The sequence below is a fragment of the Pinus tabuliformis genome, chromosome 2_2, assembly GCF_031772625.1.
Source record: "Pinus tabuliformis cultivar Carrire ecotype Pingquan chromosome 2_2, CPIR1, whole genome shotgun sequence".
NCBI classification, from domain to species: Eukaryota; Viridiplantae; Streptophyta; class Pinopsida; order Pinales; family Pinaceae; genus Pinus; species Pinus tabuliformis.
In genome coordinates, this window is record NC_142300.1 from 1,036,906,029 (window position 1) to 1,036,978,117 (window position 72,089).

A 72,089-nucleotide genomic window follows, 5' to 3' on the forward strand; every position below is an offset into this window, starting at 1 on the left:
GAACCTGATTTCTGTGTCCAAGATTACAGATCAGGACCTCAAGGTAGAATTTTTTAAATCTTATTGCATTATTAAAGATTTGTTGGATCAGATGAAGCCCATTGCTACAGGTATCCGCATAGGAGGACTCTACAAGTTGGATGTGAAAAGTACGCCTCAGCAAGCCTTGATGACGTCAAATAAGTCTGCAAATGAAGACGGACTCTACAAGTTGGCTCAAGAAATAAATACCTCAAAAGTTTCTTCTATATGTGAAGACGGAAATGAGTCTGCCTTTGTGGACATTAAGCCGGTCGATGATGTTGTTAAGGCCAAACCTGTGGACACCCCTATTGAGGTCGATGGTGGGACAGACGATTGTTACAAAACAGAGGATGGCGCCAGATAGTTTGACAAATAGTTGTCTGCTCTGGAATCATATCTTGGGTTGTCTGAGTATTCTATTGCTAAAGCAAATCTGTGTATAGAAGATGCAGGTCGCTCTGCGGGCTCTTTTCGAGATGAGCAGTGTTTCTTGGAACAATGGATCTTGGGAGATCTGCCAAATTCAGGCAAGAATGCCCCGGCAGGAGGGCTCCAATACAATGAAAATCTGTGGCATCGTGGTCCTGGGAGAACTCCGCTTGACTGGACAACTAGAATGAAAATAGCGTTGGGTGCAGTCCGTGGTTTGACCTTCATTCACCACTCGTGTAAATCTCCCAAGCTGGCCCATGGGAATATCAAGTCTTCCAATGTTTTGTTAGATAAGAGTGGAAATGCTTGTATCTCAGACTTTGGTCCTGCTGCATCAAGAGCTGCGGGATACAGGGCTCCAGAACAGGCCGAGACAAGAAAGATATCTCAGAAAGCAGCCGGGTTTCTGGATGGTTGTGAGGAGCACATAATGATCAGTGGTTATCCAGACACTGATGATGCAGCACCTTATGAAATTCCTGATGAAGAAGCAGTAGCAATGATTGAAGAATCCCCTACAAATGTAGCAATGCTCTCAAGTCCTGGTGCTGATGACTGTGGTCATGGTGCTTCTTCTTGGAGCATGGATTGCTCTACTATAGTGAAAGTCAGAACAATACATATAAGCTCTGCTATTTTGGCGGCAAAAAGTCCTTTCTTTTACAAACTTTTTTCAAATGGCATGCGGGAGTCCGAACAACGAGATGTCACTCTACGTATAAGTGCCTTAGAAGAAGCGGCTCTAATGGAGCTACTGAACTTCATGTACAGTGGAACAGTAACAACAAATACTGCTTCTGCATTGCTCGATGTATTAATGGCTGCAGATAAATTTGAGGTGGCTTCTTGTATGCGTCATTGCAGCAGGTTGTTAAGGAATTTGTCTATGACACCAGAATCTGCATTACTGTATCTGGAACTTCCATCTAGTGTTCTCATGGCAGATGCAGTTCAACCGCTAACTGATGCAGCTAGAAGTGCGTCTGATATTGTGCTTACTGAGCCAGGGCTGAGTGTTATTATTAGTGCTGTTTTAACAAGTCGGGCAATCTTTTAGAGAATGAAGAATTACACGATATATGCTGTGTCAATCACTATTCGTATGGTGTTGGGTTTCCTCCTTATTGCCTTGATATGGCAATTCGACTTTTCTCCATTCATGGACACAGGAACTACAATTCACTAAGCCACTAGGAAGACTGAAGTTTGATTTGTTTAGGGACACTTTAGGTGTGTTTAAAAATCCCTTTCTCCATTAAGGGGGGATGTTAGAAATTAATGGAGAATGGGTTACTTAGTTATGATTTGCTCTTTATTTGACATTCAGTTCCTATTAATTAGGAATCTGTTTTTGCCTATGTATCTATTTAATTCCTGATGATTAATGAATAAGTGAAGCGAATGCATTTGCTGGTGGGAGCTCCTGGTGATCTGCACCTGTGAGCTCCCGTGTGTTTGTCCAAACTTCTGTCTTCTGCATTTCTTATCTGCACTCGCGTAGAGCATCCCACCAAATTGTAGAGGAAACAAAAGAAAGATTGAATAAATGAATGGATGGGAAAATAATTTCAACGAGAGGTCGTGAATAAATTATATCTCTCTTGTCCATAAGCATATTTTCAAATACCAAAAACCTCAAGGGTCGTCAAAGACCCTGCTAGTCGCCCATGTGTTTCATTGGAAAACCACTCTAAAAGACGAGTGTAATTGTGTAACACATTTCAACTATGGAGAGATGTTATGTATTTAGATGAGGACATATGTCATTCTCAGACCAATGAGAGAGATGTCAACCTAGAGACGAAAGGATAGACAATGCTTAGCATGACCATTTTCAAAAAGAGATGCCTATTAACCTAAATATATTAGGAAATGTGGTTAATAAATGTAGTTAATATATTTTAATTGATATTATTTTTTATATAAAGTAATTTATTATTTTATATGATGTAATTTTTTATTTGATAATTTATTTTTTATATGATGTAATATGTCATTGGATAGTTTATATGATAATTTTATAATTGTATTACTTTAAAAATTGAAATTGAATATAAATTTTAAAGTGCAAAAATAATTATTAAGAAGATGGTTTTTAGCATTAATTTATGCTATGCAAAATATAAGTGAGCTTGTGGTACTTCTGCAAATAGTGCCAAAGTCAACTAGAAGCCTCTTTCGACCACTGTATAGTCATGCTGCTATATAAATTCTAATAAATATTCATATCGTCTTGCAATTATTAAGCCGCAAGTAAGCAATTTGAGGGATGCAAAAGTCTGGATTTGTTGGGATTATTATATCATTACATTAGCAGGGATTATTATATCATTACATTAGCAGTGATTTATAGTAACCATATTTTACTATCAATATGATCCGTAACAAAAAATTAAAAATTAAAAAACATTTTTTTACATGCTTTAACTTTGGGTTTTGGAGTTCCCTGGAGGTGGCATCAGCGTGCCGACACCACCAGGGCTCCAAAGCCTGATGTATCGTGTCAGTGTTGTCGCTGAATTAATGCTAAACCAATTTCCCCTTTTGTGTTGCCGTAATACTCACCAAACCCGCCATTTTCCCTGGTATCGATGTATCATCTACATTCTTCATGCACAACTTCGCTCTGGAGCTGAACCTAAAACTACGTTTGTGCTATATTTCGAGTGTGTAATCTTCTAGTGTTACACTTCTATTTTCTTCTGAACATGCTTAAAAAATGCAAGGAGCTACATACGTTCGTGCTATATTTCAGATTCGCAATCTTCCGGTGTTCATGATCCAGAGGATTTGAATCCAACACTTGCAAACTTACTCGAAGGCCTTCTTTGCAAGGATCCAAAGAAAAGGATGATCTTAGAGGTTGTTGCAAGACATCCATGAGTTATGAAGGATTTCACGTCAACTGTGCAAGTTTTGGGGAAATGTAAACAAGGTAGCTTCAGATATCATTCTGGTCATCATGAGAAAATTGTAGCAGCCTCTGAAGTATTTTCAAAATAAATTTAACATGGATGGTTATGTTTTTTACTTTTACATATTTCATGGTTGTTCGTTCATGGAAGAGACATTGTGGTTCTTCAAAAGAGGGGTTCCTTGTTCATTGTATTTATATTGAGTTGTTCTATGATGTCCGTACATTGTATCTTCATATATGCCTGAGATATTCAAGGACATGCTTTAATTAGACTTCCTTCAAATACATTTGGGACCGTAAAGGAATATTATTTAACAGTTATAACCATGCAAATGATAATCAAGAATCACATGACATGGCGGCTAATGTTCAAGCACTTCACTGGCTCTAGGGGAATTATTCAAGATCTTTGTGTATAAGTTGTAGATTATGTGTGGGTGAGGTTGTAGCAAGCAAGTTTAGTGTCTCTATTGTAGAATATGTGCCGGTAAAATGTAGTAATCAAGTTCATCTTACAAGGAATTTGCTGGTGTAATTGATGTTGTTCAATTCATAATAAAAAAAAGGTTCGCTATGAAGATGGGTTTAAAGGAGAAACAATAAACTGCCAAAAATTATCCCAAAAAATCATAAAATTTACATATATACGTGGTCAATCTTGTGTTGAATGTAGCAGATAAGAATTGGACCAAATTTAGAAACACTTGAGTAGAGTTTTGATAGGTGGTCGAAATAAAAAGCCAAATATGAAAATATTTCAAAAATAAAAACAAATATGAAAATATTTCAAAAATAAAAACAAAAGCTCGTTTGAGGAGTGTTGCAGTCCAAATCTCTGTAATCGGACCTAAACAAATTTGACGTCAAAGTTAAGTGTCGTCGTCAATTACAGCTATTAGACTTCTATTGCTCAAGCTGCCAATTCCAGAGGAGCTCCCACAAATGGAATGGTGTTTTGGCGGAACGCAGAGCGATTGACAGAAAACAGGTGCTCCAATAAGTGACATTTTTGTCGGTTGGCGGAAAGTCTCCTATTCACGTCCATGCATTAACAACTGAGTTTAAAGTAACCAGAAGTGCACCAGACAAGTAAGTCAACTCACCCCATTCCCATTTTTTAATATTTTATCATCAACCAATCTATAAAATATTTTGAGTGGGAGTAGGAGTTTGATTCAGGTGTTGAGCTCTATGTGATGGTTGTGTTACTGGTCTCAATATGACGATTGGAACGTACTTTAATGGATGAATAAAAAGCTTCCATTGTGAGTCGCACATTTTTCTTTGTGGAATATAATCATTAGTTTCGGTGTGTTAAAATAAATGTGTTAACTTTTGTAGAGGTCTGCGCATTGAGTGAGGCTAATGGCAACCGCTTATGCTTGTTTAATGGTTAAACCTTTCCGGTGCTTGTTACTAATTTTAAATATATGATATTGTCACCGCTGGGTTCTTATTTTCTATATATATTCAACCCAAAAATCACTAAATAAAATAATTAATACACTTTCATTAATCTAATAATACAAAAGCTTTAACCTTATGAGGACTGCAATTAAATTTCACTTCGCCGTTCAATAAAAAGTCTATTAGATTAACATGGTATTAAATCGTAATAGAATATATGTCAGAGAACTTACAGCTTACAGTGCGCCGAAGCTGCTTAATTACAGTACATTTATTAGCGTGTCGCATCACATGGCAGGGAACAATTAAATTACAGTACATTAAATAACCTAGGTAATTAACTTGCCGCATCACATAGCAGGAAAGAGTAAATACATCATGCCCAGCAACAGTAGGATTAATGTGGTTCCATGGTGTAAATAAAATATCAAAAAAATAGCACCATCGTTCATGAATGCTCGAGTCAGCCGTACGAGCTGGCAGGCTGAGTACAAGCTTACAATCATGGCTGAATACGACGAGTGCGGAGACCACCAATCACAGTTTTAAAAAAATAAATTTAAAATAGATTATTGTTTAGTTATAAGGTTAAGATTGAATTATGTTTTAGTTACAAGGTTAACCTTAAAATTAAACTTCAATTAAACGTCTTAGCCTATCCGCCCCTGTTATTTACGCGTCTTTACCGCTCTCCAGCATCGCTATTCCAATGGCAGAGGCTGGATGAGAGATTCCTTAACATAATCAATGGTTTCTTGGATATTGGGAGAGGAGAATGTATCTCCATATTTGTACATGCCCAGCATGCCTTTGACCACCTCGAAAATCATCTTCTTGCAGGTGAAAAGGACGCGGTTACTGCTGCTGTCAGGCTTCAGAAACTCCCTCGTCAGCTCCTTCAATGCGGCATCCATTACACATTCAATGTGATTCAGGGCTTCTTCCTCTGTCCATTCAGGAAGATGCTCTCTCATATAGCATTCGATACTGGATGCCAATTCTCCACGACCCTTCTCACTCTGTGCATCCATCGAAAATTAATTGATCGGTTCTCCAAAATGACTGGTAGTACCAGTAACCGAAGTTAGAGAAAAGAAATAAGCAAAGAAACATAATTATAATACCCAAGTCAAACTACTTTATATGTCATCATGTCGTCGATTAGCCGGGTGAAGTAGCCAGTCTGCTCTATGAACGCATTTTTTGATCCAGGATTGTCGAGCTGTTCTAAAACCTCTCGCGGAAGGCGTTGGCCCATCAACAACACTGCACTCAGCAGCACTGGACGCGTGGCGCTGGAAATAATCCCGTTTTTTATGTACTCATCGAAGCTGGGCACGTGCTTAGCCGCTTGCCATTCCGATTCTCGCAAATAACTCAGTAGATACTGCTCTTGCTGTTCAATTTGAATAAATTTACGATTAGATATTAAATGATCATGCACCCGTAGGAAAGGCCTAATCGGAACTACTAACTCCAAGAATTTGGTTGCATACTCTTAAATTAAATTTAAAACCTTACAAGTACAAATTTCTTTGGAGGGTAGATTTGACAAAAAAGAAAAAAAAAATGTTAGATATGAAATTATTTTGGAGTTTTAGGAATTTAACTTTTATCTATCAAATTCTGAAATAAATTTGGAATCCTCTTGCTGGTTATCTTTGTTTGTCCAAAACCTATGGGTATGCGTGTGGGTGTTGTTGTTGCCTTGTTTAAAGAAGATTACTCACTAGATTCCGAAAATAGGTAAGCCATTCGCCCCCTTGTTCCTTCTCCAACTCCCAGGCCACTTCATGAATCATGTTGTAATAGATTTTGTAACACGCATTCATATAATCTGGAAGATTTTCTGCGAATGCGAGGTCCCATCTGAAACCAAAAAAAATGTTTATAATAACATTTACAATATCAACATCTTAATACTCCAAAGAACTCTTGTATAACCTATTTCATCTGTTATATAATAAATGTTACATTATCAACATGCTGACAGCTTTTGTTTCGCTGCAATCATATGTACCTTCGGACAGCTTCTGTGAACAGCCTCAAATCTTCAAGGGTTCCGTAAGCATCATACATGTCGTCCAGAACAGTTTCCAAGCACGTGAGCTTGGTAAAGGTGGCTCTGCATTTGGCATATTGGGGTTCATACGTCCCCGCGGCTATTATCAAATAATATTCCATGGGCCTCTCCCCGTCAAATGTGAACTGGCTTAACCCTGAAACTCTAAACCAACTGTGCAGGAATATAACGTTATTGTCCGAACAACTCATGGTTACCATTTATATGAATTCATTTCAGAATTTAAATCACGTAGTTTTGAACAGTTAGACCCGATTCATTACTGATGAGCCCCAAAAATGGACAATTATTTTGGCTCATTCAACCTCCTAAGTTGACTTAATCCACCATTCTCATTGGTTTATTGCATGTTTTTGATTATTTTTATGTTAATAGAGTGAATTTGGTTAGTCATTATGCCAACAAGTCTAATAGGTGCTTTGTGTAGCCTTTTTGGTCAACTTGGAGACAAAATTGAAGGTCTTAATGAGCACTTGGCAGCCAAATTCGTGGGAAGACAAGCTAGAGGATTTGTAGGAAGGTGTCCCCCTCATTTATGGGCCCTTACCTTGAATTCTCCACCATCAGCTCGGAGTTCAAAGGCCACCAAATCAATGAGCACAAGGGCAGCCAAGCAAGTCAAGTAGGACTGTTGTTAACTGCAAGTCTTGGGCAGCCAAGTCCCTAAATTTTAGGAGGACTGTTGGGTCCTCAAATTGTATAAATAAGAGGGCTTAAGACCTCATTTCAGTTAGTCATTTTGGGGAGCTAGTGGTTAGTAATTTTTGTAGCCAATAGTTAGTCATTTCATAGTCTTGTTGTAGTCATTTTGCAGTTCGATTTTTAGGCCATAGATTAGTTTTGCTGTCAGCTCATTTTCAAGTTCTCCTTGTGGACAGTTTTGATGTAACTCTTCATTCTTGATTAATAAAGATGAATCCAGCTTTGCACCAGCTCTAAATCTCTCTTGGGAGGCTGTAGCTCTTGGGGTTGGGCCCATCTCAAGCGCTCAGTACCTCCCTTGTTTATCTTTATGTGTTTGCTGCGTTCTTAAAATGAAATCTGCTCTTAGATCTTGCTTTGTTATTTTGGTTGTTTGTGATGGTTAAAGTAGCTTTTTATGGTTAGAATCGATTGGTAGGAGTTTGTCATGCATTTAGATCTTTTTGAATGTTCTTACTCACGTGATGTACATGGTTCTCTTTCCAAACAAAGCTACTGTTTATTCATTTCATTGACAGTTGGATTAAGTTAGCTAGGACTTGGTTTGTTTGCAAGGATTCATTGATTCGTTTGAATGAGCATTGTGCAGGGCATCTCTATCACCTTCATCACCTCCTCGTTCATCTGAGCCTCGTCCAGATCAGCTCCTCCATCACCAAGTCTGTTTCCTCATCTCCCATCTTCTCTTTTGCCACGAAACCCTACCTTCTTGCTTTTCCATTGCCTACACCTTCGTTGATGCAAGTCAGCCTTCCACGTCATCTCACCACTCCATCCATCAGTTCCTGGGTCACTTCGGACCCCCATCCTACCTCCATAACCATCCATGCATCCTCCATCAACCATCCATCCTCAAACATCCCATTTTGAAACATCCTGTAGAAGAATTGCAAAACATCCTGTAGAAACCCCTGCAGACTTCCTGTAGAAGTTCATAAACACGGTTGCATGTCATCCAGACTTTGTGAAACTCTCAGAAAGAATGTTAGGGATCCCTTAGACCCTCTCTGTACCATCCCAACCTTTCCCAAAGCATTTCATCCCTTGATCCATCCCTGCACAGTGGAGAACTAGTTAGAAGCACATGCATGATAATTTCAACAACTTAAGCAAAAATACAAAAATATGTTTTCTTCAGATAGTAGTAACTTAGACACATGCATTTTACCTTCCTAGAAGTAAGGCATCTCTTCTCGTAGTTTGCATTCTCCTTTTTGCATCAGTAGGACTAGTTAGTAGAATTAGGGTTTGCTAGGGTTTGCTAGGGTTTGTATTTCTTTTTGGCTTTCAGTTTCTTTCCGCAAGTAGATTGGCTTCCTTTGAGTTAGCTTTCGTCCATCAGTTAAAAAGCTTCTTCTAAGAGCTCATAAAAGTTGGCTTGAGCCCCTAGCGGACTTGTGCCAGCTGACCAAGTGACAGCTGCGGCAAGAGCTAGTACTTGTGCATACAGCACCGTCGCTTCCAAGTTTGTTACGAACTACCGGGTTGATAAAATTAAAGAAGGGAGTTCCAGGAGTTGTAGCATTATTGCTACAATACTGGAGCCCACCATCTTTTTGGCGTCGTTGTCGGGGAAGCGTCAAAGTATTGGTGATTGTCGCTTTTCTTCTATTTTCCACTACAAACTTCTTCTAAGTAGTTTATTTCATTTCCATTATGCAATTTCGTTTATGAAAAAGTAGATTAGCATTTCCCGCTTTTATAGATTAGCATTTCCTGCTTTCATAGATTAACATTTCTCGCTTTCATAGATTAGCATTTCAATTCCGCAATTTCATTTCTGCAAGCGTAGATTAGCATTTCAATTCTGCAAGCGTAGATTAGCATTTCATTCCTGCAATTTCATTTGAGCAAAATAGATTAGTCATTTCCTGCTTTCATTTCAATTCCGCATTTTCATTTTAGCAAGATAGTTAGTTGCAGTTCGACCTATTTCAGTTCTGCAAGTAGAAGTAGAAAAAGCAAAAATCAACCAAAAGGATTTCATTTCATGCCTTGTAGGAGTAGAGATAAGTTAGAAAAATGATTGCACAACACCCCCACTGCTTCACACAGCCAAGATTCTCTCTTCTTCGATGGTTGTGATTGAAGAACCCCTGGGTGGACATCAAGGCATATTTAAAGAACCTCTAGGGGAGAAGAAGAAGAAAACATTCCTCTGGAGCAAATGGCTACAAGCAGAAATGTTGGGAGCAACATCTTGTCCAAAGATGAATTTGAAAATCAGATCAAAGATTTCAAGAGTGATATGAGGCAGTTTCTTGCCATGCAACTGGATACATTGCAGATCCAACAGAAGCAAGAAGAAGCCAAGAGGGCTTTGGCCATTTTTTGTCCTTGGTGCACTAGAAAGCATCCTAGGAACGAATGTCCAATGCACTCCCTAGAAGTGTGTTTCATCTGTGAAGAATACCATCCTACAGATCAGTGCCCTTCCTTACCCAGATTCAAAGCTGCATATCAGAGAGCCAAAGGAGGCACCACTCCATTATATGAACCAAAGTTGGCCGCATGGACCTAGATCTTACCAGCAGGAACTGCAAGGGACACCCGAGACCTATTATGACCCCTATCAAGCCACTTTCATGCCTTCTTGGGGCCCCCCTGCTCATCCTTCCTGGTCTACACCTCCTCCTTGGTCATATTCTCCTTGTTCCTTCACAGATCCATATTATGCCCAACCAGTTGCTCATTCATTTCACTCTTATGCTCAGCCATAGCCTCAGTGGAATGCACCTTATCAGAAGTGGAGACCCCAGTACAACTCTCATCCCGCTCATTTTCCTCCACCACCTGCTCATCCACAACCATCGCCTCCTCCTCCACCAAGGCAACCCCAAATGCCTACCCAACCACAATGCCATCCATCTCCATCTCAATTTCACACCTCCACTCAGCTACCCATACCACCATCTCCAAATCTATACATTGGAGTAGCTCAACCCCATTGCAAATCTGAGGCACAGCATATGCAAACAACTCCTCTTGAGCTCAATGATCTTCACCATAGATCAGGAAGCGTGTTGCAACAAAGAGACTCTATTGACAACATTGAAGGACCAAAGGAAAAAGAAGACTCCAAAGAGGAGATCAAAGAACCATGGGCTTTACTTGATGAAGAGAAGACATCAGAATCAGAGATAAAGAAAGATCCCTCATGGTTACCATCAAATCTTCCATGTATTCGAGAAAAAGATTAGCAAAAAGAGGAAGATGAGAAAGTCATGTTAGAAGGTGACATGAAGCATGATCCAGATCAGCAAAAGAACCAAGGATATCAAAGCTATATTGAGATATGGTTTTAGAAGGCCACTAAGTTGCAGCGGTACTTTCTTCCTCAGTTTTGTTTGATCCCTTCAAGGTCAGATCATTTGGTCTCTGAGATCTGGACACCTATCCAAGCATGCATTTCGAGCCTCCACATCATTTTTTCTCTAATCTCGATGTGCACATGGCTCCATTGGAAGTATTCTTATACTTGAAAATGATTTTGTTTTTCAAGTAGGGTAGGGTAGAAAAAAAAAAAATAAGAGAGAAAAAAATGAAAATAAGAGAAAAATAAAAATCTAAGGTGAAAACCTCTTTGGAGGTGCCTTAGATTGGCTCATTGATTGAAAACCTCCATGAGGCGGTCAATGGGTTGGAAAAAAGAGAAAATAAAAATGGAATAAGATCCCTGAGTGAAAACCTTCCTTGGAGGCGCCCAGGGCAGGCAATTAGGGTGAAAACCTCCATGAGGCGCCCTAGTTGCTTTTCAAAAAAAAAGAGAAAAAAAAAAGAAAAATAAAACTAATTCCATTGGCTAATTGCAGGTTGCAAGAAGGACGTTTCATGATAGGAGGAGCACTCAAATCAAGGCTAAAGGAATTTTTCTTGTGCCTTCTACAGGAAGCTCTGTATTTCTACAGGAAACATCCTGTAGAACCTTTGGACGAGCCAAATCCAATTTCAAAAGTGAATCTGATGGTGGGAATCTGTTGATTAGGCCTAAAAGCACTTGTGTGTCCATCCCTTGCCTTCCTCCATCATTTTTTCCACCTCCTTGTGCTTCTCATTGTGCTTCTACAAGAACTTCCTGTAGAAATTGTGGGAAACTAGGCATGCATTTCAAAAAGTGGTTTGGCGAACATGGTAGCTTCCTCAAGGGTTCAGAAGTCCTCATGTAATCTTCCAACTCCTCCTCCATCATCTCCATACCTGCATCACAGCGCAAGCTCAGTTTTCCCTTCCATGCAAGCACATGCAAAAAGCCTTGAGGCAAAAATCCATAGAACAAAATTTGTTTTTGCCATAACTTGAAAACCATGCATCCATTTGACAAACCATATTATGGGGAATTGTACAATGTTGATGACAACATGCCTAAGCAGTTTCATGCAATTCCGGTGCACGGTTTCCAAGAAATCAGCCTCCATCACCATCAGCCATTTTTGCATTTTCTCCATATCCGTGCATCCGTTTCAAAACCTGTTTCATGGGGATATGAATGTGAGTGATGGTAACCTACCCAAGCAGTTTCAGCCGATTCCGATGCACGGTTTCCGAGAAATCGAGCTCTGAAATCTTCAACCATTTTCCATTTTTCTCGAAATCCGTGCATCCATTGATCACGATTTTGCTATGGGAGATGCATAATGATGATAGGAACATGCTCACCAAGTTTCAGATCAATCCGCTTCACCGTTTGGGAGAAATGGCGAAAACAAGTTCTGGTCCTCTGAAAATTCAATGGCAGCAGTTTGAGGGTGCAGATCTGAACGTGGAAATGAACTCTTGTTGCATGCATCTGGCCAGAGGACACCTGCACAAGGAAACCAGCCATGAATCAGCAACCAAGCCATCATGCAACCATAAAATCAAATGCATGCAGCAATGACAGCCCACAACAGCTCACGGCAGCCATTCAACTTCGAGGTATGTGACTGATCTCATTCTTCTATTGCATAGATTTAATTTGAAAACTGCATGAATTGATGGGATGGTGGAATTAAGCCACGAATAGAATAAGTTTAACCCGACATCCAGTCCTCTAGCACTCATGAAAAATCACGTAGCATGCGTGGATAGCCATTCACGTGGAAGTTGAGAAACACAAGCAATGGTAGATGTGTTGAACTCCAGTGAACAGGGCATCAGTTGATTAACAAATAGAAGACATGCAGTTCATAACATCACTTCAGTTCGAAAAAAGCCAGCGCGCATGTTTTTTTTGCCACCTCACCACAAATCACGCAGTAATTCAAGGGACGCTCGGCTGAAACTCTCACCACTCTTTGTTCAACTGCGGTCAACTGAAGCGCATGTCCACCATTTCCAGATCAGTTAAACAATGGTGCTCTACCGATTTCTGCCTTTTATTCTCGAGATCTCTTCAGTTCCTTAAAAAATTCCCGCCTGTCGCACTCTACAGGCGTTTCTACAGGAAGTCGTCTACAGGAAAGGCAGAGAACAGCTCTGCAGAAGGAAAACCCAGAATTTTCGTTGAATTTGGAGCTCCAGACGAGATACTGTGATTGTCTGCATGAAAGCTTGGGTTGCAGAACCTTGATATCAATTGGAGGATGACCTTGAGAAAGGGGTCTATCACCATATTGTTGGCTTGTTTTAGATGTTGTGACTAATTTCAGCAGGACCAACAAATACAAATGGCCTATTAACATTTTGGGAACTTTATCACTTCCTTTTCAAGAAAAATATCACAAGTTCAATTCCTTTACTTCCTATTTCATAAGAAGGCATTCTTGCACCTTTGATGCTGAAAATTCAAGGATGTCCAGTGTTTGGTCTTCTTTAAGTTCTTCGATGTTTCAAGTTTGAAGTGAAAAACTGGTTATCAAGCATCCAAAGTATCAGAAAGATGACGGTTGATGATGAAAATTCAGTATATGTTGGTGGCCTTCCATATGATTCTACTGAAGATTCCATTCAAAGGGCCTTTGAGATTTATGGCACTATTATTGCAGTAAAGGCTCTATCCAGATATTCATATTCCAGATTTGCCTCATCATGCATCCTTATCCGAGATAGTTGGGCTTCTACACATGTGAATTTGACATCAATACACATCTCTTCTCAAAACGATTATTGCTTATCAACGGGAGTTTTTTTTGCTCTAATATCGCTTTTAGTCCGGCAACATATGGCTTATCTTTATTTGAAACGTGGTACTTCTGGGCTTTCATCGATATATGTATACTTCATTACTGTTGTAATTGTGCATTATTGGGACTCTATTCTCGGCTTGAAGAGTGCAGCGGTGTTATTGTTGGACCTAATCAGATATTGGTCAGGTCCACTGGTGGTCCCTGGTGCCAGACCTAATATCAGAGGCATCATACACTGCATTATAAGAAATTATCAAGGTGCCAATGTTTCAGGAAAGCTTGGGCAGCAGACCTAATTGTCAAGCTTTATTGTTTATGATCATTACTGTCTGGATTGTGATAAATTCTATGCGGAGAGCCTGATGATTGTGAATGACCGAGAGTTTGGGGGTAAATGCTATGGATTTGTCACTTTTACTAATCCCAGAGCTGCAGTTAATGCAATCAATGACATGGATGGAAAGGCAATTGGTGGGAGGACTATAAGAGTGAATGAAGTAAAGAGTAAGTCATCAAGGGCCACATTTGCTCGAGAAAATCACTTTAGGGACAGGATCAGAGATAGAGACAGAGACAAAGTACAGGAGGAGAATGAGCTGCTGAAACAATAGTTACAACTATAGGGAAGTCATAACGAAGATAGGCCCTCCATTTTGGGAGAACAACAGCAGCAAGAAGGGCCTCCAGCAGACAAGGAAACATCTGATGAACGGCAGAGAGAGGACAAGCAGGCTAAGACAGTGCCGACTGTTTCTACAGGAAGACAGAGAACTGTTAGCAGACTGTTTCTACAAGAAGTTAGCAGACTGTTTCTACAGGAAGCCAGCGAACTGTCTCTACAGGAAGTTTGAAAAGAGGGAAGCCAAAGGAGGAATCGGCCAAGATGTTAGCCAAAGAAGCCACCAGGGCTATCAAAGATGAGGAGAGAGATTGGTTGCTCAGAAGATGAGCAACACTTTCAATAGGGGGGTGATGATGAGCCCCAAAGATGGACAATTATTTGGGCTCATTCAACCTCCTAAGTTGACTTAATCCACCATTCTTATTGGTTTATTGCATGTTTTTTATTATTTTTATGTTAATAGAGTGAATTTGGTTAGTCATTATGCCAACAAGTCTAATAGGTGCTTTGTGTAGCCTTTTTGGTCAACTTGGAGACAAAATTGAAGGTCTTAATGAGCACTTGGCAGCCAAATTCGTGGGAAGACAAGCTAGAGGATTTGTAGGAAGGTGTCCCCCTCATTTATGGGCCCTTACCTCGAATTCTCCACCATCAGCTCGGAGTTCAAAGGCCACCAAATCAATGAGCACAAGGGCAGCCAAGCAAGTCAAGTAGGACTGCTGTTAACTGCAAGTCTTGGGCAGCCAAGTCCCTAAATTTTAGGAGGACTGTTGGGTCCTCAAATTGTATAAATAAGAGGGCTTAAGACCTCATTTCAGTTAGTCATTTTGGGGAGCTAGTGGTTAGTAATTTTTGTAGCCAATAGTTAGTCATTTCATAGTCTTGTTGTAGTCATTTTGCAGTTCGATTTTTAGGCCATAGATTAGTTTTGCTGTCAGCTCATTTTCAAGTTCTCCTTGTGGACAATTTTGATGTAACTCTTCATTCTTGATTAATAAAGATGAATCCAGCTTTGCACCAGCTCTAAATCTCTCTTGGGAGGCTGTAGCTCTTGGGGTTGGGCCCATCTCAAGCGCTCAGTACCTCCCTTGTTTATCTTTATGTGTTTGCTGCGTTCTTAAAAGGAAATCTGCTCTTAGATCTTGCTTTGTTATTTTGGTTGTTTGTGATGGTTAAAGTAGCTTTTTATGGTTAGAATCGATTGGTAGGAGTTTGTCATGCATTTAGATCTTTTTGAATGTTCTTACTCACGTGATGTACATGGTTCTCTTTCCAAACAAAGCTGTTGTTTATTCATTTCATTGACAGTTGGATTAAGTTAGCTAGGACTTGGTTTGTTTGCAAGGATTCATTGATTCGTTTGAATGAGCATTGTGCAGGGCATCTCTATCACCTTCATCACCTCCTCGTTCATCTGAGCCTCGTCCAGATCAGCTCCTCTATCACCAAGTCTGTTTCCTCATCTCCCATCTGCTCTTTTGCCACGAAACCCTACCTTCTTGCTTTTCCATTGCCTACACCTTCGTTGATGCAAGTCAGCCTTCCACATCATCTCACCACTCCATCCATCAGTTCCTGGGTCACTTCAGACCCCCATCCTACCTCCATAACCATCCATGCATCCTCCATCAACCATCCATCCTCAAACATCCCATTTTGAAACATCCTGTAGAAGAATTGCAGAACATCCTGTAGAAACCCCTGCAGACTTCCTATAGAAGTTCATAAACACGGTTGCATGTCATCCAGACTTTGTGAAACTCTCAGAAAGAATTTTAGGGATCCCTTAGACCCTCTTTGTACCATCCCAACCTTTCCCAAAGCATTTCATCCCTTGATCCATCCCTGCACAGTGGAGAACTAGTTAGAAGCACATGCATGATAATTTCAACAACTTAAGCAAAAATACAAAAATATGTTTTCTTCAGATAGTAGTAACTTAGACACATGCATTTTACCTTCCTAGAAGTAAGGCATCTCTTCTCGTAGTTTGCATTCTCCTTTTTGCATCAGTAGGACTAGTTAGTAGAATTAGGGTTTGCTAGGGTTTGTATTTCTTTTTGGCTTTCAGTTTCTTTCCGCAAGTAGATTGGCTTCCTTTGAGTTAGCTTTCGTCCATCAGTTAAAAAGCTTCTTCTAAGAGCTCATAGAAATTGGCTTGAGCCCCTAGCGGACTTGTGCCAGCTGACCAAGTGACAGCTGCGGCAAGAGCTAGTACTTGTGCATACAGCACCGTCGCTTCCAAGTTTGTTACGAACTACCGGGTTGATAAAATTAAAGAAGGGAGTTCCAGGAGTTGTAGCATTATTGCTACAATACTGGAGCCCACCAATTACCTCATGATATTTTTCATCTCTTCCTGGTGAATGCATTGGACAATGTTGAAGTCCAATTTTGCCAGCTCTAAAACCTTTTCATTGTCTACAGAAGGCAGCCTGAAAGAAAAACAATCAGACGAGCATTACCCAATGAAATAAGGGGCATACCCAGACCCAAAATATTATCAGTGAAGAAACAAGTGGTTACAAGCATAACAGTAATAATAAACTAGTTAAAACTCTAGTAAGGAAGTATCTGTGTCATCCCTTGTCACTGTAGGTAGGAGTGGTAACTGTCATAAGTCAATCCAGTACAGCAGCACATATTTATACTTATAGTACAAATCAACATATAGAATATAATAGAAGAGCATGGAGTATAGTTTTCTTACGTTTAGTAGACAACCAAATACAAAAATTGATGTTGATAGTTTTCATTGAAAAATAATATATTAATATAAGTATATGGGTTTTTATTGATGATGATGATGATGATGATGATGGTGGTGGTGGTGGTTAACGTCCGCTGAGACCAAATAATGATCTATCAGACCTAAAAAGACAAATTATTTATTTTGATTTAAGATTTTATTCCTATGCTCAAAAAGCTTGGAGAGAAGCCTCCCGAGTTCACTATAATTTTGGCATTGTAAAAGGCTAGGAAGGTCAGTATTGTAACAAAGGTTGTGAAATTGAGATCTAATGTGGTTGTATGCAGGGCACTCTAAGAGGAAGTGGTTTTCATCCTCGATGCTCCTATTCTCACAAATATGGCAGATCCTTTCTATCCATGGCGTTTTAAGAACTGCCCAATGGCCAGTTTCACTATGGAGCTCATGAGAATTCATTCTAATCTTTGCTATATTAATTTTCTTCTTTGAGCTAGTTAAAATAGAGAGATACTTTTGATCTTCAAGGGTGGGGTTGATGACCCTCTTATAATAACTTAATTTTCTTTTAGACGCTAAATCTTTCTCACACCACAATTTTTCTTTGAACTTAGAAGTAACAATATCTTTAATGTTATTTATGTTTTGCAAAGCATCATTCTCATTGATCTCCCAATAGTTTAACCAGGCCCTTGTGTCCTTATGCCATCCTCGGTTAAGCCTTAGGTGGTTTTGGCTGGAATTTAAAGCTAGCTTAGGAAGTCTATGATTGTCTATGTTATTGAGCTTGTGGTTGTACACCAGAAACCTGAGCATAGCTAGGCTCTCAATAGGAGAAAGACCTGCTTCTACAAGGAGAATAGGATAGGGTGTATTACTTTTAATTTTCAGGTTATAAATTATAAAACGCTTCTGGATTTGCTCAATCTTTCTCCATGATTCTCTGGAGATGCTGCAGCCCCAAACTTCACAGCCATATAAGATAACAGGAATGACTAAAGTTTCAAAGAGGAACTTCTTTTTATCCCACATTACGAGGTTTGCAGTTTTACAATTATTTTCAAGACCAAAATAAGCTTTCCATCCCCCATTGATCCTTCTCTCAATGCTATGGTTCCAGTTAAGCTTGTGATGGATATCAATTCCTAGGTACTTGTAAGAATACACTTCCTCCAAGTTATTATTGTCAATTAGCGCAAGTGTCCTTCTTGGATTTGATAATCATAACTTTTGTTTTGTCAGTGTTAACAGTCATACCCATGGTAGAGCAGAAATCCTTAAGAAGCTTGAGTTGCTTATCAAGATTAGAAGGGCACCTTGCCAAAAGAACAATATCGTCAGCGTAGAGAAGAAGGATAACGACTATCCCAGCTAAGATTGTGCCACCACATCCTGCTTCTTCTAAATAACCTTCAAGCTTATCGATGTAAATGCCAAATAGGGTAGGGGAGAGGGGGCAGCCTTGTTTAACTCCGATGTTACACTTAATATCTTTTGACCACCCCTCATTGTTCTTTAGCTTGGCAATTACATTCTCGTATAGCCTTATAGCAGCAGCTCTCAACTCAAGAGGAACCTTTAGCTCTTCTAACCTATTCCAAAGGTTGTATCTAGGAACCGTATCGAAAGCCTTTCTAAAGTCCACAAAGCAGCAAAATAAATTGGATTTATCATTACGACATTCCTCCGCAATGATCCTAAGCGTAACAAGGTGGTCTGTTGTTGAGTGATGCCTTCTGAAACCCGCTTGGCCTTTAGCCCGCTTACCTTCACTTTCAAGCCATATGCTTAACTTTTTTTCCAGAATACTACCGTACAACTTGGCTAAGAGAGGGCTGATCATAATTGTCCGATAATTAGAGGGGTTATTTGTATCTCCACTTTTAAAAATAGGGATAATGAGGCTCTCAGTCCAAGGCTTAGGGAACCCTTGCTTAACAGCTTGGTTGAAAAGCTTGTGGATGTGGGGGATGAGGACAGGGCCTCCAATTTTTAAGATTTCTGCCTGGTAACCTTCAATGTCCTTAGCTTTCCCATTCGCGAGGCGATTAACCCCAAACTTAATGTCTTCTAAAGAGAAGACTTCTTTCGTTGTGAGCAGGGTTTCCAAATTATCCATGACATTAGGAGATTCATAAAGCTTTTTAAGATAAGAATTCCAATCGTGAAGAGCAATTTTATTATTATCCTTAGTCTTCCTAGTCAGAATCTACGTCCAAAATTTCTTAGGAGAGACCTTAGAGAGGTCTAAGAGATTCTCCTGTCTTTGACGAATGTACTGCCTCTTTTTCCTTTTAATTAGGGCTTTGTATATTCTTATCTTGTCCATTTTAAGAGAATCATCAACAGCTTCCTTAATTGCTCTCCTCGCATTTTCACAATCTTTGTCATACCAAGGATTGGTTTTGCTATTTCTTTTATTATTTGAGACTTCAATTGAGAACTTTTTAATAAAGTATGAGAGGGTTGTAGTAAAATTATGATATAGGTCTTCTATGTTGTCTATACTAGATAAAGGAGGCAAATTAGTTTTTAATTCATTTAGAAAGAGGTCCTTTTTATTTTTATCAAATATTAAGTTCTTTTGGTTGTAAGTATTATTTTCTATGGGAACTTTATGCATGACAAAATTGAGGGTTATAAGTAAAGGCCTATGATCGGAGTCAGGCTCGTTGTCGTTTAAGATGTCAAAGTTTATCATTTCGTTGTATAATGGAAGATCAGAAATAACGTAGTCTACCACGCTGCTACCAAGTCCATGGATGCAGGTCATCTTGTTGGAATTGGGCCACTTTTTTAGACCGTTGCAAATTATGAGATCCTGAGCACTACAGAGCTTGATTAGCTCTGACCCAAACAAATTTCCCCGAGGTCTTCAGAGCTCCTTTTGTATCTACTAGCCAGGGTAGGGTCTTCGTCTAACCAAAGAGGATTAGGGTTGGAACGATTTCTTAAAATAATAGCTTGGTTGTTTGAAGTTCGAGCATTGAAGTCACCTATTAAAAGGATATTACCCTCATTCCTTAGGCTAGAAATATCGTTCTCTAAACTATTGTAAGGGTTAGTTTTATCTAGATTCTTCTTCTTATAGAAGTTAGAATTAAAGGGGGGGAAATAACATATTGCTATGTAGGACTTTTTATTATTAATGTCTCTGATCTCTATCCAACTAAATTGGTTGTGAGGGTCATTTTTATAAAACCTAACATAGGGGGAGATGTTCTTCTTAATGTAACAAGCTATTCCCCCAATGCCTCTACAAGAGGATCGCTTGTTCCATGTAGACCATAGCATGAAGCCATCTATGTTAGGGACCTTAGATTCTTCGTGCTCCCAAGTTTCAACAAGCAAAATAATATCAACATCATTTGAGATCCAACTTAGCTGAGGGCCTTTGTTCCATGGGAAGCCCCGACAGTTCCAAGAAAGGATCTGGAGCATGTTTAATTGCTATTGATTATTATCTTTTTGGTTTTTGTCTCGAATAAAGGCTTTTCTATTTCTGATTATTGCCCATTTTCCTTCCTTTCTAGCTTCTTTTACCTTTTGAACCTCCTTTCTTAATTCTGCTTGATCTTCTGGAATGAGATCTTCATTTATGAATATTTCCGTTCCTTTCAGACTTGAGGTTTTACTAAGTATGTTGTGCTTATGGTCAGTAGAGCTCACCTTTATGCGGATTAATCTTCCTTTATTCTCGGTTAATTTCCCCAACCTTGTTGCTTCTGTGAGACACACTGTTTCAATTTGTAATCTATTATGTAATTCTGTCTGGACTAAGGCTAAAGTATCCTCATCTTCTTCCTCTTTTAAACCGAAGATTATAAGGTTTAAGGTCCTTTTGTTACGTTCGTGGTCTAATTCTATTAATTTTTTCATTTCGTCTTTAATTGGTTTAATATCTAACTTATCTACCGCACTATTTAGGGTGAGGTGGCTGTTAACTTTTTCTTCTAATTCTTTAATCATGTCTTTCATTTTAAGACCCTCTAAGGTATCAGCGTCTCCTTGCTGGGATGGTTGGTTAGTATCTTGGTTTTGTTTTTCTATAACATGCAATCTAGTCTCCATTGCCTCCATTTTATTCTCCAGTAGTTCTATTTTATTTTCTATTTGTTTTTGGATAGTGTTTTCAAGAGATGCAAATTTATTTTCCAGCACGGCTTCTAACTCTTTTTGTAACTTGGCTTCTCTTTCTTCTCTACGTTTCTCTAAAGACTCTATATACTCATAGAGACCTTGTAGAGTAACTGTGCTAGGTCTGCCCTTGGTAATCTTTGGTAACTGTGGTGAAATATTCATACTTGACATTATATGAGCAAATATGTATTAGAAAAGAAAGAGGTAAGGAATGTGTGCACCTGGAACTAGCAAACCTGACTGCAAATTGTCCGTGTCCACCGTAGCCCGCAGACCAAAGATATGTGAGTTCAGAACCAGAGCGAGGAGTGAGGAAGGTATATCGGAGATATATATAATGTTTGACTGCGAGCCTCAGAATCGGAGCCTCAAATCACTTTCGTTCAAATATGAGAGAATGCCTCAGAATATATGCTCAGAGGGTTCAGATATGCTCACAGAGTTCGAATATGCTAGTATAATGCCTTGGAACAGAGCCTTGCATTCAAATATGCTCACAGGGTTCAGATATGCTCACACAGTTCTAATATGCTAGTATAATGCCTCGGAACAGAGCCTTGCATTCAAATATGAGAGCACCGAAGAGATATATGCCTCAGAACCGAATCCTCAAATCCCTTGCGTTCAAATATGAAAATATGCAAGGATTAGAATGTCCGGAACCGGAGCGAGGATTAGAATGATAGAATGCGAGTTAAAAATGATGGATGGATTCAAAAGCTGGATATATATGCGAGTTCAAAGTGCTGGATATATATGCGAGTTCAAAGTACTGGATATATATGCGAGTTCATATATATATGCGAGTTCATATATAATCTGCCATAGAATGCGAGTTCAGAATGCCCAGAACCGAGTTCAGAATGTCCAGAATGCGAGTTCATATATCCATTAAGAAGCAGAAATCCATTTACAGTCATATACAGTCATACCCATATGCGAGTTCATATATATATGCGAGTTCATATATAATGTTTGACTGCCCAGAATGCGAGTTCATATATCCATTAAGAAGCTGTATATATATCCGCTGTATTTATATCGAACCCGAGACTTTATATCGGAACCCGTATTTATATCCGCGAGATTGTTTATATAACCCGGGACTGTATATATCGAACCCTTGGAACTGAACTGCACTGTATTGGAACCGAACCGAGTCTTTATATTGGAAACCCGTATTTATATCCACGAGACTGTTTATATAACCCGAGACTTTATATATAGCCGCTGTTTATATAACCCGAGACTGTTTATATGCCAAGACCATGCGAGACTTCCGCATTCGGTGATCACTGTTTATATGCCAAGAAACCCGTATTTATATCCGCGAGACTGTTTATATAACCCAAGACTTTATATATAGCCGCTGTTTATATAACTCGAGACTGTTTATATGCCAAGACCATGCGAGACTTTATATGCCAAGACCATGCGAGCAATATTGAGATATATATTGAAGAAAAAATAATATAAGATATTGAAAGATATATATTAGATGAGTTTATATCTAGCAATATATATATAGAAGAAATAGTAACCTAATATATTGAAGAATATATATAGTATAAAGAGTTTTTATATTAACATATATAAAAATTCAAAATCAATAATCAGTAAAAAATATAAAAAAAAATTAATGAAGATATGTAAGAGGTTCATTAGATAAAACCCAGGAATACCGCCACTACCTAAACTGAATAACTTCTGTCCAAAGAACATGAAAAGGCAACATTGGAAACAAATGACAGGAAGGCGTCCCAGGGTGTGGGTCCTCCGTGGATGAAAAGCAAAAAGCTGGAGGTGTCACATGTAAATCCCTTTGGCTAACTGTACATAATCTGGTCGATACACTTCACAATATCTCCTTGTTTCGACTCTTGGAAGACTGGTGTGCCAAGAAGTCTTCAGCGTGTATTCAATCTAACAATTGAAAAGATTGAATTGAATCTCGTGGTATTCAAAAAAAGAAATTTACTATCAAATAAATAAAATTCAGTTCACTGAGAAATGATATGTTTCCTGTTTACATCTCGGCTAAGAATCTGTTTGCAGTTCCATGCGCTGAAAGTTTCGTTTCTGGTTAAGGCTTCTCCTAAATATTTAGTAGCGTAGCCTTTGGCTTCATCCAGAATATTTTCTCCAGGAAATGAAACTTCCGAAGCTTTATAAAGGTTCAACATGCTTCCTACTTGTTTGTTAAATTTACTTTCCGAGCCATGGAAGTGCCCATTGTCCTCCTTGAAGTTCTTGAAAGCCATTGTTTATGAAAGTGTATAAATGTCACAATAAACCAACACGAGAAATGATTTGAAGAGTATCCAGCTAAATTACTGGCTACTCTGCAGACAAAGAGAGAAGCAGAAAACTAGTATCGTATGATGTATACCTGGAGTTACATTGTATAGATGCAAACTAAGCAATCAAAAGGCCATGGCAGTGATTTCAAGATCAGCTACGGAGTTGAAACTGTTATACCCTATTCCAGTTTTGTTCCAGTTGCTGCATGTTGAATATGTAATTTCAACTCAGCCGTACCAACGCCCAAACCGCGCAGCAAAACCACAAACCACCTTGAGGGATATCGGACCGCTTTTGCGTGAAGGCAGTATCTGTATATTTGAGCCCGATACAATATAGTGCAGACGCGTGGCTCTCAGCATACGTAAGCATTTCTGACTTCTCGGGAGGTAATGGTTAGTCATGTAATGGCTCCCGATATTTTCCTCCACCGTCAGATCTTCTCCATCATTCTCCACCGTGCATCATTTCGAAGTTGCATTCGATCCAACATTTAATACTTGCGTGGATTAAAAATTAAGTTTGAGTTTGACCGCCACTCCTGTCTGCAAATAAATTAAGTGAAACTCTTCCAAATCGTAGAAAGTAAGTAGAAGTTTTTGAAGTTTTTTTTTACGGCACGTAAAGCATTTATTTATGTTTATTGTATGTTCTGATACATATGCTTTGTATTAAGTTTTTTTTAGAATGAGCCAAGTGAAATATGCTCGTTGTTGTATTGGTTGCACACGAGAGAGTTGTTGCACGCAGCTCATAAAAACAGGGGAGCGCACATGAAGCAGGGAATTAATTTTGCACAGCAGTGCATAAAAGAAAAGCAGAGGAGCGCATTTGTTTTGTAAGCATGTGTAAATTTTGTTTTTACAGTAGTATGTAAAAGAAGGTTTTTACACCAGTAAGTAAAATGTTTTCACAGCAGTGAATGTAAATGAGAATTTTACCTAGCACAGTAAATTCTCAGGTGGAGACAGAGTTTAGTTTTTTATGGCTGAATGTAATTTTTTTTTGGTGAATCCCTCTCAGTAAAAGAGGATGAATATGTATCAGTCATTATATTTTAATGAATAGAAATCCTTTTATGGTGATGTAATACTCTGTCCTCAGTCATTTTTTTTAAAGCTTCCCTGTGCACAAAAAATCCTGTGGAGCAAAGGAAACAGAGCATTGTCTCTGTGTGTTGAGTTTCAGTTTTATTTGTGTGTTTTTGGGATTTTATCAGAAAAATCCCCAACAGTGGTATCAGAGCAGGTTTAGGCTCTTTGAAGGTGTTCAAGAAGTTGAAGGGAGGAGTCTTTTGTTGCAGTAGTAAATCTACTCCAGCAGAGTGAAGGCTCAGTCAAGAAAATACTCAGGTATTTCACAAAGTTTTTATGTGTTACTGAAGAAGTAGTCAGTTGTTTTAAAATACACAGTCAAGAAATTGAAGCATAACTAAAGATGCAAGGAATGGCCAGCACAAACACTGGTATGGGTATGTTTAACACCCAGCTCCCACAGTTTAATGGGAAGAACTATGACTATTGGACAATAACCATGACAGCCCTGTTTGCCTCTCAAGATTTATGGGAAATAGTTGAAGATGGTTTTGAAGAACCAGCAGATGAAAATGAGTTTAATAGATTAACTCCAGCAGAGAAGGATCTGCTGAAGAGCAATAGGAAAAAGGATTCAAAAGCCTGTGTGTTGTTGTATCTAGCAGTAGACCAGAGTATGTTTCCAAGGTTAGCAGCAGCTAAGACATCCAATGAAGCATGGCAAACCCTCAAGACAGCCTATCAAGGCATGGAGAGAGTGAAGACAGCAAAACTACAATTGCTGAGAAAAGATTTTGAGAATCTGAGCATGAAGGAGTCAGATAATATTGACTCATTCTTCACACATGTGATTGGTTTGGTCACACAGATGAGGACTCATAGAGAAACCATTGAAGAAAGGAGGATTGTGGAGAAAATATTGAGGGTCTTACCCTCAAAGTTTGATGCGATTGTCACCACCATAGAGGAGACAAAGGATCTCTCAAACTTTTCAGTTGATGAGCTTCATGCATCACTGATAACACATGAGCAGAGGTTGAGTAGAAATGAAAACTCATCTCTAAAGCAAGCCTTTAAGACCCAGATGTCCTTTGGAAGAGGAAGAGGTCAAGGCAGAGGAAGCAAGAGAGGAAGAGGCAGAAGCCAGAACAGAGGTGGAAGGAACAGCCCAGCAAATGCTCAAGGAAGAGGCAACAATCCAAATCAGGACCAAGGCCAAGGCAGTAGCCAACAAAGAGGACAACATCATGCTCAAGGACAAAGGTATGAAAAATCCAATGTCCAATGCTATTATTGTAAAAAATATGGGCATTATGCCAGTGAATGTAGGAAGAAGCAGCATGATATGAACAATAAATCAAATGCAAATGTCACTAGAGAAAACAACAGTCAAGATAATGTGTTGTTAGCTTGTAACATGGCTGAAACAAACAGTGAAGACATATGGTTTTTAGACTCAGGTTGCAGCAACCATATGACAGGAAACATAGCCCTCTTTTCTGCTCTAGATCAGAATATGAAATCAGAAGTCACACTAGGAACTGATAGCAAAATTTCTGTTATGGGAAAAGGAGAGGTAAAAATATTCACAAAGCAAGGTGAAAAGAAAACCATAGCAGATGTCTACTATGTCCCTGGAATGAGATGTAACCTCTTGAGTATTGGACAACTTGTCCATAAGGGGTACAATGTTTTCATTAAAAATGATATATGCACCATCATGGATATAGCACCAGCAAACGATGCATTGCTGAAATAAAAATGACAAGGAACAGGATGTTCCCTCTCAGGATCAGGGTAGATTTGAAAAACAAAAATGAAATTGCAGCAGTTACCCAAGTGGCTTTCCAAAGCATGCCAAAGGATGAAAATTGGTTGTGGCACTTGAGATTTGGGCATCTCAATTTTGGAGGTCTAAACTTGTTGAGCAGAAAAAGAATGGTAAGAGGATTACCATTGATAGAGAAACCGGACAGCCTTTGTGAAGGCTGCATTTTGGGGAAACAACATAGAGAAAGTTTTCCATCAGGTAAAAGCATAAGGGCAAAGGCACCCTTAGAAATCATCCACTCAGATTTATGTGGACGGATGCAAGCTCCATCATTAGCAGGCAGCCAATATTTCCTAACATTTATTGATGACTTCACAAGAAAAACTTGGGTATATTTTCTTAAAAACAAAAGTGAAGTGTTTGAAAAATTTCGAAATTTCAAAGCACTTGTGGAAAACCAAAGCGGGCTGCATATAAAAGTTTTGAGAACTGACAGAGGAGGTGAGTATATCTCCAAGGAGTTTCTACGATATTGTAGAGAAAATGGAATTCACAAACAGTTTACAGCAAGGTACATCCCACAGCAAAATGGAGTTGCTGAAAGGAAGAATAGGACCATCATGGATATGGCGAGGAGCATGCTGAAGGCAAAGCATTTGCCAAATGATTATTGGGCTGAAGCTGTAAATTATGCAGTGTATATTTTGAACAGGTGTCCTACAAAAGCAGTGTTGAACAAAGTGCCGGAAGAGGCATGGAGTGGGAGAAAGCAAGGTGTCACCCACTTGAAAGTTTTTGGATGTGTGGCCTATGCACACATTCCAGATCAGCTAAGGAGGAAGTTGGACAACAAAGGGGAGAAATGCATCTTCATTGGATACAGTGAGGAATCCAAATCCTACAGGTTGTATATCCCATCCACCAAAAGGTTTTTTGTCAGCATAGACGTTCAGTTCATTGAGGAGGAAGCTTGGGATGGAAGCATAGAGAAGACAGTTAATGTTAAAAATTGTTTGTCTCATGATGAAGATGATGAGGAGGTGGCTGAAATGCATCCCCAAACAGCAGCGCCAACACAAGGACAGCAAGGGACACCATTGAGGATAAATGAGAGTGCTTCTCCAAGCACACCACAAGGAGGAAATTCAAGTGCGTCTTCAAGCACTTGCACACCAAATGAAAGAGGTAAGAAATTTAGAAATCTAAGTGATATTTATGATGAAGGAATGAATTCCTTATTTGCCTTGTATTGTCATGTTGATGATCCTATTCATTTCGAGGATGCAATTAAAGATAGGAAATGGATAGAAGCTATGGATGAGGAGATGAATGCCATAGAGAGAAACAAAACATGGGATTTGGTTGAGCTACCAAAAGGCAAAGAAGTCATTGGAGTCAAATGGGTTTACAAGACCAAGAGCAATGCTGAAGGCAAGATAGAAAGACACAAGGCAAGGCTAGTTGTCAAAGGGTACAAGCAGCAATATGGGAGAGATTATGAGGAGACTTTCGCACCGGTTGCAAGAATGGAAACCGTGAGAGCAGTGCTGTCCATAGCAGCTCAAAACAAGTGGAAAGTTTACCAAATGGACGTGAAGTCAGCATTCCTAAATGGAGTGCTAATGGAAGAGGTTTATGTTGAACAACCTCTAGGCTATGAGAAGAAAGGTGAAGAGCACAAAGTGTGCAAATTGAAGAAAGCTCTTTATGGGCTGAAGCATGCGCCAAGAGCATGGTACAACAGGATAGATTCCTATCTATTGGATAATGAATTCGACAAGTGTGAGGGAGAACCCACCGTCTACATCAAAGAAAAAGATGGTAAAATTTTGATTGTTGTCTTATATGTTGATGATGTTATTTTCACAGGTAATGATGATCAACTTATTGAGAATTTCAAATCAGTCATGAAGGAGGAATTTGAAATGACTGACATGGGTTTCTTGAGATACTTCTTAGGCATAGAAGTAGATCAAAATGAAAAAGGAATTTTTATCTCACAAGCTAGATATGTAAATCAAGTGTTGGGCAGATTTAACATGCAAGAATGCAAGGCAACGATCACTCCCACGGTAATGGGATTAAAACTCAGCAGAGAGGACAGCAGCAAGGATATTGATCCTAGTTTGTACAAGAGTATTGTTGGCAGCCTTATGTATTTAACAGCTACTAGGCCTGATATTATGTTTGTTGTTAGTTTAATTTCAAGATTTATGGAGAGGCCAAAGGAGGCACATTGGCAGGCAGAAAAAAGAATTTTAAGGTATGTCAAAGGTACCAAAATGTTTGGAATTTTATATACTGTCTCAGAAAGTTCAGATTTAATTGGATACACTGATAGTGATTGGGCTGGAAGTGTAGATGATCGGAAAAACACTTCCGGTTATGTTTTTCATATGGGTTCTGGAGCCATTTCATGGGCTTCTAAGAAGCAGTCCATTGTAGCATTGTCTACAACAGAGGCTGAATATGTGGCAGCTACAGCAGCAGCATGTCAAGCAGTTTGGATGAGAAGAATGTTGAGGAGCTTAGGCCAAGAGCAGGCAAAAGTGACAGTGATTTTTTGTGGCAATAACTCAGCTATTGCATTGTCAAAGAATTCAGTGTTTCATAAGAGAACGAAACACATTGATACAAGGTTTCACTACATCAGAGAATTGGTGAACAATGGGGAGATTGTCTTAGAACATTGCAGGACTCAAGAACAGGTTGCAGACATCTTGACAAAGCCACTGGATCAGAAAAGCTTTGAATTTTTGAGGAAGTGTCTGGGTATGACTGAATGCCCAGCAGTTGAAATTAAAGGGGAGTGTTGAATATGTAATTTCAACGCAGCCGTACCAACGCCCAAACCGCGCAGCAAAACCACAAACCACCTTGAGGGATATCGGACCGCTTTTGCGTGAAGGCAGTATCCGTATATTTGAGCCCGATACAATATAGTGCAGACGCGTGGCTCTCAGCATACGTAAGCATTTCTGACTTCTCGGGAGGTAATGGTCAGTCATGTAATGGCTCCCGATATTCTCCTCCACCGTCAGATCTGCTCCATCATTCTCCGCCGTCCATCGTTTCGAAGTTGCATTCGAGCCAGCATTTAATACTTGCGTGGATTAAAAATTAAGTTTGAGTTTGACCGCCACTCCTGTCTGCAAAGAAATTAAGTGAAACTCTTCCAAATCGTAGAAAGTAGGTAGAAGTTTTTAAAGTTTTTTTTACGGCACGTAAAGCATTTATTTATGTTTATTGTATGTTTTGATACATATGTTTTGTATTAAGTTTTTTTTAGAATGAGCCAAGTGAAATATGCTCGTTGTTGTATTGGTTGCACACGGGAGAGTTGTTGCACGCAGCTCATAAAAACAGGGGAGCGCACATGAAGCAGCGTGTGTAAATTTTGTTTTTACAGTAGTATGCAAAAGAAGGTTTTTACACCAGTAAATAAAATGTTTTCACAGCAGTGAATGTAAATGAGAATTTTACCCAGCACAGTGAATTCTCAGGTGGAGACAGAGTTTAGTTTTTGATGGCTGAATGTAATTTTTTTTTGGTGAATCCCTCTCAGTAAAAAAGGATGAATATGTATCAGTCATTATATTTTAATGAATAGAAATGTTTTTATGGTGATGTAATACTTTGTCCTCAGTCATTTTTTTTAAAGCTTCCCTGTGCACAAAAGATCCTGTGGAGCAAAGGAAACAGAGCATTGTCTCTGTGTGTTGAGTTTCAGTTTTATTTGTGTGTTTTTGGGATTTTATCAGAAAAATCCTCAACACTGCATACAATATTACAAGTTTCATTGTGCAGAAGAAGTTATAATGCAATCGAATTACACTCTTGTTGTGTATGGATTTTGTCCAATTACCTGTAAACGAAATCAAGAAATTCGTTGATTTCCTTTTGAAAGTGTCTATCGATACCAAGGCGTTCAATATTGTCGACGACCAGAAGACGTTCAATTATATCCACATGATACATACAGGGCACTGAATGTATTCATTAATCATTGCTTTTTATTTAATATTAAATTCACACTCGATTTGCTTATATTTATTCCATGTATCAAATTTTAAAATATTCCAAAAAAATCAGCCATACCTAACGCAAAAGCCAACAATCCAAAGAAAAAATCTCTAAAAATCTCAAAGGCACAAATAATAAATTACTTTATTTAACTTAAGTAGTGACTACACAGAGGCCAGTAAAAAGCTTTAAGATTAACGTGTCGATACCAAAGCTGCCAAATTTTGCCAACACGGTTTTCAGGTATTCAAGGCATCTCATGTCTCCTGTGTGCAAGAAGACGCAGGCAGTAGAGGCAGGTGAGCCTAAGAAAGACCCATCCTGGCTTTGAAGTTCCATTATTTTTTTCCAGTCCACAATGTCCTGGATGCTTTCCAGCGGGTACTTCAACGATGATGGACCATGTGGAATTTCCTCCCTGTGGAAGCCGAGATAACTATAAAATGATCAGTTCTATAAATTAAATTAAAAGGTATTTAAAATAAATAATATAGTTTGTACCATTGATGTTTTCATGCTTAAATCAAATTTCTAATAAAAAAATCTGATTTTAATCGTAGATTTTTAAAATATTTTAGGATCCAACAAACATATGAACAAATCAAATAGTTTAACTCTCTCATCTCCATCAATCCCGGAATGTTTCGGAAACTCTCAATGGATATCATAAAAATACCCAAAACCATTCCAAAATATATCTCCATCAAATCCCTGAATATTTTGGAAAATTCGCAATCAACATTTTCCAAAACTATTTCAAAATATATGTAATGACATCTTTTTAATAAAAAAAAAAAAGTGAATAATACAAAATGATTTTAAAAAAAGTCTTTCAATTAAAATCATATAATAGAAATTTTCAGAGTTCTTACTCCTTTAATGTCTCCTGCCACCTAGTCCTCATCAGATTCACAAATGGCAGGTCGTACGGAAGTGGGAGGGTGAGAGATTGAGCCTCTTTTAACAACGATGGAAAGATGAGTTGAAAGTCCGTTACGAGAGTGTCTTGATCACTTTCGGCCTTCAGTGACTCTATATTGCTCTTTATGAATTCGATGCCTACCACAGATTTTGAAACACAATATTAATGCCCAGCACACATTTTCTCTGAAACTTTATATTGTGTTTTTATGAATTTAATGCCCAGCACACATTTTCAAACACAATATTAGATTTAGATTTATGTTAATTAAAAATCTATAAAACACTTAAAAAACAAATCTTTTAGAGTGAAAATCTCTTCTAAAGAGATGGACAATGCCTATATACATATATTCATCTTAATTAAAGATCTATAAAGTACCAACAAAAATCAAAAGCCAAAATCTCTTTTTTTTAAATGATGGATCATGAGTTAGATAGATCTAATTTGATTTTAAATGTTGCAATATACATATGTACATACTTATTTTTTTTAGTATCTTTGCTTAATATAATTTAATACATATTAGTTGACAACATCCTCAAAATGTCATTATACTATGAATAAAGTTTCATCATTTTTTTAACTATCAATTATTAAAATATAATCATTTTTCTATTTTTTTAATTACTTCATTACTCTTTTTAATTACAAAATAATTAAATAAAACCTACTTCATTACTCTTTTTAATTACAAAATAATTAAATAAAATATTTCTAATTTTTTTTAATCGTTATTAGTACTATTATTTATAGTAATATTTTTTTTAATTTTAAATTTAAATCCACCGACATAAATTTAAACTTTTAAATTGATTTATATATTTTTTTATTATAAAATTTACTTGTACTTTAACATTAAATTATACTCTTTTTTCTTTCAAATGGTTTGTATTGTTTTAAATTTTTTATTTTTAAATTTATTTATTATTTTTAACATGACATCACATCATCTCGTGTTTACACCATTATTTATATTTTATTTATTATTATTTAATTAAAAAGCGTGTCAAAGTTAATTTCATTATTATTAATTATTAGATATTATTTATATGTATATTTTTATAATAATTATTATTTAATATAATTTATATATTAGCTTTTATGAGAATTAGTAGTTATAATTATTTAACTATGAACCACATTGTTACACTCTTGAATATTGAACAGGGGTGTGACAACAATAACACTGATTTCTTGTGTTAAGTTTAAAAAATTGAGAGAGCGACAAAATATGAAATTGTATACACAATAACAAAAAATCAATGCTTTAAATTTAAATATGTTAAATTTATATGGTTATAACTAAATTTAAATAATTCTAATCTTAGACGTTGCGGTTGATAGAATATTGCAACAATCTCCAGCAAACTAAATCTACTAAATATCCAATGTAAGCATTAAGCCTAACACCTCCCAGGCATAATGCATACATTACAAACAACAATATTGAAGTCACATTGATAATTTTGTTAGGATTGGTCTTCATTAGCACGTCCATCCAGTCAGGAATCTCATAAACAACACTCTTTCTTCAACCACCATCTTCGAGCTACCACTTGATCCATTTAAGACATGATTACTTCAGACCATCTTTGATGTATTTTTAGGATCAACAATTCTTTACTACCTTGAATTGTTTTCTTGATACTGAATCACTCTATGGACTTATTTCCATATATCAAAATGTGGAAAATTACAATTTTGGTAGTTACAAGTGGTATAAGCACTGAGTATATTCAAAAGTCAACAATACAACTTGACATTCTTCTTCTTTTTCACATACACAAAATTACACAAATATAACCTGTAACTGTGGATCTTGAAGCACTGAAGAACAACCAAACCACCAGCATATAAAAATTTAAGCACAAACATAACAAAATCAATGATATGTTCTCTTGGCACTGAATAATGTCAAGATCCATTAACTTGAACTATGCTTCCGTGCTCAGTAATTGAATCTACATATTCATTTTACACAACAATTTAACTAAGCAATAGAAAAGAAACAAATAACCCAACATAGTTGATGAAATCATGATTAAAAAACTAATAGTTTTCCTTCAGTATAACATATACAACCACCTCAATCCATATTTTGTTGAACAAACAAAATTGAAATTTTTAATATCGAATGAAGCCATTATTCTCCAAACTTTGTTCATGATTCTTTCCCTCTGTTTCTATTGAGTGTATCCTTCGTGAACACTCTAGTACATGCCATATATATGGATGAGAATCTTGAACTAACGGGAGACTCCAAAAATAATAACACCACTTGGTTCTATGTGTAGGGTTTGTAGTAAAGCGATTTTTCCATCTGGGTTTACATGAAAAAGTCCTAGTTCTTGCATTACTCCATTTCCAAATGATGAACAACCATATTCACCATTAAGCATGAATCAACAACTTCATTAAGGGATATTGAATGAATTCCATGAAATATAAGGCACCTCACATGTGTGGATCTTTGAATGAGTGAGCATTACACTTAAAATTTCTAGCACTAGGAATTTGACCTCTGATCCGTCATGCATTTAAAATTTCAAATGGTTTCCCTTTCCACACAAGTCCCCACGTGTAGGTCCCTCCATGACATGCATAGAAATTATTTTGAAAGGAAGGTGTCTCGTTTGGCATGCAAGTTGGAGAACGCCATAAATCTTGACAACGGGTCATATTTGTAGATAAAGTTGTTGGTCACTAGGTTTCTTGCTTTGAATCTGCAAAATAAAACACTAGTAGTGTGTTTTGACTCGAGATTGTCCTTAGAGTGGTTGCAAAGTAGTCTACATCCATAACCCATGCCATCTGGATGACAACATTTGAAACAAGGTTTTGGTATTGTTTAAGCAAGTGGGCAGAGAGCTTACATTTAGTACATACTTGAATTATTAACATCTATATACAAGATGTTGTTGAAGTTGTCACGAATATTTCTATGAAACAAACTTTCACCGACATATTTTCTCGCTAATACCAACAACATTGTTCCCCCAGGGATACATTCCTTTTTGGAGGGTCCTCAACTCATTCATGGAGATAAATGGATCATCAGTCTCATACGTTATAATTAAACAGATATTCAATACTCTACCAACACTAATAATAATTAACTCAAAACCGGATGGACCTTTATTTTTTTTCTATTCCAAATGTTTGAAACAACATACTTAGTGTTTCTATAGAAACAATGATGTTATCAATTTTTTGTAATCCAATGTAATTAGCATTGATGCAATGGAACTGAAACTCCTCGTGAAACAAGAACCATCCAAATTTCCAAATGACGACATTCTATCCTTGTACCATAGCGTAAGTGTGATTTCTTCAAATTGAAGTGATTAGTGCCTCTCACATAGCAAAACAATGAATAGACACACAAAATTAAATACAAAAACAAACAACAGAATGAGCACTCATAGCTAATCAATCATTCTTCAATGCTAGCTTACTTATTTATAGAGGATTAACTATCATGGCTCTCACATCTCCTCATATCTCCCGTGAGGAAGTTAAGCAATTGCACACACAATAAATTGTTTTCCACTATTTGAAACTCAAATATGTGACATTTATATAGTTGGAACTAGATCTAACTAATTCCAGTTTTGGAAATTGTGGTTGAGAGGATATCTCAAAAATCTCCAACAACCTAAGAAATCAAATAGACCAATGTAAGCATTAATCCTAACAGAGAGTTGGTTGGAAAGCACTAATTGCAATATAAGTGATAGAGAAGATTGTCTCTAATCTAATATAGCTAGTAAAGTAGTCACTCTTCTTAATGATATTGTTATTCTGATGATAGTAGTAATAAGTCCCTATGATCTCAAAGAGTAAAAATTCTCAAGAATTGTTTTTATTATGGGTATGACTATTAACATTGGTAGAGTTGGTAGATTAATGTTTACATTGGTAGTATTGGTAGATTTGGTTTGGAAAGCATTAATTGTAATATAGGTGATAAAGATTGTCTCTACTGGAATTTAGCTAGTCACGGTAGTCACTCTTCTTAATGATATTGTTCTTATGATGATACATAATGATGAGTCCCTATAATATGAACAAGCTAAAATTCACAAGGATTTTGTTTTATATTTGTATGACTAGTAACATTGGTAGAATAAAGTTTATGGAAATTAAATCAAAGGTGAAAAAGGTTATCGAATAAGATGAAAATTATTGTTGCACTTAAAGGGGATTTCTATAGCCTAGTATCAAGGAGATGTGTAATTCCTTCGATGTTGAATATGAATTTGACATATAACATTTAAAAAGATAATAATAACATGTGCAAAAATTAACTCCCAGTAGGGTTTAACAGATAAACATCCCTTCCGGACTATTATTTTGTACTAAAAATTGTATTTTGACTCATGAATATAATGGTTTTTTCCATATGGATAAAAGGTAAAGAGAGAGAAAGATTTTAAAAAAATGAGATGGGCTCTGCAGTCGACAATATCGTGTCTGTGGCTAGTTGAGAAATCGGTTTAGGGTTTTATCTGCTCAAACTAACCTAACTCAACTAATTCATTTGGTCATCCATGTCGCCTGTAGTTTACAAATCTCACTTGGATATAAAGGAAGGTTCTCTTTCACACTTTGAAGGGTGGTTTCAATTTCTATAACTATAGGCAGGACTGGTCTTTACAACAATCGATGGTAAAGTTTGGCTTAAATATTTTTTTGGGGTTTATTTATACCATGAAAATGTGGATTATTGTCATGGAAGAAGAGATGATTGATTTTTCTGAAGATCCCACTGAGAATATCTCCATCTGGACAAACCCTCCACCTCAACATCCGTGGATGGAGATGGAGGAGACACCTGGAATTCCCAATTTGGGAATATTTAACTCATTATTTGAAATTTTAGAAGGGATCCCCTTTTCCCCTCATCAACCTTTTAGATAGGCAGACACATCTCTCTCCCTTTCAATTGAAGTAGTGCTCCCTGTATCACTCGAGGGAGGATGGTCGAATTCGCTGGATAAATTTGTCAGCTCAACTAGTTTTTCGATTGAAGGCCTAAATTTTTCTAAAACATGCTTAAACCCTAGTAGTTTGTTTTCTATTAGGGAATTACAAAGTGAGTGTGGGACCATGCTTGCAACTCTGGAAGAATCGAACCATCCACATCTTGGAACCCCTTTATCAGTGTTGGTGGTTCTGTCTCAGGTCGATCCTTCTATGACCATGAATCAGTTGGGTTCCACTAGATTTCCTTTGGCAAATACAAAGCCTAGGGAGGAGTTGTGAATCAATAAGTTACAAGCTCGAGAAATTGTCCAATACCTATCTACGACACTCCCTCCCTTTGTCCATAGAGTCTCATAGCACACACTGAACAATACACCCTCAATGGAAATATTCTATCTAGTGACGACCAAGAGGTGGCCTCTAAGAAGAAATCAAAGAAAATAAATGTCCCAAGGTTAAGGAAAAAGATCATGCCCTAGTCCTGGGAGAGGGTATCAAATTGGAATAAATTATGGATACATATGGCCATGTTTTGGTCGGAAGAACTAGGGGAAGAATTTATTTTTCCTCTTGCCTAAATAAATGGGCATAAGAAATTTGGGGCTAGCTCTTGAATGTCCTGCAATCTGTTTGTGTTCTGTTAAAAGTTTAGTTTTCTCTTAGATTCAAGTCAGGTGAACATGAGACCTATGTATTATATCGTCATTTAAACATATAAATGGCATTGCTTCTATTGAAGTATTGGACTCCACTATTTGACTCGAAATGTGAGCATTTGGGGGCAGGACCAATTTGGATTAGACTTCTAGGTTTGGCTCTACAACTATGGACGAAGAATATTTTTCGGCTCATTGGAGATGATCTTGGCATGTACCTAGATTATGTTAGATCTTATCTAGAAACTAGGAGGATGAATTTCTCTAGAGTATTGGTATATCTTGACATAAAGGAGGGTCTGGTAGTGAACTTGTTCCTACATTATAGAGGCCATGTTCGAAATCAAATATTGGACTATGAGGGCATACTTTTTCAGATGTCGACATTGTCACGAGGTCAGGAATATATACAAGGACTTCCCCTTGCTTCAGGAGAATGATCAGGATGCAGGTGTAAATTCAGAGGGAAATTAGTCTCAAGGGTGTTTGGTGTCAGCTGAGAATGGTACCCTAGGATAGCCTCAACTGAATAGACTAGAAACTCCTACGAGAGATGGGTCTACATGAGGAATTAGGTCACAACATCTTGGGTCTCGGCTGCACTCGGGTGTGGAAGCTTTGAGGAGGGGATTTACTATTGCTTCTGACACGTGTACTTCTATCTCCCATCCCCCTCATACTTGTATTAGTGTATCTATGGTTTCTTAGCGTCTTCCCTTATCTTCTGATTCTTTTGCATCTAGTATATCTACTCCATCACATGGATTTAGGGTCTTATCTTGTCCTGTAAGCACTATTCCTGCATGTTTCCTGGCCCCATCCCCATCCTTCCCTGCCCCCAGTAGCGACTATTCAGGATCGTATAAGGGACATAAATACAACCTCTGATATCTATCAAAATCCTCTTGTGTATATGCACTCCCTATAGGTCTTGGTGCAGGTTTGGGTCCCCTCTCCCCTCATAAGAATCCCAAAATCCCTCGAGGGTGACAATCCCTCATATCCAATGCCATGAATAGGGCATGCCTTGACATCGCTACTGGGAGACAATTATCCTTAGAATGTGTTCTTAGATAAAGGAACACCACATCTATCGAGCACTCATGAAGTGGTTATCCTTCAGTTGCAGAGGGTTAGCTAGCCCCTCCAAGAATCTAGTTTTGAAATAAACAATATTATCAGACAACCTTGATATCATCTTCCTAAAGGAAACTTTGGGCTCAAGCATGGATGTCGAACATTTAATGGAAGGATTATGCAAAAATTGTATTATTTTTGCTATTGATGTGAAGGGGCACTCAGGGGGGAAGCAATGGGTATAAACTGCAAAAATGTAAAAATAATCAATATTTGGGGCCACCAAAATTATGTCACAGTGCATATTCTCTCAGAATAATTTGGGTTTCAATTCAGAATGTCAATATATATGGACCTTGCCATGATTGAGCTATATTTTGGAATGATCTCATGAACAAATCCTTTATGAAGTTAGATCACCTGATCATCATAAGGGACCTAAATTTCTCCCTAGGAAGAGCTTAATGTTGGGGAATTCATGCACAAGTGGACACCTCTCAGATTTTTTCTCACGATTACTTGAAACACATCCTCTTATTGACATTGATCTAGAAAGGTATCAGCCCACCTAGAGAAATTTTCAGGTAGGGGACGGCATGTTCGCTAAAAAGATGGATTGCTTCTTTATTCGGAAACCCTGCTGGATCACCTCCCTTTGTTCAGGCAATGGGTAGGAGCAGGGGGTTTTCTGATCATCACCCCATATACATGAAATTGGCAAGTCATATCAATAGGCCAAGCGCCCCCTTCAAATTCAACGCGACTTGGTTAAAGGAAGAATATTTCTGGAATCTAGTCATTGAAAACTGGTGCTTTGCGAATATAGGGACAATCAACCAATGGCATCTCAATTTAATGATAATCTAAATAAAATAAAAAGGAATACATTGGAATGAATAAGGGGTAAAGGACTAAGAGATGAGGAAGATCTGAAGAAGATTGAAGCAAAAGTGGAACAGCTGGAAAAACCTAGAGCCAAGAGTTATGTATCTAATGAATCAAAGAAACACCTCATATAATTAGAAATGGAAAAAAGAAGATTATTGGAAGCAAATAAAGAAACCTAGAGCTTAAAAGTCGGGTGTTATGGCTACAAGCTGAGGATGAGAGCACTAAATTATTTCAACAATATGTGAAAGGAAGGAAAGCTATCAACACCATCTGATCCCTCGAAGACGCATCTAACCATAGGGTTTCCAATTTCAGGGACCTGGCTAGGATGGGTGTACAATACTTTCAATCCCTCTTCACTACACCCAGACATGGATCATTAGGGGAAATTATGAACATAACTCGAATATTTCCTAGTTTTGTCAGTGAGGAGCATAATGAGGAATTGTCACAACCAGTATCTTTAGGTGAATTGGAGGAAATCTAACACTGGTTCAAGAAGGAAAAAATTCGAGGTCCTAACGGGTGGACTGTCAAATTATTTACCAATTTTTGTGAGCTTCTTGGTCATGACTTGTTAAAATTTGTTGAGGAATGTCAGACTACTGGTTAGATGTACTAAGCCTTTAATTCCACATTCATCGCAGTCATCTCAAAAAGTGACAATCAAAATATGTTCGAAGAATATAGGCATATCTCACTTTGTAATGTCATATACAAAATCATGGCAAAGACAATTGCCAATAGAATCAAATTGATTCTATCTCACCACATAGAAAAGGATCAATTCGCTTTCCTAGAGGACTGTTAGATCCAAGAAGCCATTGGTGTAGCTCGGGAGGGACTACATATCTTCAAAAGAAAAAAACTGAAGGGCTTGATCATTAAAAGAGGCCTCTCAAAAGCCTTTGATAGGGAAAGTCGGCTTTACGTCAAATTGTTACTTACACATCTGGGTTTTCACATTTCATTTATTAATTGGATTATGTGTTGTATTACCTTTGCATATTTTATAGTTATGATCAATGGTGTTGCTTTATATTTATTTCATGCTAAGAGGGGACTTAGTCGAGGCTTCCCTTTGTCCCCTCTATTATTTTTGTTTATTATGGAAGGATTGAGAAAATTGATTTCTAATGTAAAAATAAGAGGTACCTTAAAAGGTACTCACATAGCACGGGAGATGTTCCTCATTCATCTATTATTCGTAGATGATTTTTTATCTTTTATGGATCATGTAATGACTCGATAGAATTAAAAGCACTACTGGATTTATTTTGTAAGTTGATAGGTATGGTGTCTAACAACCAAAAATCCACTCTTATAGCTATTGAATGAACTGAAGATGAAATTATACATGCTTGCATATTATTTCCCTTTCAAATTAAACCCCTAGATGATGGTATAAAATACCTCGGTTTCCATCTGAAACCAATGACTATAGAAAAGATGATTGGATGTGGCTCGTAGCTAGAATTAAGAAAAGAATAAAAATTTAGAGTCACAAATGGTTGTCCCAGGGAAGTCAACTGGTCCTCCTCAAATTCATCCTCAAGGACATACCAATTTTTTGGATATCTTTAGCATGGATCCCCAAAAGAATACCAAATATCATTTAGAGATTATGTTGTGGATTCCTCTGGCATGGATCTAAAGAAGGCCAGAATTTGCCTGGGTCAAATGGGACATAATTGACCTATCTAAATAGTGGGGCAATTGGGGCATCAAATATTTATCTTGCTTTTCACAATCTTTGGCAGCAACGGTGGGTTGGAGATTAATCACAAGTCACAGTCTTTGGTCTAAAGTGGTAACCATAAAATACATTTTTCCCTCTCTTCAGCTGATTGGATTGGGCTACAAAATAAATATTGTCCCAACATCTCTACAATCTGGAAGGTTGTCTGGAAATCCTTCATCATCATAGAATCAAGCCTTGCTTGGCGGGTCATATCTCGCTGTCAGGTCAGAATCAGGATGGACCCATGGGATGCATCAACCAACACTTAGTTCCCCAAGAGGTGATCATGTTCTTTTCTTCGCAACAATCAAATACTTAAATCAGATTGCGGACAAGGATCAAATGTCTATCTGGGGTCAGCGTTGGTTATCTGCGAGAGCACTGAATATTCCAGTACAATGGCAACAAACCTAGGAAGGTTACATAAGGACAATGTTTATATCTCATATTAGTATACTTGATCGGGAGGATGAATTATTGTGGGTTCACTCAAAGCACGACACTTATACACCCAAATTGTGATATCTATATATCAGTCCTGCAAAATAACTTGAAATTAAACCTTGCTGGTGGCCCAACATCTCTGGAAACTAAAGATCCCTGCAAAATCTAGGATGTTACTATGGTGCATTCTAGAAGATAAAATTCCCACACGTGAAAATCTGAAAAACTGATCCTACCAAATCCCATCTTGGTGTTTTATTTGTAGAGAAGTTGAGGAATTCATTGGACACTTATTTTTATCTTGTCAAGTAGCCAACCGGGCCTGGAATTTCGTATGTCAAGGTCTTTCTACTACTATCAAATGCTAGGGGGGAATATCAGTGAGGCCTCGCAGAAATCATGGAATGATGCGACCTCCAAAAAATTGTGGAATATTCCACTTCTCACTTGTTGAGGTATATGGATAGGGAGAAATCATAAAATATTCCAAGACAATGGCTTCATATCTGAAGCCATCAATGCACATATTGTTACCACTTATAGTCTTCTCCCTGACAAAGATCTATAACAATGTCCTCGTACTATCACTGAGGAATCCATTGACTACTCAAAACCATCGGCCTATTTTGACAGAGCTTCATAGCATGGAAGATGTGGTGGAGGAGCAACTCTTCATCTATCAGAATATCATCATTTTGAACTCAAAGCAGGACTAGGACATGACACTAATAACTTTGTTGAACTATACAGTCTCAAGTTGCTCCTATTATTTTCTATTGAAAAGAATTGTCAAAATCTATAGGTTTTTGGTGATTCAAATTTGGTTGTGGATTGGTTTAATCAACATTCTATATGTCACACACACACACACACACTTCGAAACATATTGGATGAAATCATGATGCTTAAATCTCATTTCGTGACTTCATACCTTGCCAACATATTTACAGGGAAAGGAATACACTTTCCAACAAGCTATCCAAAGAGGGCTCGCAGTAGGTGTTTGGTACTTGGAATGTGAAAGAGAAGTATGGGCACGATCATTATCAGTACTATTACCATTCATTTACTGAGATAGCACAGGAAAACGCATCACGACAAGGGCCTTTTTTATATATTTTTCATTTTTGCACTATCAGATAAAATATCATATGTATATGATAATTTTAGACTTTTCTCAGCAAATGGACACATCACAGATACTCGATCTATTTTCATATATATATGTATATGTATATGTATATGTATATGTATATGTATATGTATATATATATATATATATATATATATATATATATATATATATATATATATATATATATATATATATATATATATATATATATATCTATATATATATATATATACATATATACATATATATATATATACATATATATATATATATATATATATATATATATATATATATATATATATATATATATATATATATATATATATATATATATATATATATATATATATATATATATATGGATATATTTATATCGTGACAGTTATTATAAACTATTAGATGATTATTGATCACACAACAGTCACATTTTGGCTTGATATGCATCATGTACAATGTGTATTTTTTTTTTATTTTCATAATGAAAATTACGATTTTTCCTGGAGGAAACAAAAAGGTACAGAGAGAGAGAAATAACTATATATATATATATATATATATATATATAGAAACATTGGTCAAAGATAAAAATATTTCAATAGAAACTTTATATGTGATGATGATGATGATGAATGAGGAGTTTACACATTGCAATTAGAAAAAATATCTAAAAAAATTGAAAAAAAATGGCATACTAGTCAACAAAACACCCTCAAAATGGAGTCAAATCCTGTCATTTAAACTGTGTGTGTAGTTTGAGTATGCCTAATGGATAATAAGAAGTGCTACCTTGATGCGGGAGCATGTGACTTAGAGGAAAAAGACTTCGAAATTATTCCAAAAATCCAAAAAAATCTACAGGCAAGGGAGTGGGGTCCTTTAGCCTGCAATTTCCATGTTTTTAGTTAAAGATAGAATAAAATCTAGAAATAAAACATTCTAATATTATTTCAGATAGATAAGTTGTAGTAAAGCTTTTACACTTTAAATCATTCATGTAAAGCATGCTTTTGTAACGGATAAGGACCGAGAAGGCCTATCCTTTAATAATGAATAAAGAGGCAGCGATACTCTTAGCAGAGAAGAGAGGAGCGAGTGCCAAGCATTATTATTGAAACTTTTCTCTCGGCCTGTCTAATTTAATAAGCCTTCTGTTAATTGAACTTTGTGTACGTTTATGTGTTTATTTACTGTGTGTCGAAGGTGGATGGACTGCCTTATAAATGCTGCATGATGTTTAATTAAGCCTTATGGGCAATTCCCCTTTCATTTATGCTTCTACAGGCTTTTAACTTCATTTTATAAAATCCTGTGTATATTCCTGTTTGCACTGAGGATTCGTGCATTTTCCCTTAAGCGGAATAGTGGGTGGACGTGAAGCATTATCAATATTAGTTCTTACCCTTATCGGGTCCGAACCAATATCGCAGTGCATCGGAAGGCCTTTGTAACTGTGAATGGGTAAGCTCCGAAATATCGGAGCCGAATTATTATAGAGTGTGGCATATAATACCTTTCGGTTCCAAAAGGTACCTTTGGCACAGTTAAGTGGAGAGCCGATATTCGGAGCCAAAATATTATATATAGCAGTTGAAGGGTTTGTCGGGTCCGCAAGGCCATTACATTAGCGAACTACTGAAAGGGAAACCGCCGATATACATCGGACCCGAATTCAATATAGAGGGGAGTATAAAGGTCGTCGGGTCCGCGGCCTTTCAGAGGCCTTGCACCATAGACCCCACCGATAGCGATCGCCGATGCGATATCGCATCGGGGAAAAGGAAAGGAACGATATAAGGCGCGATAGTGTTTTAAAGTAAGTCCTTTGGAATTACTGCCCGATGGTGTATTGTGTAAGTCCTCCCATAATAAAGCCGCCGATAGTGTTGGGTGTATAATCCCTTTTATAAAGCCTCCGATAGTAATTGGGGTAATCCTTTTAAGAATTACTGAATAAAGCCACTGTTTATTAATTAAGCAAGATTAGTGGGTTTTTCAAAGAAACAAATGAAGGTATCAGTTTAATGACTGATACGCCTGAAGAAGGAGAAAAGGGAGTTGAGGCTGACATAGTAGAGCTTGCTGCCAGAATAGGGAGGTTATCCCTAACGCCTGCACCCACGCCATCATTAGTGGTATCAGAGCCACCAACTGACATTGAATTGAATCTCAGGAGCAGGAGAAGGATGGATTTTAGATTTGGAAGAGGACGAGGATGTGGTGGAAGAGGACGGCCTGTTGCAAATGCTGAATTAATGGAAACAATGCAACACCTGCAAGCTAGATTGGATGCACTAACTTCAGATAGAAATATAGATGATGGAGATGTTAGTGAACCTGAGATTGAAGCTACAGAGGAGGAAGCTGTAGAGGTTACTCCTGAGATGAGGTTCTTTCAGTCAGTGTTGAGATCCACAGCCAGACCAAAGACTGAGGTATCGGTATACCAAGGAGGACTGAATCCAGAAGAATTGATAGACTGGATTAATAGCATGGAGAAATTCTTTGATTATGAAGAAACAGAATATGAGAAGAAAGTGAAGTTTGTTGTCACCAAGTTAAAAGGCCATGCAGCGCTTTGGTGGGATGGTGTGCAGGTAGAAAGGAAGAGACTTAGCAAGCAACCAATCAAGAATTGGAGCAGAATGGTAACAAAGTTAAGAGGTAAGTTTTTGCCAAGTAATTATCAGCAAACATTATTTAGACAAATGCAAAATCTTAGACAGAGAGCTTTAACAGTAAAAGAATATATAGAAGAGTTCTTTAAAGTGAGCATAAGAGCTGGAGAAGCCCGAGATACAGATGAGAAGGTGTCCAGATATATGAATGCCCTCAGGATGGAGATTCAAGATGAGATAAGTCTGATGTCTCCTAAAATAGTAGAGGAATCTTATTAGATAGCACTGAAAGCCAAAGAAAAACTCATGAGGAAGTAGTCTGCCAGAGGGAGAGGGACTTTCAGAGGAAAAGGAAGTCAAGGTGGTAGAAGAAGGTCTACAACACCTAAAGATGGAGCTAGTAGTAGCTCAACCCAGCATGCATCCACAGGAGGTGATGCAAGAGGCAGAGGAAGAGGTAGAGAAATAAGATGTTACAGATGTAACAAGCTGGGACACAGAGCTTTTGAGTGTCCAGAGAATGCAGAAACAAAGCATAGGAATGCAAATGTTGCTCCAGTTGAGGGAGAGATACCAGTGGCAGTAGTAGCAGAAGAAGAAAATACACCAGAAAGAGGAGAATCTCTGGTAGTTAACAAAGTTTTACTTAAGCCAGCAAAGGAGGTGGTTGAACCGCCACAAAGGAAGACTTTATTCAGGACAGTGTGCAAAGTTCAAGGGAAATGTTGCCAGATGATCATTGATAGTGGTAGCACTGATAATTTGGTCTCTACAGAAGTAGTGGAGAAATTGAAGTTGAAGACAATGAAGCATCCAACACCTTATAAAGTGTCATGGTTGCAAAAGGGACATCAACTGTTGGTAAGTGAACAGTGTGAAGTGGAATTTCAAGTGGGCAAGTATAAAGATAAAATTGTTTGTGATGTGATGCCTATGGACGTGTGTCACATATTGCTTGGAAGACCTTGGCAATATGACAGAGGAGCCATACATGATGGGAAGAGAAACACCTACAATTTTAGAAAGGATGGTGTCAATCGTAAGTTGTTGCCTCTACAAGAAGAAGATGTATCGGGACAAAACACTGATCCAAAAACTCTGTTACTTGGAGGAAAGGAATACCTGAAGCAGATTGAAGAAAATGAGGTAAATTTTGCTGTAATTTGCAAGCCCAAGGTAATAATGACTTCTACTAAAGTTTCTGATTTACCCATTGAAATTCAAGAAATGCTGGAGAATTATTGTGATATTATTGTTGATGATTTGCCTAATGAATTACCACCACTTCGAAGAATCAGTCATCATATAGATTTAATTCCTGGAGCAAGCCTACCTAACAAAGCAGCATATAGGATGACTCCTGCAGAAAATGAAGAAGTTAAGAAATAGGTGCAAGAATTGCTTGACAAGGAACTGATCAGAGAAAGCCTGAGTCCTTGCGCAGTGCCAACAGTGCTGAGCCCAAAGAAAGATGGAGGCTGGAGAATGTGTACAGATTCGAGAGCTATCAATAAAATTACAATCAGGTACAGATTTCCGTTACCCAGAATTGAAGATTTAATGGATTGCTTGTCTGGAGCAAAATATTTTTCAAAACTAGATCTTAAAAGTGGGTATCATCAGATAAGGATAAGAGAGGGGGATGAGTGGAAAACCGCTTTTAAGACCAATGAAGGATTATATGAATGGAGAGTGATGCCTTTTGGGTTGTCAAATGCACCAAGTACATTCATGAGGCTCATGAATGAAGTTCTTAAAGAGTTCATTGGTAAGTTTGTAATAGTATATTTGGACGATATATTAGTCTATAGCAGGTCCAAGGAGGAGCACGTGAGGCATTTAAATTATGTCTTACAGAAGCTGCAACAAGAAAAACTATTGCTGAATCTGAAGAAGTGTTCATTCATGAAAGAGGAGCTGGTGTACTTGGGATTTGTTATTTCTGCTGAAGGGTTGAAGATGGATCGAGAGAAGATCAAAGCAATTATGGAGTGGCCTTCACCCAAGAGTGTTTGGGTGTGATGCCAGCGGAGAAGCAATTGGAGGAGTTTTAAGCCAACAAGATAGACCAATAGCTTATTTCAGTGAAAAGCTAAATGATGCAAAAAGGAAGTATTCTTCTTACGATAAGGAGTTTTACGCAGTTGTACAGGCATTAAAGAAATGGAGGCATTATTTAATGTCAAAAGAATTCATTCTTTATACAGATAACCATGCATTGCAGTTCATAATGCAGCAGCCAAAGCTCAGCCAGAGACATGCTAAATGGGTAGAATATCTTCAAGGTTTTCATTTTGTGTTGAAGCATATAACTGGACAGTCAAACAAAGTTGCAGATGCCTTAAGTAGAAGAAATGTATTGCTTCAAGAAAGTCAAATCCAAGTGTTGGGTTTTGATTTTCTTAAGGAATTATATGAGACCGATTCAGATTTTAAAGAGGCATTTGAGGCTTGTAAAAATCCTGTTTTGGTAGATAGGAGCAAGTGGTTGGATTATTTCCTACAAGATGGACTGTTATTTAAGAAAAATCAGCTGTGCATACCCAACTGTTCAATGAGAGAGAATTTAATCAAAGAGAAACATAGTGGAGGACTTGCAGGACATTTTGGTGTAGAGAAGACTTTTGAGCAACTCAACAGATTTTATTTCTGGCCGAAAATGAAATCTGAAGTGGAGAAGTATGTAAGAAATTGTAAAGTCTGCCAGTATGCAAAAGGAAGGAGCCAAAACACAGGGTTGTATATTCCATTACCAATTCCATATAGGCCTTGGGATATGGTAAGTATGGATTTTGTGCTGGGATTACCAAAGACTCAAAGAGGTTATGATTCAATTTTTGTTGTAGTGGACAGATTTTCAAAAATGGCACACTTTATTCCATGTTATAAAACTAGTGATGCTTCTCACATTGCTAATTTGTTTTTTAAAGAAATTGTAAGATTGCATGGATTGCCCAAAAGCATTGTTTCAGACAGGGATTCAAAGTTCGTTGGACATTTCTAGAGAACACTATGGAAGAAGCTGGGGACTAAATTAAGTTTCAGTTCTGCCTATCATCCACAAACTGATGGATAGACTGAAGTTGTGAACAAAAGTTTAGGCAATCTTTTGAGGAGCCTTACTGCAGAACATCCAAAGCAATGGGATCAAGTGTTAGCACAAGTTGAGTATGCATATAACGACTCACCGAACAGGAGCACAAGACAGAGCCCATTCCATATTGTTTATGGAATGCATCCCAGAGGAATATCTGAATTAAGGAATTTGGGAAAAGAAGAAATGAGAAGTGCAGAAGGTGAAGACTTTGCTTCAAGGATGCAGGCGATACATGAACAGGTGAAACAACAGCTACAGGATAGCAACATCAGGTATAAAACCAGAGCAGATATGAGGAGAAGAGAAGTAAACTTTGAAGTTGGGGATTTGGTTTTAGCACATCTCAGAAAGGAGAGATTTCCAAAAGGGGAGTATAATAAGTTAAAATCCAAGAAAATTGGACCGTGCAGAATACTGAGGAAATTCTCTGCAAATGCTTATGAGATTGAATTACCACCTGATGTGGGAATATCACCAATTTTTAATGTTGCAGACTTGTACAAGTATGAGAATGAGACTGCAGATGATACAGCACAGGTTCAGGAGACTCCAGAGATTGACTGGGTAAAACAGTTACCCACAGCAAAGAATTTACAGCCAGAAAGAATTCTGGACAAGAAAGTGCATAAGAAGACAAGGGGATGAGAGTACTTCCAGTATTTGGTAAAATGGAAGGGACAGCCAACCGCTGAAGCTACTTGGGTTACAGAAGACGTTCTACAGAAACTGGGCAAATCTGTAGACGAGCTCATGGACAGGAGCCCATGAAGAATTTTGTCCTCAGGAGTCTGATGCGGGAGCATGTGACTCAAAGGAAAAATACTTCCAAATTATTCCAAAAATCCAAAAAAATCTACACGCAAGGGAGTGGGGTCCTTTAGCCTGCAATTTCCATGTTTTTAGTTAAAGATAGAATAAAATCTAGAAATAAAACATGCTAATATTATTTCAGATGGATAAGTTGTAGTAAAACTTTTACGCTTTAAATCATTCATCTAAAGCATGCTTTTGTAACGGATAAGGACCGAGAAGGCCTATCCTTTAATTATAAATAAATAGGCAGCGATACTCTCAGCAGAGAAGAGAGGAGTGAGTGCCAAGCATTATTATTGAAACTTTTCTCTCGGCCTGTCTAATTTAATAAGCCTTCTGTTAATTGAATTGTGTGTACGTTTATGTGTTTATTTACTGTGTGTCGAAGGTGGATGGACTGCCTTATAAATGCTGCATGATGTTTAATTAAGCCTTATGGGCAATTCCCCTTTCATTTATGCTTCTGCAGGCTTTTAACTTCATTTTATAAAATCCTGTGTATATTCCTGTTTGCATTGAGGATTCGTGCATTTTCCCTTAAGCGGAATAGTGGGTGGACGTGAAGCATTATCAATATTGGTTCTTACCCTTATCGGGTCCGAACCAATATCGCAGCGCATCGGAAGGCCTTTGTAACTGTGAATCGGTAAGCTCCGAAATATCGGAGCTGAATTATTATAGAGCGCGGCATATAATACCTTTCGGTTCCGAAAGGAACCTTTGGCACAGTTAAGTGGAGAGCCGATATTCAGAGCCGAAATATTATATGTAGCAGTTGAAGGGTTCGTCGGGTCCGCAAGGCCATTACATTAGCAAACTGCCGAAAGGGAAACCGCCGATATACATCGGACCCGAATTCAATATAGAAGGGAGTATAAAGGTTGTCGGGTCCGCGGCCTTTCGGAGGCCTTGCACCATAGACCCCGCCGATGCGATATCGCATCGGGGAAAAGGAAAGGAACGATATAAGGCGCGATAGTGTTTTAAAGTATTTCCTTTGGAATTACTGCCCGATGGTGTATTACGTAAGTCCTCCCATAATAAAGCCTTCGATAGCGTTGGGTGTATAATCCCTCTTATAAAGCCTCCGATAGTAATTGGGGTAATTCTTTTAAGAATTACCGAATAAAGCCACTCTTTATTAATTAAGCAAGATTAGTGGGTTTTTTAAAGAAACAAATGAAGATATCAGTTTAATGACTGATACGCTTGAAGAAGGAGAAAAGGGAGTTGAGGCTGACATAGTAGAGCTTGCTGCCAGATTAGGGAGGTTATCCCTAACGCCTGCACCCACGCCATCATACCTCAGAAAGGGTCACATGTTCAAAACTGTCTTTGTATACTTTAGCGAAAGAAAATTCTATATTACTTTCAACTACCACTTTCAAGTTTCCTTAACTTTCAAATCTATAATGGGCTGAGATCCCTCAAGGCATAATCTTCTATATGTTTTACATTATAAAAAAGGTTTGCATTGATCCCTCTCAACTCATGATATATTTGGAGTTAAGATAGATTTATACTAGTTACATTCAAATTTGTGTAGAAAAAAAAAATAACAAATAAAAAATTCTATAAGAAGTTAATCAAACTTATTCTAGAATACCAAAAGTATCCATGTTTTGACTAGCATAAATAAGGAAATCAACATTGTTAAAATAAGAACAAAATATCATGAGCTACATAGTGCAACAAAGCCTTAAAAAATTCCTAAATTGTAGTGGGTGGAAAGAAATTGACATATTTATGTCCATCATTAGTTTAAATATGAAAAATGTTTTTCCTTAAAATTTCCTAAGTACATCCACATTGAAAGTATCAAATGTTGGTTTTGTTTGCCTACATTTATAAGATTTTAACTTATAAAAAATATAATTATTTAGAAATGTTTTTTTTAAATACTTTTAACATACAAATAATTTTTTTAGGGGTGACATGTATAGGTAGGGCTATCCACAACCATAAATGGACAATTACATATACCTACACATGGATCCTTGGATTAATTACTTAACACAATAGAAGCTTATGCCTTGCTATTTCATATTCTATGGGAAAACAACTCTATGGTTGACTCTCCAACCAATTTGATTCGTAAGAAAAAATTGTCAAGGATAAATTATCAACAATAATGGTTATACACAAACCATCCCTTAATTCAATATATCAACCACATGATGGTTCATTAACATCGCATATGGTGAATTAAAAGACATTCACACCCCATGAAGAAGGGAAACGAACAATAATACCTTCCCACCACTAATACATGCCTATTTTTCCTCACATGAATCCTTGGATTCATTACTTAACACGGTATAAGCTTATGCCTTGCTATTTCATATTATATGGGAAAAAACTCTATGGTTGACTCGCCAACCAATTTGGTTCATAAGGAAAAATTGGCAGGGATCAACTATCAGCAACAAGGCTTATACACAAACCATCCCTTAATTCAATATATCAACCACATGATGGTTCATTAACATCACATATGGTGAGTTAAGAGACATTCACACCCCATGAAGAAGGGAAACCAAGAATAATACCTTCCCACCACTAACACATGCTTGTTTTTCCTTGCATTGATTTTAATGAGTGCTCTATTCATGACACTCTATTATTAAGGTATGATTATTAGGATGCTTCTCGACTAGACAAGAACAAGTTTATTTTTTTCAAGCTCTATCTAGGACTGTGTGACATTAGTGTAACGAGAACGATGGCTTCTAGCATTCAACCCCCCTCTTTTTTGTATGATTCAAGGCTTGATTCCCTTCCCTGAGAGGAGGTAATTCCTTTGTTAGCTCTATATTTTGTATGTGAATGAGATATTCTAGAATAGAATTTTCTTTCCCAAAAACGCCTGGTGAATTCAAGTGCATAATTTCACAAGCCTAAATTTGTGCATTTCAATTTTCTTGTGCAGATTGAGCCTCTTCCTCTCCTCCTTCATGATATCCATCTCGAACCTATGATTCATTGTCTTGGGAACATGGATTATAAAATTATGTGTGAAACTCGCCTTGCCTTATAGAGACATGAGCATTCTATCAAAAATTCAGAGATATTCGTTAAATCCTTCATAGATCAGTCAAGTTAGCAAGAAACCAAAAATCATTTAAAGGTGGAAACCTTTATGGAAACTTTGCCTCAACATAGAAGCAATCATGAATTGGTTGTCAAATATTTTTGTGAACAATAACCCTAGCCTACCACAATGACTTGAGTCGATTCCCACTCCATGATATCTGAAGTTGTTCACCACTAGATATAATTGATTCTTGGGACAAATGTTCAATATTGCCTACAACACAAGGGTCCTTTCACTTAACCTTTTCCAATAAACACCAAGGCTATAACTAGAGGAAGAGAAAGGTCCTTTCACTTAGCCTTTTCCAATAGACACAAAGGCTATAATTGGAGGAAGCAAATAAGTTTTCCAATGGACACCAAGGATGTAATTGGAATAAGTAAAAAAATAGTGAGTGAACTTTAGCACCTTTAATGCACATTCTATTTAATAATTAAGATATTAGAAGTTTTTAATAGGATGTTCACATGTGAACCATTTTGTTTATTATTATATTGGAAGCTCTCTCTATAGAAGGCCATATTCACACAAAAACAAATGGCTTTTTGAATTGCACTTAGGCCATTTTTATACAATTATGTGATCTTTATAGATAGTAATTTTTTTATATATATTTTTCTATTCCTTCTCATGTGTGTGTATGAGAAATTATTCATTATTTTTAAAATTCAGATACATTAAATATAATTTTAAGAAATGTTAATACGAACATCATCTATAAAAATATGTCAATTATAATTTTAATAAAGGTTAATACCAACATTATCTATAAAAAAAAATCTCAATTATAATTTTATAATAATAACTAAAATTAATAAATATACTAAATTATATTCTTTATTAGAATTAAGAATAATGAATTTTAGTTTTTCCACTTTACAAATCCTAAACTAAAACGAATCTAATATATATGATATGAGCTAGCTTAATTAATTATTCAAATTCTATATAAATGGCATTCAATGTTTATTATTTTTTCAAATTAAAAAATAAATAATATTATTTAAAAATTATTTGAATCAAAAAGGCTTGAAAATAAGTTTTTAATTTTAATAATCAAATCTAGTGAAGTAAATCTAAAGTTAAAATAGATTTTTAATTATAATAATTTTTCAAATTAAAAAATAATTAATATTATTAAAAAATTATTTGATTTGGAAAAAAAATATTATTAAAAAATTATTTGAATCAAAATGACTAAATAGATTTTTAAGTGAAATAAATCACAAGTTAAAACAGATATTTAACAATAATAATCTAATGTGAATAAAATAAATCAATAATAATCTAATATGAATAACATAAATCAAAAATTAAAATAGATATTTAATAATAATAATTTAATTTGAATAAAATAAATCAAAAATTAAAATAGATATTTAACAATAATAATCTAAAATGAATAAAATAAATCGAAAGTTAAAATACATATTTAACAATAATAATCCAATATAAGTAAAATAAATTAAAGTTAAAATAGATGATGAAACATATTACATTTCACTGTTCGCTGAAAAAAGGCACCATTTTAATGCAGTACGAATTGTTTTTCAAATAATAAGGACTTCTTACCTTGCTGTACTTGGAGATCCCCAACATTCCATTGACACAGCGCAAGAACGCAAGAAAGAGTGGCCAGCAGGCGCTCCGACAGGAGAAAGTGATCTTCAGTTCCCCATGAACCATCCTTTAATTGGCATTTCAAAATCCATTCCACTGTTTCAGGAAATTGCGGCTGATCATGGCCATCAATGGCGGGGATCCTCGCCACCCATGCCGTGTCATAAGCAGATGGACTCATTAATTCCCCATCTCCAATCGCGCTAAGCATAGATTTAATCTCGCTCATAAGCGTCTCCGCACGTTCTATGTACCTAGAATCCTGAAATTACGAACAATACTTTTATATAACGCGAGGATCAAGATTATATCATTGCAACTGTTAAAGGTAAATTATAGCATATCCGAGTAATATATATATATATATACATACACTAACAGATTAATATAAACGAAACATGAACAGTTTCCTATATTCTAAGGTATTCGAGGAGTTATTGGCTACTATGAAATCATTTCAAAAAGATAAGTGTCCTGGCCCGGATGGATGGTTTATCTTCATTCATTTTTTTGACTTATTTAAAATGGATCTCCTCAATATGGTTGAGGAATCCATGACTCATGGACATATCACTCATTAAATTTCCTCCACATATATAACATTAATTCCAAAAAAGGAGGAACCCATCTCATTTATGGACTTTAGGCCCATTTCCTTGTGCAATGTTCTTTATAAGATCATCTCTAAAATTATTGCTGTTCGGTTGAGGAACATCTTATTCACTCGACCTTTGAACAACATGGTTTCCTAAAAGACCGCAACATTTTGGAGGTGGTGGCTCTCACACAAGAATGCCTTCATTCCATGCATTACAAAAAGACCGAGGCTACATTATTAAAAATTGACCTTAAAAAAACATATGATTGTGTAGACTGGGGCTTCTTAAGATGCCTAATTATTAGGATTGGTCTTGATGGCCATTGTACCAACTGGATTATGGCATGTGTGGTTGATGTTAATTTTGTTGTTCTTATCAATGGTATTCCAACTCTTTTTTTCACGGTTGCTGCGGGTTTGCGGCAAGGCTGCTCCTTGTCACCTCTTCTTTTTATTCTCGTCATGGACTCTTTGAGTCTTCATATAAAAAGAACGATTCATCAAAAAAGATGCAGCCCTCTCCCTATTTGCAGAGGAATTTTCATATCCCACAATTTTTTTGTTGACGACATCCTGATTTCGGCTATGCTTTGCAAGGCAACATGGATTTGCTTACACTGAATTTTGAGAAGGTTTCAAAAAGCTTCCAGGATGTGTGTAAATGAAGACAAATTGTCTTTTCATGTTGAGAATATTCACCGGGATCTTATTTCTTTTCTTTCTCAACTCTTCAATATTAAAGTTTATCCTATCAAGCAAGGGTTGAAATGCCTTGGCTACAACCTGAAATCTGTTGGATATTCCGCTGTTGATTGGTCTTGGATTTCTCATTGATTTTACAAGAAAATCACGGGATGGGAATTCAAATGCCTGTCCATTAGTGGTTGTGTGATATTGACCCAGGCTTTGCTGGTTCAAATTATGGTATACTGGGCACATCACTTCCTCATTCCTTCATCCATTATCAGCAGACTCAACAGAATGACTGCCAACTTCATTTGGGGAGGTCACAAAGACCAGAAAAAATATCATTTAGCAAAGCTTGAGATGTTGGCCCACCCAAAAAAGATGGGGGGCTGGGGCATTTTGGACTTAAATTTGTTTCGAAAGGCACTCCTTTGTAAATCCATGAGGAAAGCTTTAATGGGGGACTCTTTTTGGAGTAATGCCATAAGATCTAAGTATATGGATAATAAAGATATTTCTTTTTGGTACAGGCTGGGTGCAATTGGATCCCCACGTGGCTCAGCTATATGGAGAAGTTTTCAAGAAGATTGAACGAATCTTCCTAAAAAACCTGATATGGAAATTTCAGTCCGGGAATAGAATAATTATAGGTTTGGATGACATTACAGGGGGGGAAGGAAGGATCAAATTTTCTCCACAGTTGATTGGGGCCTTGCATAGTAGGGGTATCTTTTTTTGGGATAAGGTAATTCACAGATGGGAGGGTGCCATTCCTATATGAAAATCAGCTGATGACTTGGGATTGAGGGATGCATTGGCATTTCAATGGAACTTGATCATATTGACTATGCGGGATAGAGGTATCTTTCGATCTACGGATGAGGACTTCCTAATATGGAAGGGGCTTGGCAGCAGATGCACTGTATATGTTAGGCACATATAGCAACTTCTTATTCTTTCTGAATCTGAACAGATGAATCTCATCTTCCCAATCACATTTTGGAAAACAGGATTTCCCTTTAAGATCATTTTATTTTCTTGGTTGGTCTTTCATAACAGGAATCTTACTTGGGAAAATCTCCAGAAGAGACATTGGTGTGGGCTGGCCATATGTCCCCTTTGTAGAGCCAACACTGAGAACAATCTTCATTTGTTCATTCTCTGTCTGCAATCTCAGTTGAGATGGCAGCTTTTGGTAGCACATTTCGGTCTCAACAGAATCTCTTTCCTCTCTATTGTTGATGCTTTTGGATGGTGGAGCAACATGGATATTGACTGGCAGCCCATTCCATTGCTGGCCATATGGGCCATTTGGAAATGGCAGAATGCAATTATTTTCGACTCAAAAATGGAAAGTCATTTATCAGTTTTTGAATCTATCCTTCATATGCACAATGCCCATTGTCTGCCAAAACAATCCCGATTTAGATGTGGGAAGAAGGCTCTATCAATGGATCCTTCGGGGTATCCGCGTGCCTTTTTTGATGGGGCGGCACAACAGGGAATTTGTGCATGCAGAGTTTATATCATCCCTTCAGATGGGCAGCAGTATGAAATATATTGGAATGGAGAGGCTAGATCAAATAGTAAAGCTGAGGCTATGGCTCTTGCTGGTCTTCTATCTTTCTGTGAATTTCTCAACATACAAGAGCTGAAAATTTTCGAAGATTCTAAGATGATTATTGATCATGTTCGGTCAAAACATGTCATAAAAAACATCAACTTATCGGGATGGCTTAACAGAATTGAGACAATATAGAACCGCAAGAAGGATTACTCAATTGCCAATATTGACAGGGGAAAAAACATAGTAGTGGTTGCTCTATCAAAGAAAGGTCTCTCTTCTCATCACGGAGTATGGACGATGTGCATCATAGCGGACAATAAATCCTTCCAAATTCAGGGATTTCACATTCTGGGTACTTAACTCTCTTTTCTCATGGTCATCAATCTGGTATGTATCTGAGACCTACATTTTACATTTCCATTTTGGATAACTTTCTTTTATAATCTATATCCTGCCTTTTGTCTCATAGATGTCTCATAATTTGCCTATATTGATGCTGAAAATTATGACCAATCTGATGTAGACTTATTGTTTCAACATTTTTTTATCACCTCATATATATTGGCTTGAATTCCATAATTCAGCTATAACATGTGATCTCCATCTTCCTTATCATGTACAAATTCTCCTCCATATGATTTTATAATAGAAATATGGCTTTTTTTTGGGGCTGAAAAAAAAAAACTAAACCTGCCCACATAATTATTAAACTGTACCCACAAAACCATAACAACTCAAATAGAATATTCAAATTCATGAAATGAAATTACTCACAGTGGAAGACGACTTTATAGATTGTATATAGTCACAGCCCCAGACATTAGGATGGGGACTGGGACTCATTGGAATAAAATCGTTGTGCGCATCTTCAACTCGAGAGGACACAACACAAACCTTCAGAGGGAAAAATTTATTTTTATTGAGATCCCCCAATCATCCACTAGAGTGGAGTCGAAACGGCTGAGACATATCTCGACGCAGGTAAGATTCCCGTGGACATATCTTAAGACCGCATCCATGCAAACAAGACTGAACAAAAATTGTAGGCGGCGACATTCTGAGTGTGTAAGATGTGCGAGAACCAGCAAATTTCTAATCGTATTTTGGTTTGTGCTCTCTGAGAAAACTGCGTATTATGTATCTAAAATACCAAGACAGTTTATGGAGGATAAAAGATCTACTCGTATTATTATTGAAGATATGTGATTTAGACAACGAGATACGAGTTGATGCTGTGATGTCATCATGATGGTACAGTACGCTACTACGTTTTGCAGGTGTCGCGATTTTTTTAGGCAAGGGCTAACCAGCCATATATTGTGTCATAAATGCCCTTGCCAGCTATGTATGTGGTGCAAACTTGGGATGGCATACATAAACACTCCGGCGGGCGACCTCGCGTTTCCGGTGACATACCCGGGACCCACCAACGAGGGCCCGCCCGTCCCGTCCCACCGTTCCCGCTATCCACGTCAGCGCACGGGATCCATTTTCAAATGAAACTCTTCCATCGCGCCCATTTCATTAAAATTGATTTTCGAACGCCTATGGCTCTGCAACCTGCTCTGCGCATCCGTTGCTAACAACCGCTGCATCCTGCTTCGCATGTCCTCTGCGACGTGCTCTACGACTGCTCTGCGATCACAGGTATTTCTCTGCAATCTAAAATTCCATAAGACTTTGGACGTTTGACAAGTCTGCTATTTGTCTGCTGCGAAATCTGGCACTTATTCCGCCTTTCATCTTCTATTCAATCATTTCTACACTTATTCAACGGTGGGTTCTTCTTAGGATTTGGGAGTGAAGTGGGCAGAATGAGATGGGCTGAAACCCATAAACAAACGCCATGGCTTCATCAACGCCGTGCCTTCATTTTCGGGCGCCCCCTGATTAGTTCACTGTTATATGAAAATTGTTTTACCATCTGACATGCTCAGCACAGATAATTTTAGATACGAGAATGCATTAGAAACAACATTTAAATTTTGCATCTAAACATTTTCTTGCCTCTGCAACCTCGTTTTCTCCCTCTGAGCGCGCTTAAAATTTCGAAGTTGAATATCTAAAGGTTCTCGGTGATCCGAAAATTCATTACTCTAGTTTAGCAGGCGTGATTAAAGATTTCTCCAGGTTTTAAATCGATATCAGTAGTTATTTAAGATTTTCTCGATATCAGGAGCTGTTGCAATCAAGAAAGACTGCTGAAGGAGATAAAATTCATAGGCATGGATTTTAACCAAAACACCAAGCTGGAGAACACCGGAGTGCTTGGAACCCATAACCTTTTATCTATAGATATAAATTGTTAACAAAAATATCAGAACAAGGTATCCTGCAGAAACCCACCTTATTCCCTATTCATTCATGTATATGGAATTATCACAATCAATAAAAATAGCTTGGTATTAAGTTTAGATAATGAGCACAGAAGACTTTCCACCTGTTAATGTTGTAAACAGTCGATACAACCACGTCAACGGATAACTTTGTAAACACAGATACAGCCACATCAATAGATGGGCCTGAAGGCACATAATTTTCAGTCGGATAAGCCAAATGCATCTAGACATTTATAAAAATGGTTCAAGAAACAAGGTCCAAGTAAACAAATAGATGCTCACTTTCTTTCTTTTTGCTTGATGCTTTTTTCTGCTGCTGCCTTCTTTTCGTCCTCGGTCTCCTCACCAAAGAGGTCCAAGTCATCATCATCTTCCTCATCTTTAGGAGGAGACTGACAACAAGTCATTAAATTCTCAGTACATGACCATGAAATAAGATGTAAATTTTCTAGATCATAAAGTCAAATGTGCCACTATAATCCTAAATAACTCATGATAGGTTATAAGTGTAATCTAAATAATTGTCAATGAGAAGTTAGAAATAAGTAGGTCTAACAGAACCAAAGTTTCATTCTTTGTGTTAACTAAAAAATAACAAAAATTATTTACAACTAATAAACAGATATTCATTTATGGATTAGCATAGAACATAAAAAATAAGATTGTGAAGTAGCCAAAGACCTCCCAAAATCAAAACAGAGAATAGAATTCATAGTTTGATACTGTAGGTCCTGGTCTACAAGGGCCTGGACGTGCCTTTTATTGATGGATTATATAGTACTAAACACATCAATCCCAGTAAGAAATTTATAATTCAACTTAAAAGTATTTTTATCAGATCATTACCAGCCTGAAATGCTTGCACTTTCATGTCAATGTGGATGCAGAATGGATACAGAGAAAAGAGAGAAAAAGCAGGTTAAGGGGCATGAAGTTGTAGCTCAAACAGCTTTAAATTTCCTACTAACTTCTAAGGACACAGCTGCCATCAATATCAACTTTTCAAAAACACACCTTCATCGAGAGGGTTTCCAGATCCATCACTGTACGATGTAAGGAATTGTTTGGTGGAATACCATCCTAGTAAACAACCTTCCATCCAGCCATTAACGTGGCTTGGATAATTTTTACATGAACAAAACCAACTTTAATAAACTATAAAATTAAAATAAAAGAAGGAAACAATTTTTAAAAAAAACATTTGAAGGACAACTCTCCAACCTGCAATTGCAGCTGGCCAAATAGCTTCTCTAATATTTTACATTTCAAAACTAGTTCGGTAATTTGAAGGAAATTTGCCCATTGTTGCTGTAAACAGTTTCAGGAAATTGGCCCATCCCTGAGCTAAGCAGTTTCACAAAGATGAGATTTGGGCCACTCTACCCTGAAGGAATATCTATAATAAAGCTATCCCCATTGCTAAGTTTTCCTCTCTAAAAGCCAGTTACATTACCTTGAGTGAGGTTTTGTAATTTACAGATATAGAGGTGTTTTTCTGCAGTGAGGCTAAGAATATATCCCAAATCATGGAAAAAGCTCTTTCTTCACTCTTTCTCACAGAGAGGGAAGAAAAATGACAAGGGTGAGAATACCAGAGTCAAATGAATTTGGTAAAAGCAACGATTTCTAAAGAGAATCCACTGGAAGACGGAAAAGGGCTATGAGAAATCTAAAAGAAAATCTTAATTAGTGCTGGCATTCCCAGAATATAATGAAAACGTTATAAACAATAAATATAGTTGCAGTTACCTTTGCTTAAAGGAATAGAATGTTAGAAAGTTAAATAGGACACGCCTACAAGCCTTCTCTTGCATGTAATATGTGTATCTTCTAAATAAGAAATTTTCAATTTTACCAAAAACAAGTGTGTTTTCATTTAAAAAGATAATAAATCTCACTAAGCAAATCCAAATTCTGACTGTTAACATCTGTATATCGTAAGAAAACAGTACCTCGAAGCCAGTAGGGCACTGATATGGTTGTACCACCGAGACACATTAGGAAAGTTAGGTGTAGGTGTCTCTGACACTTGCTGATGCTGAGGATGTGCATCCTCTAAGTCTTATCACTGATATGGTATTTTCTATTATTTTTCAAGGATGTGCATTCAGACTTGAGGTAGCATAAAAATAATCAATTTCAATCAGGATATTTTGTCATGTTAAAGTATTCTAACATGAATCTATTTTGTTGTTGTCACTATGCAGTGCTTCTAAGCCCACGGAATGGTGGAAAAGTGGACACTATGCATTGAAGTATCATGCCGCCCCAATCCGGGTCCAGCATCTTTAAAAATTGTCCTTCACAATGGGGCAAAAAATCATGTGATTTATAGAATATGGGAAGTGCAGGGAAAGACAACCAATAACGAAGCATACTACATTACACTTGTTGCAGGTTTAAAAGAGGCAAAACACAATGGGGTGAATAACATAACAGTGCTGACAAACTCAGAATTAATCTGTAATCACATGGAAGGCATCTACAATGTTCGCGCAGACAATTTGAGGCCCCTCTATAGAGAGGCAAAAATCTGGAGTGCTCGATTTAATTCTTTTTCGATAAAGCACGTTGCGGAGATCCATAAAATCTCTACTCATCTAATGGTTGGAGCAATCTCAAGTGTAGATGCAGGTGCCAGAGATGATTCAGGATCATCGTTCATTCCACTGGCAAACATTGATCAGCATCAACATAGGTCTCGACTATGTGTATACACCATGGTTGTGCCGTCATTTTTATTGGGATTCTCATACCGTGGTTCTTTCAGTAAAGTACTCGTTAATGTACTTTTTTTTGGTTTTGTAATATCATTCACCTTGGATGTCCAATCATGTTATAACTGAATTCATGTGTCCAATTATGTACATTATATTTGAGGTGAACTAATTATTCTTAACCTACTGGTGATTCTGAAGGCCATCCACAAGTTGGCAAATGTGTGGATCATTGCTTTCAGTGCATATGAATATGTGAATGTTTGATTGGTTTTAATTATGTCCATTTAATATTTTTCAAACTTGACTAAACTACTATTGGACACGGAATTATAACTCCTCAGCTTAATAATATGTATGCACAATCTTCTTCAAGCATCATTCATGATTGCCTATTAATACTTGGAGGGTACCAAAGGCTCATAGTTACCTTGTTATCTACACCTGTTAATTCCATCCACATACTTGCAGCTGCTCCATAAAACAACACAACTATCTGCACAAGCAATCTGATTTCCTTCATTTGAAGCATTTTTGTTGAGTAGGGTTTGCAACACACAAGCAATTCTAGGTAATGTATCCTTTCTTTTCCTTGCTTTCCATACTATATGCACTCACCACATATTTATTTCCTTCAACTTGTTGCTTGACACGAAGTTGGAATCCTTAACACCTACATATAAACTTAGAATGCTGATCACTTGGAACATGTAAGTATTAATTCTCTTTTTGTTTCTTTAAGGACAACTGTTTTATAGCCAGGTTCAAGCATGTTTGCAAACCTCTGGTCGTCTGATGATAACCATTCTTCGACATTTGGGTGAGACAACCGTCACAACTGAACTTCAGTAACATTCATGTTAGACCTCTTATTTCTTGTAGGTTAATCAACCTCCATGCATAATTACGCTACACTCTCAGTGCATGGATGCTCACATTATCATGGAATAGCATTAATGATCCACAACTTCGTTAGAATAAATTTCTGCAAGAATACATTTCATACATAGAGCAGAGCAGACGACTTAAAGGAAAAAAAGGATGAAAATAGTCAACTGAGAGACCACGTTCCTCTTGAATAATGTGCCAACGACCAGGAATCAACCAGAAAGTAGTTATGGAAAGACCATCTGCCATCTCAATCCTTTCCCTATACTCATGTTGAAAAGAGATTGGTTGTGATGAACTCGACTTAAAATGGATCTTTAACAGTTTTGGAAAGACCATCTGTCATCTCAATCCTTTTCCTGTTACACATGTTGAAAAAAGATGGTAAAATTGTTTTGTGATGAACTAGACTTCCTCAAAATCGATCTTAACATTTGTCTTTCCATAGTGCATGCACTCTTCATCTAGTTTATTACCATTTATGAATCACATAAATTTGGATGTTGTTTACACATTTTTCCATCAGCAAGAAAGAGAGTCAACTTTAAGGTCACGAGCTTTGAAAATTTGTTAATTGAACTCTGAAATTTGTTAATGGTTAGTTCTTTCTCTAGACCGGCTTTAGACTGAAAAAATAAGCACCTCTTAAAGAAAATTATTCCACCAGCTCCACTGAATTGAGGTTGTCCCTGAGCAGCATCATCAAAAAAAATTCCTAAGCCATTGATTTATCAATTAGTTGCACAACAATCTATCTTGGGTAAAATATCTGGGGGGTTTGTTATCTTTCAACTGTTTGATAAAACTAAGATTGTTCAGTCCTTGCTATGTAGATTGGATTATTAGGGTTAATTTATTCTCAAATAAGCTAATTAAACTCCCCAGGCAATGATAGTAAGTAAAGCTTCAAACCTCTTCACAGTATGATTTTCACACCAATGATTTAATCAGTCTTCTGCAAGAGGACTCCTACAATCAGTCTTCTGCAAGAGGACTCCTACAAACATATCTTGCAAGCCCCTCTATCTCTTTCCAAAACTTGAATAGCGAGAAAAGGACAGAATATAAAACTTGAATAGTGAGAAAAGGACAAAATATAAGCAAATGATGCACACTCTCTTCAACCTTGTTCCAGGTGAAAACATTATTGTCCAAGTTCTAGCCAGTGGAAAACCCTTAATTGTAATGAACATTTCATTTTCCATATCACCTTGAAGTACCATTTAAAGCCCCAAAAACCCTACTTTCACCCAAAAAAAAATAAAAATCGAGACCCAATATTGGGAATATAATGCTAACCAACTGGTCTCTTTGACCAAATAATCTCGTCTGGCTAACCTTTAATCCTTACATGAACATCACAGGGATGCAATATATTTCTCTCATTCCAGGGCATCGTCCCCATATAATCCAAGCTCCTAAGTAGATTTCCATGCTAGGCCCCAATTGACATATTCATAGATATGTTCTCTGATTGAGAGTAATGAACCTTTTATCGTGCAACATAAAAAAACTAGTGTAACGTAATACACTATTCAACCATTTTGATGATTATGTTATAATTCAATTTGTATCATTTAAAGACTAGTCAATATGATTTTGCAAACTTAGTAGAAAATCCATGACTCCTAATTCTTGTTGTGGCTGCCCTGGTTGAAGCTGTTGGTTCCAGCATGTGATAGTCGATGTTAATTTCAAGTATAAATGATAAATCAAACAGTAGTAAATGACATTTAATCAGGATTGTTCATGATGAGTGCAATCCTATGAGCAGGAGAAATTATTACAATCTTTATAGTTTAATCATTATTAAATAACTAACTAGCTGAACAAAGGACATGAACTCTGTGAAGGGATTGGTTGATTTGCAGACATTGTAGAAATGCATAATTGTAATGTGTACAATTGTTAGTAATGGTTCTAACTAATAGGCCACAACACTGAAAGTAATAATATTAGCCATTCATGCCACCAAAGGCTGAGAATGACAAAGAATGACATAATGGGGTTTGGGATCTTTTTGAGGCTGAGCTGCTTTAGCTGGGCTTTAATTTTTAGCTTCCTCACTTCTTTTGCATCATCAATTAGAAGCTCTTGCAATAATATTATTGATGTGCTGGATGGCATTGCCCAAGTAGCTAGAAGTTTTCTCCTTAATTCTGTTGGTAGTAATCTTGTTTAGTTACATGCTTTGATAGGTAAGTGATACGAACAAAACTATTTTTCTTCTGTATTTCAAGCTAAAGCAAACTTTTGTTTAAAAACATACAAATGTACACGGCCTGTTGTAGTGGAACATGTGTAAATCCAATAACGACAATAAAGGCATATGTTATGTGCACTGAACAACTTTAGCTAATATATGTAATTATCTCTATATAAACGATCTTCTACACATATCACAATCGGTAATTTAGTTGAAGTATACGCATTCCTATCACCATGAATACAAAAGCAAATTGCTATAATAAGCATGAACAAATAAATAACAGAGACATTAATATTGCAGAGGGAGATATTTCTTGAACTCTCTGTATCCAGTACTCATAATAACATGATGATTAAGAATGCAAACTTGATTTTTACAAAGTTGTATATGCCAGATTAGAATGCAAACACTAAGCAAAATCAGAAACAGAGATACACCCATGAAATGAAAGTCTGAACTGGCTAACATGTAAAGTCATTTGCCCAGCAATAGGCTAATAGCTGTATTTTAATTGCAAAGTAGACTGATATCAAAAAAATAAATCTACATAAAACAAGATAAAGTAATCCATAATATGAAAATGAAGGGTTACATATAACAATTCATAGCAGTAAAAAATCAAAAACCATGCCCTTGGTTATTTAATCTCAGGCTCAACAAAAGAACAATAATCAATGCCACTTTCCAAAGTAAATTTTGAAAACTAATCCGAGCATACACAGCAATGAGAAATGAGCACAAGCAAGCCAGTAACCATTTAATCAGAATGAGATGGTCTTAATTCAGTTTCTAGAAGATGATCAATGCTACTCTATTTACTAAATGCAAGTCTGTTAAGATAACACAACTTCCCAACTTAAGATTGCAGTCCTAACAACTGAGTAATCAAAAACCATGACCTCTGTTTTTAAATCTCAGGCTCAACAAAAGAACAATAATCAATGCCACTTTTCAAAGTAAATTTTGAAAACCAATCTGACATAAATGGTTAAACGAGCTGTGATAATCATGTCCATTGATGCACAACAATGGGAAGCCCGTTCACTTTGTATGCCTCTGAATGTTTCAAAGATCCCACTGTCCTCATTTCATATAGCAATGGGAAGCACAATTTCTTTGGTCATTCTGGAACCTTGCAAAAATTCTGTTACAGTGATTCAGGCTTCCAATAGAATGTCAGAGTTGCCATAATACACTAGTTCTTATCACACCAATATGACACTGGTATCGTTAAGTTGTTTCCTGCAACATCATATGCAGCGATGCATAGACTTTCTAGTCAACCAAGAGATTAATGATGCCAATCATTTTACAGTGCTGGATTGTAGTTTATATTGCTGATGGTTGTGCCTACCGAGAGTTTCATAGCACGAGGGTACTGTCAAGGAAGCATTATCTTCCTCAATAATTACAAAATTACTTCCTTATCAACAATTCCAGAGTTTATTAGGTTTTGTAATATATTGTCTGCCTTGACAGCTTCAAATGCTATATTTTAGACATTTCTGTGCCTCTCAATCTCCACCTGAATTATGGTGTGCTATCAATCCACACTTCTTTTAAGGCCTGAAAATATGGATGGAAAAAGAGGTTTGATATAGATTTGACGACAATGCTGACAGAATAGACTAGAAACAGTGCAGTACTCCTAGAAACTTGCTTGGAGAATCACAGGTCATGAGCAGCCAAAGTTCAGGACCAAGTGGGAAATGTGTATAATTAATGAAAACAAGAAAAACTCAGAATTTGAAATAATTAAAAGAGTTCATGAATTTTTCCCTTAATAATATTAACAGAACTGTTTCAATGGTCGCAAAAATGCAGAGCTTTTGATATTACAAAGACCAAGTTGGTTTGCCTGCGAAGGAACCACAAGCATAGTTAAACATACAAATAGAAGGAAACCAGTTTCAATGCCCTAACTAGCCAACAAATTTCACCAACCACTAAGAAGTTCAAGTTATTCAAAACTGTCCCAAGAGATTCACACATAATTATGTTCCCTGTCAACCTTTTAAATGCTCAATAAATCAAAGCTGGAGGGCCAAATCAGGCTGTGAATCAACCAGCATTCCAGAAGACTGCCTAACTGGAGACCTTGGAGACTGTTTTTCTACATTCAAATCTGGTGGAATCGAATTTGAAAATTCAGATGTCTGTTGAGAAGGCTGTTTTGAAGGTAAATACTTCCATAGTTGTTTTTGAGATTGGGATGTATCAGCTCCCATTGGTATCTGCCTGCAATTAAAAGGACTCTGTGTGGTTGAATTCGGCAATTCTAACATCGAGTTTACACCTCCCTGAGAAGTGGCATGAGATGACAGATTCTGAGGATGCATCCAGCTCAGCTGTGAACGCATATACAGAGGCATGTCCATGGGTGCCTGCTGTTGAATAAATTGAGGAACACTACTAGAAATGCCTGATAGTTTTGTATCACCATATGGTTCCCTGGCCACACAATTGGAATTACCATCCAACCTTCTATCAAAACCAGTGCTGCCAGAAGTTGTCGTCTGGACACTTGAAACAGGTTGCACATGTTCAGCTGGTTTGGCAGATGCCCATTGCATAAGTCGGTTACTTCTGGAGACAATCTCAAGCAATTTTGACTGGGATACATCTGAGGTAAATTTTGCACCTGCCAGATTGACTTCACTGGATTTAGCAATTGATGAAGCTGATTTCAACTCACTATGTTTGACTCCTTGCAAAGGCGTTTGAAAATTTATATTGTTGGCTGACTGTGAACTCATAGATAGAGGAACAGGTAACCCAGTAGATTGAGACAGAGATACTAGTCCTGTAGATTGAGCAACTGTTGAAACTGTAGATTGAGCCAAGGTCTGTTGATCCTTGATCTCCTCACGCAATAACAAAGCACCAGGAGGAGCTTCAGCTGTAACAAAAAAGAAAAAAACACGTTGTTATGCAATCGCATACCCGCCATGGCCTTATATAACAAAACGAGCCAATTATATATATATACTCTTTGTCAGCTCAAAATTTATAACCAAAAATAAATAATCAAAATACAAGCATTATCCAAAAGGAAAAAGTGTACTGTAGATGTTATGAAATCAGAGTAAACAATCTCAGGGATCTGAGCAATTGTAAATAGTGTGATCTTATGAAATAAGAGTAAACAATCTCAGGGATCAATGCTCAGAGCACTAGTTTGGTGACTTGCGGGCCTAAATGTTAAGTTCTAGTAGATTCGGACAAACAATCAAGGGTGAATGTTCACTCCTAACAGTCCAGGCCAAAAAAATCATATAGCAGTCGAGGCCAAAAATAATCATTTATACAAGTCCCTGGGGGAGTAGCTTCATGTGTCTACAAGCTGGTGTTGCACATCCACTTGCTAATATTGTGTATGTAATTGTGGTTATCCATATATCAGTTTAACTTGAAGTAACCATTTTTCCTTTTTCTGTTACTAGTCTCATAATTCAAGAATGCTTACACAGCCTTGTCCTATATAAATATTTGTAAAGCTTATTCTCTGTTGGAAAGTCCAGTATCCTCAACTAAACTAACCATTTTAAATCATCTATAGTTTAGATGATCTCTTTTTATCTGTCATGATTTGTTGTTTATGGTTAATTCAATAACCAATATCTTTTTCCTCCTCCATTGCGGATGCAAGTATCATTAAGGGCTAATAGTAGTATTGTCAAAGAACTGAGCTATTACTGTCAAAGAACTGAATTCTAAATTTACAATGGCAGGTATGGGAAGTGAAGCTTTGGAAAATCTCTGCCTCCCTGTTCTCCTCACAAATAGATCCTTCCAATTTGCCTGAGAAATCCCTTATGGCAGTTTCAAGGGTAACATTCTTATCTGGTATGCCGGTTCCAGAATCTGCACAAGGGGCTACTGATCATTCACATAAGTTTATCCTTCTGCTGTTAGTCGCTCTTCAAATATGATGTATCCGTCATCACTGGGAGGAGCAACCATGGTAAATTCTATGGGATCTCCAACAGGGGGCAACCATATGATGCTATCTCCCCATTCACTAGGTCCATATTCTCAGAAAGGTATTGGTGGTCATTCGCCTGGGCATATAATTCCCATTTCTTCTTTAGGTGTGCCTCAGATGGGATACCCTATGCAACCAAGCATGCATAATTGATGAAAGGTAACAATCAACTGCTGCTACTATGTAATGCATATGTTATCTTACACTACAAGTTTATCTGAGACTAGAAGGATTTGGCCATTCTTCTTATTCTTTATCTCCTTCAGCTACAAGTTTGGCTCTGCATGATTATAATCTATGGTTTTGTGACCCATTTTAATGCGGATCATTCACATAAACTACTCGATAGCAGCGGAGCTTTCATTACCCTTTTGTTTCAACGATTTTCTATTCACGATGTGAAGATTTTCCTGTAGATTAATAGAGCAATAATTGTGTATGGGTTTCTACACAGTCGATCAATCCAGCCAAACCGTTGGTTAATATGAAATGCAATACCCTTGGTTAATATGAAAATGCGAATCGAACTCCTTAAGCGAACACAGAGATTTATAATTACAGAATGTTGAGAGAATGCGAGGGTTTTAGCAGTCTTTAAAACAGATTTAAAACAAAATGAATGTTTAAAACCACGATTTGACGACTGCAGAGACGGTGCAGGAATTTACCAGGAGGTAACAGAGCTCAGTCCGGCGGGCACTGGGTTGCAGAGTTTCAATGCGCGCAGCGCTTCAGTCCTGCGGGCACTGGGTTGCAGAGCAAACGGGTTCTGGTTGCAGAGTTAAATTGGCGCGCGAAAGTATTTCTCAGAATTATGTTATTGAACGAGATGGGGTGGGTCCCGCGTGGGTCATCGGAAACGCGAGGTGGCCGCCGGAGTCCGATGCCTATGGATATGTATGCCATCCCAAGTTTGCACCACATACATAGCTGGCAAGGGCATTTATGACACAATATATGGCTGGTTATCCCTTGCCATTTTTTTAGGCGTTGTCTACGAAGGCTAGCTAGGACAATAAATAAATGTATATTTGTAAAATTAATATTTAAATATTATTTTTCTAAAATACATCAAAATTTAAAATAGATATTTAACAATAATAATCTAATATGAATAAAATAAATAAAAAATTAAAATAGATATTTAACAATAATAATCTAATACGAATAAAATAAATCAAAAGTTAAAATAGATATTTAACAATAATAATCCAATATAAGTACAATAAATTAAAAGTTAAAATAGATGTACGGTGCTTAAGTGTCAAATCTAATGAAACATGCTACATTTCACTGTTCGCTGAAAAAGGGCACCATTTTAATGCAGTACGAATTGTTTTTCAAATAATAAGGACTACTTACCTTGCTGTACTTGGAGATCCCCAACATTCCATTGACAGAGCGCAAGAACGCAAGAAAGAGTGGCAAGCAGGCGCTCCGACAGTAGAAAGTGATCTTCAGTTCCCCATGAACCATCCTTTAATTGGCATTTCAAAATCCATTCCACTGTTTCAGGAAATTGCGGCTGATCACGGCCATCAATGGCGGGGATCCTCGCCGCCCATGCCGTCTTATAAGCAGATGGACTCATTAATTCCCCATCTCCAAATCGCGCTAAGCATAGATTTAATCTCGCTCATAAGTGTCTTCGCATGTTCTATGTACCTAGAATCTTGAAATTACGAACAATACTTGTATAACGCGAGGATCAGGATTATATCATTGCAACTGTTAAATGTAAATTACAGCAGATCCGAGTAATATATATATATATATATATATATATACCAACAGACCACTATAAATGAAACCTCCCCCACATAATTATTAAACTGTACGCACAAAACTATAACAACTCAAATAGAATATTCAAATTCATGAAATGAAATTACTCACAGTGGAAGACGACTTTATAGATTGTATATAGTCACAGCCCCAGACATTAGGATGGGGACTGGTACTCATTGGAATAAAATCGTTGTACGCATCTTCAACTCTATAGGACACAGCACAAACCTTCGGAGGGAAAAATTTATTTTTATTGAGATCACCCAATCATCCATTGGAGTGTAGTCCAAACGGCTGAGACATATCTCGAAGCAGGTAAGATTCCCATGGGCGTACTTTAAGACCGCATCCCTGTAAACAACACTGAACAAAAATTGTAGGCGGCGACATTCTGAGTGTGTAAGATGTGCGAGAACCAGCAAATTTCTAATCGTATTTTGGTTTGTGCTCTATGAGAAAACGATGTATTATGTATCTAAAATAGTTAAAAATAATGGAGAAATGGTTATATGGTTGTAAAGCATCTCTTTAGTTTAGGATCAGTTCTTAGAGTTTAGGAGGTTCTTCACAACTACCTAATTTTCAGTGATGTATTTAATATTGTAATATTCATTTGATGAAGTGTAGAGTGAACGAGAGAGAGAGTCTCCTCTTTGTCTGAGTGCAGTCTCCCAGGTGCTTTACACACCTGTGAGCTGCAACTCCTTCATTTAATTCAAAGTTTGATTTTTATCTTGGTATCAGAGCTTAGGTAGAGATAGCCTCAATTTTTCTTTTTCAGGGATGTATCATTAGTTACATATCTGTAGTGGTAGGAGAGCATGTAAATGTATCTGTGTGATCAGGTGGAACTACAGTAACACATGGAGCGAAGGGTCTCAGATCACTGATCATCTCTGAGCCGAAGAAAGGGTTGGAGCAGTTGGCGCGGATTTTTTGCAGACAGTCGCGCCAATACAAAACAGAATAGACGAGCGCGAGTTTTTAAAGAACAGATGCGCCCATTGGCGCGGGTTTGAGGCTGATAAGCGCGCCAACGAAATTGTGACTGAATTGGCGTGGATCCGTGGCTGTTAATCGCGCCAATTTCCGTGGACACCGTGAATTTTTCTTTTCTGCAATTGGCGCGGATTCGTAGCTGTTCAGAGCGCCACAGAGCCAACCTCTTTCTCTCTGGAAATCTGCAATTTTCGTTGCAGATCAGAGTTGCCCGGTGGTGGCACGTGGAGATTTGTGCTCGGTGGCAGCAGATTTGATTTGCCCAGTGGTGGTGAATTGGGGTTCCGTGATCCGCTCGGTGGTAGCATATCGGACCTGCCCGGTGGTGGCGAATTAGAGCTCTGTGATCTGCTCGGTGGAAGCATATCGGTTTATCTCAGAACATGATAGATGAATATCAGACGTTTATCTCAGGGCTGTCAGCGAGGGAGAAAGCCCCTTCATTTGATGAGCTAACAACGATTCTGCTCCAGGAGGAGGAGCGACGACAGAATCTGAAAACTCAGAGCAATGACCTAGCTCTAATGGCGAAGAGGCAACAGTATAGAGGAAAGCAGCACCAACATCAGCACCACCAATCGCAGCAGCAGCAGTAGAAGGGAGCCAACTCTTTTCAAAAGAGATCATTCAGAGGTATGACTGATAATTATGTTAAGAGATGTTTTTATTGTGGGAAACCTGGTCATCAGATTAAAGAATGCTATAAGAGGCAGGTGGATGAAAGAAGAGGCAAACAGAGGAAACATCAGGGCTGTTTTGCTGGAGAAGAGGAGGACCACAGCCATGATCTTCGACTATTCACAGTCGATTGTGCTCTTTCAGCATCAAAGGGAGATGAGGACGACATATGGTATGTCGACTCTGGCGCATCCTCACATATGACCGGTAAGAAGGATTGTTTTGAATTTCTTGAAGAATCTGCATGTGGATCAAAAATTTATCTAGGAG

The 72,089-nt window shown here is 37.4% G+C and overlaps 1 protein-coding gene and 1 pseudogene across 2 annotated transcripts; both read right to left on the reverse strand.

The window, feature by feature from the left end:
- Nucleotides 1–5,362: 5,362 nt before the first annotated feature.
- Nucleotides 5,363–55,853, reverse strand: LOC149196910 (alpha-bisabolene synthase-like; annotated as a pseudogene). The gene is made up of 13 exons (XR_016255152.1): nt 55,707–55,853; nt 53,317–53,626; nt 31,140–31,326; nt 30,477–30,703; nt 30,110–30,230; nt 23,524–23,640; nt 23,169–23,394; nt 22,949–23,061; nt 16,628–16,726; nt 6,801–7,016; nt 6,511–6,649; nt 5,919–6,176; nt 5,363–5,799 (listed from the first exon to the last, which is right to left on the reverse strand). The product of XR_016255152.1 is annotated as an alpha-bisabolene synthase-like (transcript).
- A 10,261-nt stretch (nt 55,854–66,114) lies between these two features.
- Nucleotides 66,115–69,127, reverse strand: LOC149196911 (uncharacterized). Its single transcript, XM_089403803.1, has 2 exons — nt 69,023–69,127; nt 66,115–67,268 (listed from the first exon to the last, which is right to left on the reverse strand). Exon 2 carries the CDS (start codon nt 67,123–67,125, stop codon nt 66,400–66,402), a length of 726 nt encoding a protein of 241 aa, XP_089259929.1. The 5' UTR covers nt 67,126–67,268; nt 69,023–69,127; the 3' UTR covers nt 66,115–66,399.
- Between the last annotated feature and the right edge of the window lie 2,962 nt (nt 69,128–72,089).

Excerpts from the sequence above, each read along its gene's own strand:
- LOC149196911 (XM_089403803.1), bottom strand. The coding sequence starts at position 67,125 with ATGAGTTCACAGTCAGCCAACAATATAAATTTTCAAACGCCTTTGCAA.